We start from the raw sequence: 72089 nt of genomic DNA, 5'->3' as shown, positions 1-72089 counted from the left end.
GAAGCAACCTTCTTTATCTGTGGTTAAAACACATAGGCCCCTACACGCCAAGTCTCTAACTACCAGGTTGAGCTTATTGGAACTTACACGTGCAGTTTTTGCTTTAGCAATAGCGTCTACACACTCGGAAATGCACCTTGCTCGCTCGTCTTCAGGAACCAGACTGGAAAACGGCTCTTGAAGCTGCCAGCTTCGCAGGAGGGCACAACACCGGTTCCAAAGCCAATTTGGGCCCCAGCTGCAGTAGTTTGTTGTCCGCTTCAGGAATAAAATATTCCCCAAGCTGTACCACTCTTCCTTCAGGGTTAGGTGCCTTCTTAATGGTGGGCAAAACAGGCCTCACCGTGTTCCAAAGAGATTCCAAAGAGATGCGGGGCATTTAGTATTGATGTAGAAGACTTGTTTTACTCAATTCCGCACGCAGAGTTGTTGAAAAGCGTAAAACTGTGCATTTGTGAAGATAATGATGAAATCAAGTTTAGGAACGACAGCGGAATTTCAGTGGAAAGTTTTATGCAAATACTGCTCTTTTACCTGAATTCTACTTTTGTCGGGTGGAATGGAGAAATGTTTGTGCAAAAATCTGGCATATGTATAGGTTCGAGTAGTATTTTTCTAGCGCGAGTGGACCAGAAAATTCATCGTGCTGTACACGGTATGACGAAAAGAATCTTCCGTTTTGTTGATGACTTTTTGGTTATATGTGATGGGGTTGATTATGGGCTTAACACGGTGAATATATTAAAAGTGTTTCGTGAATGTGGCTTGGGTCTCAAGTTCACCCATGAGATAGCAAAAGAAAAACAACTACAGTTTCTAGACCTATCATTGCAAATTTCAACTAATCACGTGTGCTGCATGTACATCCCTAGACCAGAAAAACCTTTACTCCACTACATGTCGGGGCATTGAAAAATCGTAAAAAACGGAATAGCAGTGTCGTGTCTCAAAGGGGCTATAGTGAAGCCCTGCTGTCACCTAATGAAAGATAGTTTTTCTAAACAAGTAAGTAGGTTAACTTCAGCGGGTTTCCCAGAACTGGTTATCACCAGAGCGGTTGATAAACTGATATGCATAGTAAAAGGGGTGCATTCATCGTCTAGGAACAGCCTGAACAGGGTCAAAAAGCACTGTGCAGTTGTGCCCTACGTTCATCATTTTTCTCATGCCTTGAAAAATGTTGGCAGCAGGTATGATATTGACGTTGTTTTCAGCGCTCCTATAAAAGTGCAACAGTTGTGCTAGGCAGTTGCCAAAAAGTTTAACTTGAAAGAGAGAAAATATAGTTGTGGGATGAAAGAAGGCTCTAAGTTCATAAGGTGCAGAAAAGGTGTTGTTTATCAGATACCGCTAACTTGTGGAAATATGCATATAGGACAAACAGGTCGCTGCATAAATACACGTCTAAAGGAACATATCAGTTCTCTGGGTAGGGTTGCCACCTGCCCGGTTTTGGACCGGCTGGGCCGGTTTTTTAGACAAGGTGCCGGTCTTTTAGACAAGGTGCCGGTCGCCGGTCCGCACCTAAGACCGGCCATCATTGGCCGGTTTGTTGCTCATAGTATCCCGAGTATTTGTTTTTTACTCTTCTCCGTGTTGACCGCACGTGTTGACAAGAATTCCACCTGCGCGGTCGGGGACTGACCGGCGGTCAGTCCTCGACCGCGTAGTTCAACAACTACAACGGTAAATATTTATCATCAATCACCAAAACTATTACACTATTAGTCAACCACTTACTGGGATCCCTTCAAGTCTAGCGATCATTGGAATAGAGCATATTACTGCGCGTGTATGGTACATGAATATCCGACATTTTTGTGGCATAGGCACATTTTAACGTTCCTTTGTGTCTATAATGCCACTGGCCTGTTGGATTCAGACGCAAAGAAGAGCTTTTTTATGGACGAAGCATTGTGGTTCCTTTACAGTGCAGCACATTCAGACTAATAAGCGAAGCGTCATTCCAATCACGGGTACTCTTATGTCAGCAATTAGGCTAGTTGGTTAGCTGAGTGCGCTGCTTTTGTTTGTGCATTAGGTTTATTTGGCTCAATAAAAGCAATGTTACATTAAATGGCACTGCATGCCGAAGAATTGACATAGCTGCTATTGTTCAACATTATTTAACTCCCCCCTGTAGGGCCGGTTTTTTTTTTCGGTAAAAGGTGGCAACCCTATCTCTGGGTAAAGAAACCTTTTCGCACTTATCCAATCATTGTAAATCATGTCAATGTAATGCTGTTTTCAGTGACACAGACATTTTGTTCACTCATAGTGATAAACTTACACGTGAAGTCACGAAAGCTTTCCATATAAGTAGGTGTGGGAAAACATGTATCAGTCAACCATCGGTGGCACTTAGTGATAAAGAAATGTCTTTTTTGAACTGTGGTTAACTTGCTGTATTCTGCTAATATGCCTCATGACTTGCTCCGCGCATGCTTTGTGATGATTATTTGTGCTTATAAGTTTAGTCGCTTTCAAAAAATAAATCAGTTGTGAGTAAGCGCTCGTTTGTACGTTCTTTCTGCGTCCTCGTCTTTTGTGCGTGCTAAAAAGTTTCAAACATGAACTCGTTAGAGAGTTTAGGAATTAGGTTTGTGTGGTTTGCATTTTGGGTACGCATGCTATTTTTGAAATATAACATTTGCACCCAAGAGTTTAGCATGTGATGATGCGCGGTTATAATACATGTAAAGTTTTCCATACCCTATTCTAAAATTGCCTATTTAGGCATGTATGTACATGAATGCTGATTTTACAGGACTTGTCAAAAATCTGGGGCAAGGAGGGTGAGCAGTAAAGTACACAAAATTGAACCAATCAACCCTAACATCATTCTCAAATATTAACAGAGATATGAAATTTTTTTTTATGGAGTTGCTTTTTAGCATTAAAGCCATTGCACACAAGATGCCCCAGCTGAATGCCTGACGTGGTGCTTTTCTCTTATATTGGCAATTCGTACGTCAAAAGAAATGCATTCCCAAAGTATTTTGTAAGAAAAGAACGTTTTGTCTAATAAGTGCCATGTAAACTTCCTCCTGCACTTCAATGAAAGCAGTATAAGATTTGTTTATTTATTTATTTATTTATTTATTTATTTATATATTTATTTATTTATTTTATTTATTTATTTATTTATTTATTTATTACAATAGTGCCGGCCTGATCTTCAGACCTTAGGCAGGAGTGGGTACAAGTAAATACAAATGGTTACAATAAACACATATGAGGCATTGCGGCAATAACAACAAAACCTCTGTTAGCGAATACATAAAGAAAAATGCCACAACTGAACATTATTAAAAACATTGAATTAAACTAATAGGAAAAAATATTACAACGAACTCACAAACAAAGCAGCAACATATTTAAATAACGAGTGAAAACACGGATGCATAAACATGAAAAAAATATATATATGTAGCAGAAATTAATATTAATATGGAGATGGCAGAAATTTAATGTCCAGAAATTGTATGGGTTGTTTAATAATAAACTCTCCTAAGTTCATACTTTCTCTTTTCAGACAAGTGATTCACAATTAATCCCTTCATGGCAAGCTTCCACAGAGCTTATTTCCTAAAACTTTTTTCATGAAACCAAAAATTACTCTAAAACCTTTTTGAAACAAACATCGGTGTCTTCGAATGAAGTATGCAATAGACCTTTCATGTTTTTACAGAAGACTAGCCGAAATAGTTCACAAAACCATGGATGAATTTAAGGTCTTACTAGAAAAACAAAAATTCTCCAAAATGGCCTTTACGTTCAATATAGATATGTTGGGGCCCACAAATTACGCCAATAGCGAACAACCTTCGAATCTTTCTAACATATTGACACAAGATTTATAGTTTCTTTTAATTACTATTTTCTTTTTTGCTAGTTTTTTTTGTAGATCAGGTTTTACTTTTTAGGATATAATTGATATGGTGCCCAAGGAGTCTTCTTTTTTTCGTCACGAAATACACCTTGGCAAGAGCCCTGCACTGTATTATAAAAATAAATCATAGAGAATCGAGGTTTCAGCTGGTGCACTAGAATAACCCACATAAGAAGATAGGTCTAGCGTCACTCTTGTCCTTAAAGTTGACATACACTGCAGGCAGTGCTTATTTTATAAATTAACTTTAAATTGAACTGTTTTCCTTTTAATGAGCACCTAATTCTTTGTTGATAATTTTTTAACCTTGGATACTACAAAGTTTCCTGGGTACCACAAGTACAGCAGTAATCTGCAGAGCCTGCATGCTTATAGCGAGGACTTGTATCACACTGTTCCCAATTTTTAAATTCCCACCAGCAGAGGTAAAAAAGTACTCAGCAACTCAAAAGCACTGATGTCAAGGAGGTGGCATCAATAATAAAAGCGCAGAGCACAAGTAAGTCATCCATCGTCTGCTCGATTTAATTTGCACACTCGTGCTTGACGATGCCAGGACAAGTAGGGTGGCACATACTTGTGTCTGAGCAGCTTTTAAAATATAATTGGCAATAGTGTGGTCAGCATCATGCTATTGAGCTCTTATAAATAATGTTTTCATGGTGGTTGTTGCAACAATTTCAGTGAAGTAAAGCACTCCTGATTTGTCACCTTTAAAATTGAAATATATTACCTTTCAGCCATCTGCCATCAACCGTAGTTTGTGAAACTGTTCTTTTTAAGCATGCAAAAACCATCCTACAGTTACCCACTGAAATGGTCTATACACTTCTATAATGTGCCATTTTGCTTAGAAACATCTTGTGAACATGATCATGTTAGTTTGTTTTTTTTGTCAACTGCATGATGTCAGTGATCTGTTACAAAATGTGACGAAGAGCTGACCATACAACAGAATACTGTAAATGATGTAAGCATGACATTCCATTAGCAATGGATCTTTTTCACATAGCAAAAAGAGCGTACTTCTTAAAGTGTGCCCAACAAACGTATATGCTCAGGTGTTCGGTTGTTCTTCAAAGCACAGACACTTTTATTTTTTGGAAACACTTTTTTTCCTACAAAACTACACATGTGGCTGCAAGTAAAAAAAAAATAGCAACTACATCATTATTCTTTCTGATGTCATTCTTGCAGCCAATGACAAAAATTGCTATGCCTTCACAGGCAATGAAATAGTGAACAGTGATACAGCAACCAAATTAAAATACATAAAGTTTATTTTGTCTTTTAAGAAAAAAATGTATTTTTAATTAGAAGAGGTCATTTGAGCACCATTAGATAATATTGCAAAAGTAGGTTAGAGGAAATGGAAAATTACAAAAATAATTTATATTCCTCTGTCAAACAAGCTAAGGGATGCTATAAAAGTAAGGCAACATGCATCCAGGAATTGAAGGCCGGGACCTATTTATCATAGCTCAGAACATTTTGTAGTGTCACCGAGCAAATTGACATTTTGCAAAATAGTGAGCGCCTCTAGTGCACACTTCACTTTTATTTCCTTAAAGGCCCCCTGAAGGAGGGTATTGTATAAGGGGTGGATTTACAATTGCAGTGACATATATACATAACAATAATATATACACAAGAAATATACATAAACAATAATATATAAATTCATAAAATATACACAATAACCACATATGCATATAACTAATAGCCACATATAAACCGCAGTAAATGATGAAATATGTAAACTAAAAGTATATAAACATATAAACCACAGCAAATAAAAGCCACAGCAAATGATGATGGGCAGGTGATATCAGCGATAGAACGGGGCAGGCCATTCCACTCAGTCGATGGACTGCAGAAAAAGGAGACCGAGAAGGTGGTAGTGCGGTTGCAAGGACGGGTTACATGTAAGTGGTGGCCAGTACGAAGGGAAAGGCGTGGGGGTGGGGCCAAGATGTGTGGTGTCTGATGAAAAAGAAAACACTTTGCAGCATCTGTAAGTTGGCTTTCCTGCAACATTATTTTTCACGTGGAACATATAGTTTGAGTAAGACTTGTTGCTGGGCGAGTTGGCTGAAACCTATGGGGTACATTTTAGCGCAAACTGTGAAAGAAAACACGGGAAAAAAGTAGGAGAAAGCGTCCGACCTTTCTGCTTTCTCCTACTTTTTTCCCATGCTTCCTTTCACAGTTTGCGCTAAAATGTACCCTATAGAACCTATCATTCCCAGACTGCTTTTTTTACTCTAGTGCGCCCCTCCAATTCTAGTGAAGCTGCACAAGCTCCACAAGGGCTTTTAAAAAATTACTGTGGGAATGTGACGCCTCACGGTAAGCTCACCAGTGTGCAGAGAGAAAGGGAGAAACAAATAAAAGGAAAGGTAGTGGATTGTTGAATGGAAAAAATAGTTTGTTCTGCCAGTCTGTGGTTGAGGCTGTTTGTTTAGAAAACATACTTGCTCACTCATGTGCAGTAACTATTTTGCAAAGTGTCAATTATACAACATCATTTCAACTCCTTTAGCATTTTCATTTCTGGCCAGCACTGCCCTTACTTTGCATAATTTTTAAGGCGCTTATTTTTAAATTTCCCCTTTTTAAAACACCCCAAAGCATTTTCATCTTCAATTTACTGCATATTTTATGCATGTGAACTTTATATGTTACCCTTTCACTATGTATTTGTTGTTGCTACAGAAGGTACTGCATGTAGGAAAATAGATAAAAATGTTGCGTGTTTGGTTTTCTTATAGAGCTTCAAAATAAACAATTTCTGTGAAGTAGCATTTGCATGATTCCAGTAACACTGTCTTCAAATGCTGTCAAAATGCAGTAAAACACACAGACTGAATTAGTGCCATCGTTGAGTGCAGGATAGGCATATCAATGTATGTGTATCAATGCATAGGTGTGTGCAGGGTTGCCCATCAGGGGGGGGGGGCAAAGGTTCATTGCAGTGCCCCCCCCCCTCACCAGGGGAGGCAGGGGGGGCGGCCGCCCCCCCCCCTGCCTCCCCTGTGCGCACGCCTATGTATCAATGTATATAAGTGGTATATCAATGTCATCAAGTAGAAAGGGTGCAATGTGACTGCTAACACTGTGCAGCCATTTATGCAGTACTAGAAGCAAAACTAAGTGGAGTCCACTCCATTAATCTAAATCAAACTTCACCACAAAATTTGTTGATGAACTAGGTTTATCCAAATTTAGTGCATACAGGATTAATATATTTTTGAGTTACCATTGAACCAGAACCTAATGCTGAATGTTTCAAGCCACACATCATGCCTCCATCCTTCATAATGTCACATATGATGTACATGCTTCAAAAGTAAAAACGTCTCCACAAGAAAGAATAATTGCTGCCAAAATAGTAATTTTTCCATCAGAAGATAAAGCAGCCCATTCCACTCTTCAAGGCAGGCTTTTTTTGTTTTGTGAAGGTCAAAATACAGCATGCTTTTGTGGAAAAGCATTAGGATTTGCTCCTACAGTGTTGGAAGTGCTGCTCCAATTGCTCCCAACTGCTACAAAACAGAAACGCTGCTACATGGGGCTCCAATCTAATTTTTGTCAGTAACTGTTCCGAAACGGCACTGAGAAAAATGAAGACGAGGAACTATAACTGTGTGACCAACTCGCAAACCCTAAAGAAACCGAAAACAATCTGTGTAGTATCATCCTAGTATGCTACTAATATGCAGCTTTATAGGGTGTGTTGTCATTTATGCAACAAAAAGTGGCATGTCAGGCATATTGCTCATTTAGCTGTTGTTCGTATAACTTGAAATGCAGCCTGTTTTGGTGAAATGTGAAAATGACATGGCATTGCTTTGATCTCATGCCGATTATCATCTGCTGCTTTGACTACAGTTATATGTCAGTCTGGTTACTTTTATAATGTGGTGCTCAGCTTTCCAGTTTCAGCTCATTTCTTTCGCAAGTACTGATATCTTAAATATATACAGGGCATGTTCGAAAAGTAATGTCAATGAGTAGATTAAAAAAGATGTATTGATCAGATCAGCACAACACAATTAAAGGTTTGAAAATAGGCACCTCCTGTGGCGATACATTGCTTCCAGTGAAACATCCATGCATCAAAGGCGTCACGATAGGTCTCCTCCGGAATGTCCTTTGAAGCCTTGGTGCAAGCATCTTTGACTTTGTAAACTGTCCTGAAATGATGGCCTTTAATGGGAGTTTTCAAGTGCGGAAACAAAAGGAAGTCTGGAGGAGCCTTGCTGGGACTGTAGGGCAGCTGGGGAACTATTGGCACCTTTGAATCGACAAGGAAGCGGGCCAAGATGAAGACGGTGTGGACAGGCACGTTGCCATCGGTGATCGTCATTGACAGTCGTCCAGCGTGGGCTTTATCGCTGACCTTCTTACGACCTTGTAAAAAGGCCTTGTGCTGCCGGTACACTTGATGTTATGACTAACAATTATCATCAAAGGTTTTTATCATGGGAAAAGTTTCCACTTGGGACTTTTTGAGTTTCACACAAAGCTTGATCGCAATCCTTTGCTCCAACGAGCGCTGCACTGTCGCTTGCACGGGAAATAAAAACGAGTTTCAAGGAAAAGCCTCTCCTTACTCTCCAGATGGTAACATACGCAGTGCGACCACACATGCGTAAGCTAACTTCCCCCTCCACCAATATCAAGCGGTTTTGGGGGCGAGGAGTTATGGAGGCGCCCTCTACAGGACGCACCTCGATTGCGTGATAGGTAGGATACCGCCGGCGCACTCCCCCACAGGTTTTGCTGTCGGCGCTCTACAATAACACCTCGCGGAAGCCCTTCAGGACATTTCTGTAAGTGCTTTGAAACGAAGCATGTTCCTTACTGTCAAAATGATAATCTTCGACGAACAGAAAGCACAAGATAGTTTACAGCCGCTGTCTCTTTGCAGAAAATGAAGCACTCGCTTCACGCGGTGCACTGCGGTCACCGCGTGAGAGACCCCTGAACCAGCTTTTTGCATAAAAGGAACTCACTCGCTGAGTGCAAAGTATGTGAAATATCTTGTTAGAGTAGACTGCGTGTATAATCAAGCAAAGCATAACAGAAAAAAGCCTGAAGCCAGCGATCGCACGAGTTTGCGGCGACTGACGGTTATTCTGCATGTATGAGCGTGTATGTCCGTACTCATGGTTTCACTTTTGCTACAAGCGCGTTTTGGCACTGTGCTGTGAACTTAGGCGGCAAAATATGAGAAGTTGTAAGTACACAAACAACTATTCTTGCGCGGACGCCATCAGAGCAGTTCAAAAACAATTTCGCTACAACGACTTCAGTGCGCCTATGGCGACTTTGTGATGTGCCGTCCCGACCATTCAAAGTTTTTTTTGTTTTCTTTTTTCAGTCGAAATTTGTGTACGTTTGAGTGTCACTTAAAAAGTTGTCTCGCACTGCATATTGGACGGTCTTCTCAGCGAGCAAATGTTGCGGCTTCTGTTTATGAATTCAGTGCATTCGTTTTATTTGGTGCTCATACAAAGTGTGAGCAAATGCAATAGATTTTTTTAAATACACTCCTTAATTATCGTTCCCTTTGCATTTAAGTGAAATTTCCGCTCTCTGTCATCCACAAATTCATAAACCAAAGCTTCACCACTTTGTGATTGCTGATGGAAAGAGGAGCGGTCTATGAGGCCAAGCATGTAGTAGCATGCAACGGCAAGGAAAAGAAAGAAAATACAGTAACGTTCGCTGGACTCGTTCTGCAAACGTTGGCTGTGAACAAGGACCGACATGAACATGGACTAGCGGTGAACGAAAGAGAGGTTATTGAAGCAACCAGCAGCCGCAAAGCAGGGTAACAACAACGCATAAAGAGTAAAAGATCACCGCACCTTCACGAGGTGAATGATAATGCATGGGCGAAGCACGTGGGGATCGTTCGGTGTTACCGTAAGTCACCTGTGACTCTCGTGTATTTTTCACTGCAGTGTGCATTGTGCTGTCACATGCTTTATTGATGGGCACTTAATGGTGCTGTTTTTACGGTGTTTTGTTATTTTATTTTTGGGCTTGTTCACCTTTTGTTACCCTTTAGGTGTTTTGTTTTTAGTGTTTTGTCATTTTATCTTTGAGCTTGGTCACCTTTTGTTAACCTTTTTTCACAGATTCTGTTTCGATTGTACATGGTGCTGTCGGTTTCGTGTACCATGACAGCCGGACGCGGATGAATGGACAAGCCTTGGCCAACAAGAGGAAGAAAACTTCTCCTTGGCACGAGCGCACTCTCACTTATCATCATCAAGGCACTCACAGAGCAAGATGAAGAAGACTTCAACTTGGCGCCAGTTTCGGATTTCGTTTCGGATTCGTGTACCATGATGGCCGGATGCGGATGGACGGACAAGCATTGGCCCTAAGGTGCTTCGCGCTTAAAATGCAAAATTTTAATGCGCAGCATTATTTGGCGAGTACCTCAGCAATTTTGGCAGCATTGTCGTGTATAACGCAAACAGTGCGGCATCTTTAACACATAAATAAATAAGGCTCCAAGAAAATGCATGGGGCTAAAGAGGGCATAACTTGAGTTTGAGAGCGGGACAAATAAATTTGGGCGTTTTAGCACATAATGTTTCCGTCAGGAGAACGCAAGCTTGACTGAAAGAATGTTATTACCAACATAAGTGCAGCACACATCAGCCGCAGCATTTGAGTCGCTCCCTATGTACAGTCGTGCTCAGTATGACTTGCAACACGGGAGCGAGTGGCCTCACGAGTTCAAAGGTTGCGCACGACTTCAGTTTGCACTGATTTCCGCAAATAACTGACAATTTCTTATTTGGAATCATCCCCACGAGTAGTAGTAGTAGTAGTAGTAGTAGTAATAGACTTTTATACAGCCAAATTCATAGGCCGAGCATTTCAACCGCCTGCGCGATCAGTCGACGCAGTTCTTCTTCCCCTTCGGCGCCGATCTAGTCGAGCCAGGTGGTGATGGAAAGGAAAGGGGGAGGATAAGAGCTGGATTGCTGAGCAGTTGGGCAGTAGAAAATGCAGTATGACAGGTCTGCATATGTAGATGGGCAATTGGCACAGTAGGGGTCCGATCTATATTTATAAAGAAAAAGGCGAGAGCGGGTGATCAGGCAATTCATTTGGATGTGCCGTAGAATTCGAGCCTCTAGCCGAGTGAGCTATGGATGAGGAGGAGCGTAATGACGCTTGTCGAGTCGGAGCTGTAGGTACCTCCTTGATATAGTATGGCGCAGGGAGATCTTCCCATCGTTCTTGACGGAGCTCCCACTGTCTTCTGAAGGTGTGCGCCAGGGAATGAACGGTGCCCGGTGCAGTATATCACGGGCGAGCCAGTGAGCCAGCTCATTGCCATCAATCCCCGAGTGCCCAGGAACCCGGCGTAGGAAAACAGGGGAAGGTTGCAGTTCATAGACAGCTCGCTCAACCTCCTGTTGGAGGGATGGGGATAATGTGCGGTTCTGTATGTTACGGATGGCGGCGTAAGAGTCAGAGTATATCGTGTATTCGGGGAGTGAAGGGAGGGAAGAAAATGACTGTAAGGCATGGACAATGGAAAGGACCTCGAGCGAAAGTACATTGGGCGGGTGCAGGTATGGCCTGCTGGTGTGGGTTTCAGGTGTCGAAAGGTGTGGATGGTAGATGGCGTAGCCGCATGAACCACGAGAAGCCACGAACGGATACGGATGCCTTGAGGCATCCGTATAGGCGACTCCCTGTGTAGAAAAAGGAGGGGAATGATGCTGCGCTGCCGCATGACGACGGCCGGCGTGCAGAACGGGGGACATGTTGGACGAGAGAGGAAGGATATACGAAGGTTAGGAGCAGGGGTGCACGCGGGAGAAGGCAAGGTGGCAACGGGAACTGGAATGTGAGGGACAGGGGCGTAGCCGGGGGGGGTCAACCCCCCGCCCCGAAATTTTTCAATTTTGCATGTATACACGCACACATACAAACGCACGCACGAACATACATAAAGTATGATTGGACCCCCCCCCCCCTCCCCGAAAAAAATTTCTGGCTACGCCCCTAGTGAGAGATACCCGCTTGGGCCAATAGCCATTGACCCTGACGGGTAAGAGAAAGACGCGCATTCTGAGAGTCGTGGTGGAGAGAAAGAAGAGAACGTAGTGGATGGAAGAGGCCAGTGGCAAAGAGCTTAGGTAGAGGTAGTGATAGGGGAGGTTGAGAGCTGCCTTGTATAATAGAGCTCTTTCGAGGGTGTTAAGTTGGGTTTGGGTAAATTGAACGTAAGGTATAAAGTACAGGAACTTGTTGAGGGCGAGCGCATGGGCAACACGGCACGCATGAGCCTCGTGGAGACCCGACTGCCGAGTGACAACGCGTCGCAGGAGCCAAGTTACTGAGTGGCAGGTCCTGACATGTGTAAAGACAGCGTTTAGTTGCGGGAATAAGTGATGGCAGAAATCGTGGGTAATCTTCGAGCTCAAGAGGCCACGCGCTCCCACGTTGCCAGTCATATTGAGCGCGACTGTACATCCACCGGCAAACGTCTGTAGCTTATGCAGATGAAAGCCTTAGATGCCTATCAAACGGGAAGATTAACCGTCGGCGACGGCGTCCCGCATTGGCGGCGTCAACACGAGTGATGCAAAAAATACTCGTTTCGTGATGACGGCACCATATGACGTCATCATGACGTCACAGATCGTGAGAATTTGCATCGTCATTATGACTTCACATAACGACGTATTCACATGACATGGTCACTTTGCATTGCCTCCGTGATCGGTGGGCCGATCACGGAGGCTTAAAAAAAGCGCGTTAGGTGCAGAACGCTTTTGGAGGGGGGGCGGGTGAGACTCAATACATTGACTGACCAGAAGAAGAAGACTTTCGCCTTCGAGTAATCTTTGGCGCATGCGTAAGGGACCCTGTGAGTTATTTAATTCAACGTATCTAAACAATGACTTGTGTATCTGCAGCCGATTTTGTGGACGCTGAGCACGGGGTCGACGATCAAGAGGTTGCAAGGGAAGGTTCTGAGATGGAATCGCACCTCATAAAAGGTTGCACCCTTTCATCCTGCGGGAGATAAGCATCATCAGCCGGCGAGATGCGCCCGCGAGCCATCGTCTCAGTGCGCGCGCTGTCTGCTACTCACCGAACATCGCAGCGCCGACGCAGTAGCGAAAGTCTTCGTCGCGGGAGTGCTTGTTGCACACGCGACTCGTAGCCGATCGCTGTTTGCCGGTTCTTAGCTTCACAACCCACGCTTCACGCAGTTTCTTGTCCCGCGGGTACCGGTGCAGTCTTACCGGTGCAGTCTTAGGGGGCACCCTAAAGATTTCTAAAGGGAAGAATCTGCTTGCGGCAACCGAAAACAATGACCTATGGCTCGCCACGCTATTAGACAAACCAACTCGCATTGGCAATAGTGTAACTAGAGACACTTTTCGAGGCCTTACCTTTACGAACCACCTAGACCAGATAACATAGACTAATTTCGATGAAAAGTTAGGCATGCCATCAACACATATAATTGGCTTATATCCTTAGATTCACCAAAAGTAAGACGACCGCTTGGAACGGCAAGTATGACGGTCTGGACCGCTTTCAGGGAGAAACAAGATAACCCAGAACGGATCACAAACGCAGCTGATTGGGCAGAATTTATTCGAAACGTTCATGAGAAGACTACTCAAAAAATAACCACTACGACGGACGTACCAGCCATAGACCCTTATTTACTAAGGTTGTGGGAAGATAGACGCAGTTTAGCCAAGCGATGGAAGAGGCAACGACATAACAGGAAACTCAAGATACGAATTGCAGAGCTTACCAAGAAAGCCAATGAATGTGCTCGAACTCTCGACAACAATAACTGGCTTCAATTCTGTGCGTCCCTCAAAGGTACTTTGCACACAGAGAAAACAAGGGCAATATTACGCAGCATGTTAGATCCTACTAATACCCGAACAGTCACGAACACAGTTCTCCGCCAAATAGAGAACGAATTCGAGGGAGCTGACGGAACACTGATCGCGCAGCTAAAGAAAATTTATTTAGGCTCCGCGGAGGGACGAGTAGAAGAACGGGCATGTCTCAAATACGACGGCCCAGCCGACCCAGAACTCGACAGCCCCATAACGGTAGCCGAAGTACACGCAGCTGCGCAATCTTTTAAAAAGAACGCGGCGCCTGGCAGAGATCAAATCACGATTGCCATGATTCGCAACCTAATGGGAGCGCGGACAGGTTTATCGTAGCATTAGACCTCAAAAAAGCTTTCGACTCCATATCCCATGAAACAATACTTGAGGAGCTACGTAACATTGGATGTGGGGAAGAAACGTACAACTACATCACCTCTTTTCTAACGAACCGCATGGCTACAATCGGCATCAGCTCGACTCGATCTACATTAACGCCAATACCCAACCGTGGCACACCACAAGGCTCAATTTTATCCCCTCTACTTTTCAATGTAGGGATGCGCAAGCTTGCCTTCTCGTTAGAGGAGGATCACTAGCTAGGTAAAGCAATATACGCGGATGATATAACGTTATGGACTTCCAAAGGTTCCATTGGCGAAAAACAAGATATCCTGCAGAGAGGAATTGACGGTCGAATGGTTCGCCATAAATGCTGGCATGCGTTGCGCACCAGAAAAATCAGAATTTATCAGATTAAAAGCCAAATATTCTAGAAACGCGGAACGCCCCCAAATAGACCTCAAAATTCATGGCGAACCTATCAGAGAAGTTCAAAAGCTAAGAATCCTCGGCCTGTGGGTGCAAAACAACGGCAGAGTAGATCACACGATCGCAACACTCCGAAAAACAACGACAAACGTAGCTCGCATGATACATAGGGTCACGCGAAAACGACAAGGCTTCAGGGAAGAGGAAACCTTGCGCCTCGTACAAGCTTTTGTAATGAGTAGAATAACATACAGTCTACCCTTTCAAAAACTAACCAATACCGAAACAAGGAAAATTGACGCAATGATACGAACAGCGTACAAAGTTGCGATTGGACTGCCCACCAATGCCAGCACCGAAAAAGTTGAGGCGCTAGGACTTTATAATAGCTATCCGCTCTGCTAATATCGCAAAGGGAAAGATTAAATTCCACAGAACAAGGCAGAGCTTCTCAAGCAGGTTGGCTACCCTTTAAGACCTCAGCACGCCGGCGAGGAGACATATACTTATTACCGAACACCATCAGGGCCCAAATCATGGCATCCCCCATCCCCAAGAATATGAGCGCGAAGTATCACCCAGGCAGACGGCAAGCCAGGGCTCGAACACTACAGAAGCATTATGGGGATAACCCAAGTCTTTTACACTGACGACTGCAAACTGCACGGCAACCGTAACACCATTGTTGCAACAAGCGGAGCTACAACCGTGGCGGCTTCTATAAAAACTACAACAGTCAGTAGGGACCGAAACGGCGGCGGTTGCTATGGCGATCAGATGTGCAGAACAAAAGGGAGATTCGGCCCTTGTGATTACCGACTCTCAATCGACTTGCCGTATGTTTCAGGCTGGGGCAATACCAAGGACGGCAATAAGAATCCTAGGTGAACAACTCCTCAATTCACATGCAAGACTTTGGTGCCCTGCGCATGCGGGACTTGAGGGCAACGAAAGGGCCGACCGGCTTGCTCGCGAATTAAGCATCCGAGCACCGGTCGCAACCCTCGAGGAACCCCCAACAACTCCACGCGATATCCTCAAAAATCAAAGAGGAGAACGGCAAACATACAGCTATCCCCATCCGGATCTTACCGGAGAACAGGCGCGAGATTGGCGTCGAGTGCAAACACTTACCCTCACTTACAAAGAGAACACCACATACACCCCACAATGTACGCTGAGCTGTCCGTGGTGTGGAGAACTGCCAACTCTCGCCCACATCACGTGGGAATGCCAATCGCGGCCCCCAAACGTCAATTCTCCCCTTTTGGGGTCACAATCTCGATCAAGGCAGTGGTAGAGCTGGCTAGCAAGGATCGGGAGAGCCAGCTGGCTCTGCTCGACCAAGCCCAGCGAGCCGCAAAGGCCAGTGGAGCCCTGGACTGAGGACCCCACCCACTTGCCCAGAAACGTTATATAGGCAATAAACAGGCCCGTAACTAGGGGGGGGGGGGTTGAGAAGGTTCTGACCCCCCCCCCCCGAAATTTTTTTGATGCTTTAACTTTTCGGGTGATACTAAAATATTTACACGCCTTCACAGCGACCACCAGCTGCCAAAGTTGCACTGCAACTTTCCTGGCATTGCTTCCCTCTTCTTCCTTTCTTCAAACCTACCCTTTTACCAGAACACCTCAGCGCTTCCTCCCCCGCACGCGCACCTGCCCTATTTGTACAGCTTTGCACTTCGCCCTCGCGTTCCTTCGTCTTTCACTCCGTAGCAGCTCCTTTATTGATTCCAGATGCTTTCCTTGTGCATTGCCGCTGGAGAAGTTATCCGTCTGTGCGGACCGCACGTGTCGGCTTTGGGTTCCTACGAAAAGCGCGTCTCCTTCTGTGAAGGTAAACAGTTCGACAGCAACGGCAACACCAACACGACGTGCGCAAATTTGCCAGGGAACGAAACCCCTAAGCGGAAAAACTCAGCGGCGCATTCCGAGGACGCAGGCTGCAGGGTAAACTTTTCTCAAACTGTAGTCCTCGCCACCGAAACGAATCATCGAAGATGACATCTACTGAAAGACTGGCATATCCGAGCAACTTCGAACAACCTTAAAGGACCCCTGACACCGAAATTGAAACCTCGAGATGTTTTTGTTGTTTGACTTTCCTGTATACGGGGACACATCTGACTGATTATTAGTGACGAACGTTGCCTTTAAGATATCTTAATTTGGTTTTAAAAGTAAGCGTGAGTGCTCATTTGAGTTGGCTGCACCTCGCGACATCCTGGTATGACGTAGATAGAGGCCCCGTGTGACGTTCCACGAGTAAAGCAAATATTGTGGACGTCACGGAAGGTTTGCGGGGTGCACGTGCACAATGCGACGACTGGCACCTGGCGAGGCCTATTGTTCCGCACCCCTCTCGCTTTGTTATCGGGCTGCTCTCGAGGTAGTTTTCACGCGCTTAACAGGTTTAACCCATACCGAGGCACCCACATACTTTCAATGTCTACCGCGCGCGGGGCCCCGATTTGAAAACCGCGCTTTCAACGTCACCACAGCTTGAGTGCACGTGGTCTCTGACGCTCCCCCGCATGGGGCGCTAGATTCTTGTGGTTTTTAGGCGGGCATTTTGAAGTGACGCTAAAATGGTCACAATTAACTATGCTACAATTAGTTATACGATACGCTAGAGCATTTACGATTTAACTTAGGGATTACCAGACACAAAGCTACAAATTACAGTAAAAAAGTCACCAACAAAAATTTTGCTGTCAGGGGCCCTTTAACCACACGCAAGGAAATCTACCTCTTCTGTACACAGAAGGTATATATGCGCCTCCCTACAAAGCGCACAAAGCGAGGATACAGCCGGCACACAATCCGGCACCAGCGGTCAACTTTCACAGGAGAGAAAAAACGCCGCCAAGCTGGGCTGCGCGCGGGAGTACAGAGGCTGACGTCACAGCCTACAAAGTGCATTTTTGCGAGGTCACGGCTATTTAATTAGCGCAGCCCAGAGAGAATTATGCAGGCGCCCAGGGAGCCGTCTGTGAAAAGGTGACTTTTTCACAGGAACGGAGCAACACCTCCTTTCTGGACTGTACCACGGGAGTGCAAATGTCTCGGCAGTGCATTCTTGGGGGTTCACGTTTATTAAGGGGAGTATGCAGTGCCCATGGAGTCTTCTGTGAAAAGGTCTTTAAGTAGCGTTAATCCAGTTTGCTGCAGCTGGAGTACAATAATGGGCCTGCATGCACACCAGCTGTAGCGGCGTTCAGAAAACACATGCGCCACGCGGGAGCCGGCGCGTTCATCACACTTCTACATTCTAGCCACTGTAAAGTGGATAAGATAGGAAGAAAACATCGCCCGCCGTTCACGCCAGGCAGTCGAAGCAGTCGCAAACGTCTTTTTGGAGCCACTGGCCACTTCTGTGTGCGTGCACAGGATTGCGGCAGCAAAATGAAAAGACACTCTGCAACAACGAAGCAAAGGAGTCTTGCGTCTTACTTCAAGAAAGTTCGAACCGATGAAGCGGACGGAGAAGAACCGCCTCCTTCGAAGGATAAAACTTCGCCCTCCTCAGCACTGGTGGAAAGCCAAGCGCGTCCGAACTTCTGTAGCGACTCAGGAGAATGCACCGGTTTATATGAATCACCTGAGAACGAACACAAGCAGGACACCCATGCGCCGCCGGGAAATGATGGTGGCCGCAGTGCAACTCCAAGTGACCTTTGTTCTACAGTCAACGCTGGGCAAAGTGACGCCTTTACCACTGGGCAATGCCCAAGGAAGGTGAGTGGCATGGCACCTACACATTCTGGTTCGCCTCCCCTCACACGTCTCTGATCTCTTCACTGTCTCTGCTTACGTACGGAACGACCTAACCTGCTTCCATTCCCGTCGCCGACTTCGCGCTGGCGACGCTAGAGTGGTAGCTTGTAACACATACATACCGTTTTTGTACCGCGGTTACATTGTGTTACTTCATCAGGAGCCGTTGGTCGCGGTGTCCCCGGCTTTGGTGGTGCTGTTGTCCAAACTTATTTCTTGCTTTAACCAGAATTTGAGGTTGACATACCAATTTCTTTATTTGGGTACAAATAATTGAAAAGTGCCATCGAATTATTACAAGTACGCGATGTACTTGTTTTATTCACGAAAATAAGCCAGTATAAATCTTAAAAAATGGCAGCCCCCTCACACGTCTCTGATCTCTTCACTGTCTCTGCTTACGTACGGAACGACCTAACCTGCTGCCATTCCCGTCGCCGACTTCGCGCTGGCGACGCTAGAGTGGCAGCTTGTAACACATACATACCGTTTTTGTACCGCGGTTACATTGTGTTACTTCATCAGGAGCCGTTGGTCGCGGTGTCCCCGGCTTTGGTGGTGCTATTGTCCAAACTTATTTCTTGCTTTAACCAGAATTTGAGGTTGACATACCAATTTCTTTATTTGGGTACAAATAATTGAAAAGTGCCATCGAATTATTACAAGTAAGCGATGTACTTGTTTTATTCACGAAAATAAGCCAGTATAAATCTTAAAAAATGGCAGCCGTTCTACACGCAACCCCCCCCCCCCCCCCCGAAATAAATTCCTGGGTACGGCCCTGGCAATAAATGTTTTTTACTACTCCCATAACCATGGCACATTGGGTTCGCACCTTCTGCATTGCCAAATCAACATCCTCGGTAGCTGTTCTACCTCGTCATTGTCATGGCTGGACATTGGAGTGTGTGCCTGTACTGCTTTCAGTTTGTTTCCTATTTAGTTTTATCACGACGCTTGCTCCCTTTTATTTCGTGGGACAGAAGAATTCATCAGTGTTGCCCACAATTTCTTTGTGGATTAGAAAACCAGCCCACACCACAGTGTCTCTCCTCAGGGGGCCATCAGGCATGTTACGGCGGAATGATGAAATTTATTTTATGAAGAAACTCCGTGGTTAATCCTGGGTGGAGTCCTCTGGTAGAGCCTTACTCGCCGTCCCAGCTGCCAGGTTCGGTTTCCAGTGGTGGCTTTTTACTGATCCAGTGGTTAGTTACCCTCTACTGCATAACATTTCCAACCACCGCTTCGTGTTCTGCAGCCGCTGGAGACCGAGGGCCAGGGTTTTTGAAGCGTCATATAGAACGTGGTAGCCTGCTGCACCACGGGAATCAATTCCTGTTTTGGTGAGGGGGATGAGTCTTGGAGAGTTAGCACAAGTGTAGCTCTTCAGGTGCCCGACCCATTCAATAGCCACCATCCAGGGGCAGTTACTAACGTGAGGAGGTCCTGCTCAGTAGTAAAGGTGAAACAAACAAAACGAGAGTTTCGGCTGTAAAAGTGTTACTACCTGTGTCACAAAACAAAACACACTCATGCATTCTGCAGTTGAAGGCAGCAGGAGGAATGGACAAGGGACTGCACTCGTTGCTGCAGGGCATATGATTTAATTCAGTATATTAAACATGGAAAGGGAAAATAGACAACCACCCATTTGTAGCACGAAGCCACAAGGAAACCCATACAGATTTCTCAGAAATAAAGCCTCTTAGTCGCCGAAAAATTCGTCCTGGTCCGGGGTTCGAACCCGGGAACAACGCCTTTCCGGAGCGGTCGCTCTACCAATTGAGCTAACCAGGAAGCTAGCCATTGGCAGCGCGAGGGCGCATTCATCGATAACTCGAAGCAACTAGACAGACACATATTGGTAATCAGTTCTGGGGAACTTAAACATCTCTTACATGTTTAAGTTCCGCATGTACATATTAAACATGTATCATCTCCACTCAAGTAAGACATCATCAGTGATGTTATCGACAAAAGCCACTTTGGCACGGCTTTTGGAGCAGCTAAAACATCACTTTGGAACAGCAATCATCCTTTTGAAGCAGTTACCAGTCACACATTTTAGGACACAAATATTTAAGCCTTTCGGCTGCGGCATTGTACCATGTTTAACGAAATCAATATATGCACACATCCATGCATACTAATTTATAGTATCGCTGTAAATTAAACTACCTTATCTCAGTTTTCCTGTGGACAGCTCCAAGTTTTTTTTAGTTCTGCGACCTCAGGCAAACCAACACTTCCTCGCAGGCCCGTAACCAGGAATTTTTCTCGGGGGGGGGGGGGGGGGCACTTGCTGAAAACCTTGACTTCTTGAGTAAAAACACCTATTTGTATTATTTATTTATGGTAAAAACACATACTTCACCAAAATTTCTGGGGGAGGGGGCGGGCCCCTAGCCCCCCCCCCCCCTGGCTACGGACCTGCTCCCTTGATATACACTTCATATTGTAATTCATTGAAGGTGTTACGTTGTAACAAATATTTATTGACTGCTTGGTGCCGCACGCATGGCGGATAGGTGGATGGATGGATGAGGAGGAGGAGGAGGAATAAACTTTTATTGAGACCAGCAATTTGTTTGGCTGGGCCTAGGCCTCCCACGTGGGGACGTCGAGGTCTTGCCTCTCCGCCGCCTCGCGGGCCTGCTGGGTCGCCCAATTCGCGGGCCTGCTGGGTCGCCCAAATGGATGGATGAATAAAATTTATTTTGGTCCCTCGAAACGCGCTTCAGCACGTTGTAAGCGGGAAAACAGAGAAGGCTGGATGAAGGCGCGCGCAGTCCTACATTCAGGGTTGCCATGGGGTCATGCCACTTATCACGTCAACACTGACGCCACAGAAGCTTCCCCTGATGCTTTACTTACAGTACTGGAAGCACGAGCTGTACCTATTAGTATCGAAAAGAACTATATTTCTGATGACATTATGTGCTTTAAGAACAAGTAGGCATTCAAGTTGTGTGGTGAAGCCCATGCAGTCACACTTTATGAAAGGCTCCTGGTGCTTGGATGGTTAATAAAAAAAAATGCAGGGTTTAATAATTTATTGGTTCTTGCTGTCTGAAACCTACTTTGTGATCTACAAAACTGCAGTTATGAGAGGCTTCGTGTCCGATTTGGACAAGTTGTTTAACAAGGACTGGCCACAGTCGAGAAACAGAATCAAAATATTAAGATACTGTGACACTGTGCCTTTTCAGCAAAATCCCACAGGCCATCTTGTGGTGCAATTACAAGTTTTTATAACACAACAGTCCTTTACTTGATGAACGACTGCATCAAAGTGGGTAGTACAAAGATCATTTTGCTCAGTTTGTTTGTTTGCTTTACAAAAAAAACTTGTATTATTTGTTCTAGTTAATTCCAAAAGAGTTCATACAGGGTGTTTTGATACCACACATGGTCAAGATTTATCAACTATTGCATCTGCTGCAGTGCACTGACGGTGCGCACATGGCACAAATTTTGTGATTTTCGCTAAATTTTGCAGAATACAGCAGGCAGGGCTGGGCAAAGATACTTTGAAATTGTATCGCGATACGATACAATATACTCAGGCTTGATTTGAGATACAGATAAAAGATATACAACACTGATTGTATCCGATACGATACATTCCAATTGTATCTTGAGATACTTCGATACATTTGCAAATTTGTTGTTATATATCTATATAATGAAGCAATAAATACCTATGCACGAAAATGTTCGCTTGAAAACGTATTAGCACCCACCAATTTTGTTCCATTTGAATGAAATGTGCGTTAGTATCTCAAGTTTTGTACTTCTTGCTGCAGGTATATTAGTTTCATTCCGTAACAACTTATTGGTGTTGCTTTAGCTGCTTAAAATGACAGCACTTCGATGATAAAGATTTTTGCTTGTCGCTTTTGTAATTGATGGGAGTCGCTGCTCTGCTTGCCGACCAGCTAGCGGGTTGTCATCTAATCATAACAACTTCAATGAGAACCCTCCGCACGACGGTGCAAATACCACTGTGTAGTTCTACCTTGCCCGTAAACGTATCATGGTTTTCGCAATAACGGATCACCGGACAGATGTACGTCACCAAGAACATGTGCTACCCAGAAAGGTTTCAGACGTATTGTACAGTGGCACAAAGCGCCACAGGACACCGCCGCTATTCAGACTAATGCCAGTTATAGCTCCGGTTACCAGATGATTAGTAGCAGTAAAAGAATTTAGACAAGCCTAAACAAGGAACACGAATATATCTAAGTAAAATAGAAAAGCAGTTGCGTATCAGACACAGCGAATAAGCATAGAAACACAACACAGGCAGCACCCCCAAGAGCCAATAATAATTGTTGCCTTTGACGTCCCAAAACCACGATATGATTATGAGAGACGCTGTAATGGGGGGTTTCGGAAATTTTGACCACCTGGGATTCTATAACCTAAATATAAGCACACGGGCCTCCAGCAGGGGCGTAGCCAGAAATTTTTTTCGGGGGGGGGGGGGGTTCAACCATACTTTATGTATGTTCGTGCGTGCGTTTGTATGTGTGCGTGCCTATATGCGCAAGCAAAACTGAAAAATTTCGGGGGGGGGGTTGAACCCCCCCCCCCTTTGGCTACGCCCCTGGCCTCGAGCATTTTCCCTCCATCGGAATGCGGCCGCCGCGACCTTCTGGTCAGCAGTCAAGCACCATAACCACTACATCACCTCGACGGGTAACCCAAAATAGCTATGAGAATTAAATTCAGTGCCTATGGAAAATAGCGTAAAACGGCTCGTTGGTACGCTCATGAGAAAAACGGTGTCTCTCGAATTTCTTTTGCTAACATATTTAAAATGGCTCGTAATAGTTTACGTTATTATAATGTAAACTCAATTTCGCGATTTTAGTAGTAAGCAGAATTTTTGTTATTACATACACCAGGCGAGTCAGGATTATTATGTATTTGCTCTCAACATCGCCTTTACATAACAGTAAATTCGTGTGGACTATAAGTATGTAAAAAGTAGCAGAAATGACGCAGACTGTTAAATGCAAGAATAAATCAGAGAGCTTACATTCCTTGGCAGTACGTGGAAGGCATATTGCAGTAAGCAGACCAGAAAAAACTCGGTAGAATCATATGTAATGTATGGGATGGAACAGAATGAAGGTAAAATCAAATTATGATTTTAAAAACTCTCTGATTAAAAGAAAAAAGACGCGAAGATAGCGGTTATGTGAATGCTTGTTCTGTTAGACCCAGCATCGGCACCGGTGTTGGAATATTATTTGCATATAAGTTAATCTTGGTACATGTAAGTCAAACTTACATCAACGGATCCTTCAAATTGCCGATGTGTGAAAGCCACAAGACGCAAAGCAACCTCCCCGTGCTTGCATTCTGCAGACTTCGTAACAAAGCACCACTCAAGAGAAACTTCGATAAGGACACCACAGCGGCATCAGAATGTGTGCGAAAGATGCTGCGCGCATTGGAGTACACGGCCCAGGATCGTTGCTAAGTGCGAAGTGTCACGGCACTGACACAACTAAAAAAAAAAAAACGATAAAACAAAAGGTCGGCTAGGTGTACGTTCGCGTACACCTGCGAAACGTTTATTGTTTCGCATGGTGGTGGTGCGATCGCAGTATCTTGTATCTTAAGATACTCGATACATTCTTCAATGTATCGGAAATACAGACACTGGTACACGTCTTGCGAGACGTATCGCGATACAGATACAAGATACCCAAAGAGTATCTAAGATAGTATCTAAGATACATATGTATCTTAGATACTGCCCAGCACTGACAGCAGACATCACTTCTTGGCACAGTTTGGTGCAACTAGATCTGCAGTTGCATCACTGCATCACTAATGTGATATCAATAAAGGCGAGTGCATATGCAGATTCACAATCTGCAGTTACTTCCGGCATACAAAGGTAGTTTTCATGAGTTTGTGAGTTAGTAGCACAACAAATTTGACAAAGTAGTTTGAACGGTTCTAATGAAATTCCTTCTTCCTCAAATCTCACCCCTGGGATACTGAAGGCACCTGATGAGCTGGTGACGAGATGCAGGTTTTAATTGACAAGTTTGTAGTGTGCACGTATCTCACAGGAGTACGGCCACTAGCGTGGGTTCGGACTTAGCGAGCGACAGGGCCGTGTTTGCCGTCGCCTCGCGTGAACTAGCGCGCCGCTGCACACGTGCGTTCGGGCGCAGCAACGGCGCCGAGCGCAGCGCGGCAAGTACACAGTACTGCTCTCGAGATCCGCAACACTTCATTGCCTGCGGCAACACCACAACGTAGTACAACGCCCGCTCCCAAAGGCGGCGGGAGAAGAAGCAAAACAGGCTTAACCACGCCACGGGCGAAAATACAACACAAAGGGTGCCGCTAGCACGTCTCCGCGGGCAAAACGGCTCACGGCGACACGCCGCTGAGGGAAACGGCCCCTCGCGACTACGCTGCGCACTCTCACGATCAGTGACCACAGGGCCCGATCGCTCGAGCAAGGGCAAACTCCGCTCGCGTTGGCTTCGATAGGTAGAGCTTCGGCGTAGTATGACCACGTGCGAACACCCCGCACCGCTCTTCGGCCTAGCGTTCGGAAAGGGCAACGAAAGGTAAGCGTCCGCCGCGGGCGTAAGGCACCGTTGACGAACTCCGTCCGAGCGAGCCCCAAGAACAAAGGAGCCGATGGACGGGAAAGAAAAGACGTGCTTACCTCTCGCTGTCCAGGGAGATTCTCTCATTGATTTTCTCTGAAATTCTAATGTACTTTTTTTAGCAACAGTTACAGGGCTCGACTGAGGCTAGTGGTTGCACATAGCAGTGTCATTTTAACTGCATGGGTGACAGCCGGCTGCCTTTGCAGACCGGTAAGGGCAAATTTAGGAGAGGGGGATGTGGGGATTAAGGCTTCCCCGTCGCCATTTCGCGGGGTTTTCGTCTATTTCTGCCATCCGCATGTCCTATCATAACTCTCCCCTCCTCCGCGGTCCTACGGCGCTGGGCGAGGGGGGTTGACGTTAACCTCCCTCACCCCGGCGCCGGTTCTCGACTGTGGCGGCGCGCTCGAGTCTCGCGAGACGTTTCGCGCGGCGGCGAAGTGAGAATCTCTCTGGACAGCGAGGGGTATCAATGGAAGGAAGGAAGGAATACGAAAAGGAGAAGGCAGGGAGGTTAACCAGACAGCAGTCCGGTTGGCTACCCTACGCTGGGGGAAAGGGAAGGGGAGTAGAAAGATGGGAGAGACAGAGAGAAAGGGGGGGAGCGAAAAAAAAAAAAGGAAGTGATCAATAAATGCACTGACGCGTATGTGGCGGTGGCACTGTAAAAATAGTCACAAGCGCTCACAAGCGTTCACACAGGCCCGTAGTCCTTAAAAAGCACAAAAGTGCTTTAACTGCCTTGTGGGCCGACGAGCGATGGGGACGGTGCTCCAGAAGCATCTGCACGGAGAGCGGCCGATCGTCCAATCGTCGCATCGCATTAGAAAGAGTTCGTCTTTCGGAGGCAAATCGAGGGCAGCGGCATAGCAGGTGATCAATGTCTTCCTCAGTACTGCAGACCTCGCATGCCGCACTGTCGGTGATTCCAATTAATGTTGTGTATGCCTTCGTGAAGGCGACTCCCAACCAAAGCCGACAAAGAAGTGAAGCTTCACGTCGACGAAGTCCGGATGGAGGTCGGAGTTCCAGCGTAGGGTTTATTTGGTGGAGTCTCGTACGTCGTATACTTGGCATGTTCCATTCCGCCAAACAGAGACTACGTGCCAGGTGACGAAGCTGCCTCGCCGCGTCTGTCCTGGAAAGAGGAATCGGAACGGTTGTCTCTTCTTGATGGGATGTGCGAGCAGCATTGTCTGCGGAAACATTGCCACTGATCCCGCCTACCTGCAATAGCCAATACCTGCAAAACTAACCTTCGTACGATACAAGGCATTCAAGCTCAGGCTCTTAGGATATGCCTTGGTTTACCACGCTGCACTTCAACGGCTGAAACCATTGCAATTGCTCAGGACTACTCGATCACGACGCACATCACCGTTGAGACCATGCGCACTTACCTCAGGCAATATGCCAGGAATCCTTCCCACCACCTGGCAAGCCTCGCTGCGGAAAGGCCCCGCACGACATTTAGCGCAACTGTCTACGCCCATCGCGCATCGTTCACATCAGGGTATGCGCCCGCGGAGAAGCCGGTGTTTCCTCCGTGGTGCATGTACCTTCCACAAGTACGCCTAACAATTCCAGGGCTGCAGAAGAAATCAGCTTTATCCACCCCAGCACTAAAACAATTGAGCCTACTTTTCTTGCACGAAACCTACAGTAACCACGTACACATCTACACCGATGGGTCGACCACGGCATCCAGTTCCGGCGGTGCGGTGGTGATACCAGCACGAGAAATAACCCTACGACTCAAAATATCCCATGTAACTACATCTACGGCGGCAGAACTTACGGCTCTGCGTTGTGCCCTAGAGTACATCGATTCGGAGAAACCGAGCAGATGGGCTCTTTTCTCCGACTCGAAACCGGCGTTACAGTGCCTGCGGTCACCTCTCCGACGCGGATGCCATGAACAGCTTACGTACGAAACTCTCAAGATTCATCACCGCGTCAAAGGGGTATCAATGAGGAGAGAATATAGGTTTAGGCCTAATGTGGTATATAATAATAACATCTGTTGACAGGAGTGTGACAGCTGGAAGAGATAAGCAGATAACGATGGATGCTGTGGTGCAGCGTTCCTGCTCCAACGTCCAGGTGATGGCAACGAAAACAGCAGGTCGCTGGCAAGCACAGACTAACGGCCACCTCACGCAGAAGGACCATGAAGCAACACCGTGACGACTTCCAGGACCGATGATTAAAGTTATTCCCCCTTCCTTTTCTCACGAACCTCATGATTAGAGGCCGGATTTTTAGGCATTAAAAAGGCACGTTTCAGGCGCCAAAATAGGCAGGCAAAACAACGTTTTAGGCTTCCGATATCGTAAATATAGGCACAATAAAATTTTACCTAAATGCAAATAACTTCAAAGGAAGACGTGCGTGACGTCTATTTACGACAGGAAAACAAGAAATGTTATTGTTTAAGGTGGCACAAAGGCATCAAAGTTGAACGTAGCTGTGCAATTGCCCTTTGTCACGCACGCTTTGCAGAACACGGTATCTCCGCTTATTTAGGCGAAAGCCATGCATCATAAAACGCGGAATTTGACCGTCGGCGGAGTCTCGCGTCCTGCGTCGTCGGGGACGTGTGATGCAAAAAATCATCACGAGATGACGTCACAATATGACGCAAACACGACGTCACAGATCGTCAAAATTTGTGACGTCATCATGACGTCACAAATGTTGGCGTGACGTCACATGATGTCGTTATCACATATCATCGTAGCTTGGTCAAAAGAGGGCAGATCACGGAGGCAGCGCAAAACCAGGTGAGGTGCCTCCTCCGATCCTGGAGGCATGCAAAACTAGAGCACTGCACGGGCCCGGCCCGGCCCGCGGGACAGGCCGGCCGGGTAAGAGATTGTTGGATCGGGCCCAGGGCGGGCTCGGGCCTGAGCCAGGCCCGTATTAGGCCCGGGTCTCGTACGTATCTGCATAATTGCGTGTGTACGTTTTTTGGCTATGTTTTTGATGTTTTGTGGGGTTTAACTTCCCGAAGCGACCCACCTAGGCTATGTGAGACGCCGTCGTTGAGGGCTCCGGGTAATTTAAAACCACCTGGAGTGCATTGGCGTGCACAGAAATTGCACAGTACAAGACATCTACAATTTTGCTCCAATTTGTATGCTGCACGTAATTTCAAGAAACGCCTAATATAAGTTTCCACCATTATAGTGAGTGAAAGACGTTCTTGGCTACCGTGTAAGGAAATCAACGGTAAACTGCCTAGATTAGTGTATATAAGATGTGCGCGTTTGTATGTAGGGAAACATTTCGATGTTTTCGAGTATGCAGCTACGCTCGCAGGCCCGCGGCGCCTGTTTCCGCCTGCCTGACTCCGTGGACTGGTCAACGTGACTTGTGAGCCATTAATATCTCAGGAGCTGTTTTTCGTGCAGTTTAAGTGCAAGATGCGGAGCGACTCTTATGACAGGGCGAACACCGTTGTTGTTGAGCGACACTCGTTTCCCCGAGTGTGGCTCACAACTGGAGTGATGAGGCTAGAGAAGCGATCCGGGATTCTGGGAATAACCAACACACACACAAACACACACAGACTGATCAGTTTTATTTAAACCGCCCTTTATTCAACACACCGTTACTGTACAGTGTACACACGTCTTACACGAGTGTTTTGTTTTAAATAATTCGGAATGAAAACAAATTTTCACGTAAAAGATGGCGGGGACCTCGCTTCGCTTAGGCACTGGCTATGCACGAATGAAAGCACTTCTATCTGAGAAATAGCTTCAAAATTTGCTTTCAGGGTAAGCCCCAGGCATATTCCGATAACCAAGCCATCTTCTGGCAGTCAGGGCACTCCGTCTTTTTTTTTTTTTTTCATTCCATTGTGCAATAGATGAAGTTTGCAGGAGACTTGCTACTTTACTCAACAGCCCTAGCTCGTATGCAATTGATGTAGGCTAAAACTAAGAATGTCTACCATGTTTTTTTCCCCACTTTATGGAGGTAATATATTTTGTAGTCGTTCTTTGAAATGCAAAAATAAGATTGCGTGGTTAGCACTGCGTGCCAGGCGGTAGCCAGGGGGGGGGGGGGGTGGGAGGGGGGGCAGCCCCCCCCCCGCCGAAATTTTTATGATACATGGCGTTTTACCGAAAATAAATAATGAAAATCTCAAATAGTGAAGGCTTTCAGCAAGTGCCCCCCCCCCCCCCGAAAAAGATTCCTAGCTACGGGCCTGCTGCGTGTGTACATGAAACAGCCAGCTATGACTCTAATTATTAGGGGTGTGCGAATATCAAATTGTTCGAATACGAATCGAACACGAATATCCACCTTCGAATATCGAAGCGAATATCGAATATCAAAGGAAAAATGCATCCACAGTAACAATATTTTATTTAACATGTAGCTATCTGAAAAAAAGAACATTAACAGCCTGACTGGCAACACAACATACACTGCTATCTCCAGAACACAATGTCCAGGCTAGCACAATGCACATCACAACACAAGCAAATATCACGGCACAACGAAAGTAATGACTAGATGCTATCGTGAAGAAATATGAGTTTCTCCATATGATCAGGCAGCAGTCGCTCCCTCCTAACAGAGACAACCCCCCCCCCCTCCCTGCCACTGAAAAGGCACGCTGGCGTGGAACAGAAGTGGCTGGTATAGGGAGGTACATGGGGCAAAGCTTTGCCAGACTGGGGTATCTGAAGGTGCCTACAGTCCGCCACCAGTCACGTGGGTCACTGTCTTTCTTCAGAAGTGGTCCCGCATAGTGAACGAGTGGTAGTGCGGCACGTTACGGGCGCATAATATTGAAAATGTACGGTTACATGATCGCCAACAGCGCTGCATGTCGCAGATGCACGAGCAATAAATCATACGTATTGGGGCGCTCGTCGCAGGCAGATATCGTGCCTCCGTGTACTTACGATGTTTGTCACTCCTCTCGGCAACATTTTTAGCTATACGAACGCAGCAGAATTGTGGAAGTCGTGTATCTTATGCATGATAATCGAATCGCATATTCGAATTTTTCGAATAATCGAAGTTATCGCATATTCGAAACTTTTCGAATACACGATTTTCGAATCGAATACGAATATTTTTAATGTAATATTCGACGAATATTCGAAACTTTCGAATATTCGCACACCCCTACTAATTATATTTTATATTGCTCTGCAATTATTTCGCAAGACTGTTACGGGCGTAATTAACCGAAAGTATACACAGTACCAGTGAAAGTCGTGACACTGAAAGACGTTCCTAAAACAATTAATATCTAGAAAATATCCTGTGTACGGCAGGTATCTTCACAATAAGCGAAGGTTGGACAGTGCCTCCTTTATGCTCAAGGCATAACTAGCTGAAACGGGCCGGGCCGGGCCGGGCCCAAACCTTTCGGGCCCGGGCCGGGTTCGGGCCACATTTAAGAACACCGGGCCGGGCTCGGGCGGGCCGGAGCATGGCGTTTTCGGGCCGGGCCGGGCCGGGCCGGAAAAATCGGCCCGTGCAGTGCTCTATGCAAAACCACGCTACGTGCATAAAGCTTTCGGAGGGTGGCGGGGCAGGATAATACATCGACTGAGAAGAAAAGGAAGATGGCTTTTGCCTTTGAGTAGTCTTAGGTGAACGCATAAGGAAACCTGTGAGTTTTGTGTTGCATGGTGAGTCAAGTGTCCACTGTCGAATCAACACACACCTCTGTGCCTTTCTTTTCGGCATAACTGAAAAGGGTAGAGTAGGAGCAGATATCCAGATCGCTAAAACACCACAAAAATGGGATTCTTCCTATTGGCCAGGTCGAATCGCGTAGAACCAGTTTCTCCCCTAGCGGTGAACACCGTAACCCTTTCGCTACCGATTTTTTTGGCCAAAAACGATATAAAATTGCGGAACTTTTTCTTCGCCGATTTGATTCTACGTGTCTTGAAACAACTAAAAAAAAACTATCTAAAGGCGCTTTATTCGCAAGACACAAGCAAAATAATTTTTTTTGAAAATATGCAGAGGATTGGCTTCATTGCACTGCACCACGGAAACTGCCCTAACCTCTCCTGTCTTCGGCGCAGAAAATGTCTCCGAAACTTAAAAAATAATCTGCAGGGACAACGGAGCCCGTAAGAAAAAAAAACAACGTTGGACGCGTCGGTGGGGGTTTGTTTACACCTAGGCTATCGGCGTCTACTGCCGTAACATTAGGACGCAGTCTTCGTCCGAATCCGATTATTTAGAAAAAAAAAAAAAAATGTGCTGCTCTGTGCAGTCGCTACTTCACTCGCAGGAGAACTGAAATTATTCATTCCACGGAACCTCGGCGAACAAGCGTTTTCTTCTTTTTAAGGCGAAAGCCTCATTAAGCCCGAAATTTGACCGTCCGCGTCCCTCGTCGGCGGCGTCGGGGACGAGTGAAGCAAAAAATCATCACGAGATGACGTCACATCATGACTTCACAGATCACCAAAATTTGTGACGGCAGCATAACGTCACATGATGCCGTCATCACGTGATATCGTAGCTTCGTCAAAAGTGGGCCGATCACGGAGGCAATGCAAAACCAGGGGGGATCTGCCTCCGATCCCGAAGGCAATGCAAAACCACGCTAGGTGCACAAAGCTTTCGGAGGGTGGCGGGGCAGGATCAACACATCGACTGAGAAGGAAAAGAAGATGGCTTTCGCCTTCGAGTCGTATTAGGTGAATGCCCTGTGAGTTTTTTCTGAAAAATGCTGCTGCCGGCACGCACGGCCCAGAGGAGGACGCCATTTTCTAATTCCGGTTACCAAAATCCAGTCCTTTCTCGACATAAATGCATGCTTTGAGTGCGTTCTCAAATTTTTTACTGCACCATCTGTTGAAGCCAAAAAGAATTCAGCAGAATGAATCAGGGTAGCTTAATTTCGCTGCCCACAGACGCTTCTTTCAGCGTGGACAAGCCCAGCTCGTCATCGGTATGGAAAGGGTTAAAAAATTACAAACTAAACAACAGCCGCGTGAACATCACAATTTTCTTTCTTCTTTTGCTCTTCACTCTCCACTGAGTGAGTGAGTGAGTGAGTGAGTGAGTGAGTGAGTGAGTGAGTGAGTGAGTGAGTGAGTGAGTGAGTGAGTGAGTGAGTGAGTGAGTGAGTGAGTGAGTGAGTGAGTGAGTGAGTGAGTGAGTGAGTGAGTGAGTGAGTGAGTGAGTGAGTGAGTGGCTCTCCGCAATTTCGCATTCGCCAGCCGCTCGCACCATGTCAGGGCGGCTGCGTATGCTCGCCGCTGCGTCCCATTTCACTGCTGCTAGCGGTTGCTTCCGGGAGTTGATTGAACTAGAGGGCTATGTTGAACCCCATAGAGTTCCGAACAGTCATTGTTGCGCGGTATCATGAAAAACGGTCTCAAACTGCACTGGAAAGCGAAACTTCAGGTTAGCGTTAAAGGGGTGGTGCGTGCCACCATGTTTGTGGCTTGCGCGTTCTTTGCTGTAAGCGTTTCCTATAGCTCCAGGAAGCATGATGCACGCACCAAGGTTCATGTATTCTCGCTAAATAATTTAATATCGCCTTTTGATGTGGACAACTTTCGGTTTCGGTTTCTGGGCGCCGAGGTTGGGCAGTGACGTAGAAGTGTAGGAGGCTTGGTCACGTGACCACATAAGACTGTGACGCACTTAGCCAGGAAGCGATCGAAACTCGGCGAGTGATGTAGCAACCGATGCTTTGCCGGTACTACAGTGAACTAGAGTATATTCTAGTTCACTACAGCCGGTATGTACGTTGCGGAGGTGGCAGAGGTACGGAGGTCACTCACATCACTACAGCAGACCTGGTGTGACGTCACTACAACTTTCGTTGCCTTTCCTATACAGCTACGTCAGAGTTGGCGCGCTAGCGATGGGTTTAGATCGGGAGAATGGGCATTTTAGGTACACTTTGGGAGTATATTAAAATATATTCTAAACGTTTGCTGTGTCCGACCCTTCGTGTGGAGTGTCCTTGCATACAAAGGAAACCCACAACAGGCTATAGCCTCGAAATTTGATGGCACCACCCCTATATAGGCGCCAGTTTTGAAAATAGGCCTTTATAGGCAGTCATAGGTATATAGGCATGAACGCCAAAAATAGGCATTTATAGGCACTATAAAAACACTACAAAAGCCCTCCTTAGCCCCTAATTCATGCTGATATATCAAAATGGCGGGATAGGAGCGTAAGGAACAAAATAGGCATTTGCCTAAAATCCGGTTTCTAGTAATTACCATGGCTCACCCACGGCCCTCTCAAAGGCCGCGATTCCCCAATCGAACAGAGCGCTGAAGTCATGCAGCTCAGAGAAGCTCCGGCATCAGTGACTGATTGTGTGACCCTTCGTACGCGCAGTGCTCTCCTCTCTCTCGTTGTAATCCCCATTTCCTTATTCCCCGTGAGGGGTAGCAAACCGAACGCTCGTCTGGTCAACATTCCTGCCTTTTCTCTTCTTGCTTTCTCTCTCAAAGAGCGGACGCTGGTAATTTTAGCAGAGTAGGAAGTTTTCGAATAGGAGCCCCAAACGTCTGGGACCCAAAAAGATAGCGACGAGGCCACTACGCATGCGCGAGATCCAAGCAGCGTTTGGGTTTTTCGTTGGGGACACTATTTCTCGAATTTAGCGGGAGTACCACAGCCTGCCCCAAAAGCTTTGCGGCAAACAAACATGACGGCACCCACTGAAGCGACGGCTCCTGGCCAAGACTGCATGGTGACCTAGAATAGGGGGATTGTCCAAAGCGCCGCAGACCATATTCGAAAACTCTTGGCTCCTGCTTGACCCACAGCGACTACACGCAAAGGGCTTTGGGGCCCCAAACGTTTGGGGCCCCTATTGAAAAACTCCCTAGTTTCTGCATTTCTTTTCGCCAGCGAAACTAAAACACAGTCAGAGCACCACTGCCATATATACTCTTTCGCGACCAGAATGTGCCGGAGTCATGACATCAACCACCGATCGACTTCGTTTCGTGGGCGTGCAGGCTATGCTTTCGATTATTGCTCAGATGGGGCACATACATTAACGAATACAGGCGAACTAACAAAACTGCGATCGTTGTCGTAACAGTGACGTCATTCTGGTCGTCTCCTATGCGCTCATCTGCGCTTCGGTTTCAGTATCACCGGTGAATTTGGTCGAATATCACTACTCCAGAATAATTCCCAGAGTCCGCTTTCTCGAAATAACAAAGCGGCAACGGGCTCTTCGCAGGAAAGACAACAATTTTTCCATTGACCCTACCCCTGTCTGCACTAATTAAAACGTTAATTAGTTTGATTTCTTTAATTACTGCGGTAATTTATACCTCTAGACATATGTTACGATGTCTGAAAGAAAAAAGTAGTTATGAAGGCATCGAGCACATATTCCATTTCCCTTATTTTAGAAGATTTTCGGACACATTTCTTGAACACCCTGTATTTTGCATGAAGGCTTGTAAAAATGGAGGCTTGTGAATGTAAAAGTTCCGAGATTCGATTCGACATTAGGCTTTTTTATGGCGAAAGCCTCAGGTGTATATGTTTAAACAATAAATTGATCGTAAATAGCGCAACGAAGGAAGCGGGATCGAATCCCGGCCGCGTTTTCGATGGAGGCGAAAATGCTTGAGGCCCGTGTACCTGGATTCAGGTGCCCAGCTAGGTGAACGAAATTTCCGGATCCCCCCCCCCCACCTCCCCCAGCAGGGGCTCCGGAACCGGGGGGGGGGGGGGGGGAGGCGTCGCCCCCACAGGCTCGAAATCAGTGGGGGCATGCCCCCACACTCACAGCTGCACCGACCCCCCCCCCCCTCCTTTTCTCGCCTATTCCCCTTGTACCACTCGTGAGGCTAGAGACTCCCTTCCTTCAGCGAACGAAACAACATCTGGAAGCTTGTGACTTTTCGCACTCTATTTGTCGGTGCTATTTCTGCCTAGAGCGCACTGCCTATTTTCGTCTACTTCACACGTATCTTCCGTCTTGTTATCGAAGACGTAAAGGCTGGCACTCTATTCTGCAGCCCTTACAGGAGTACGCCTATTCAGGGGCGAGCCAGAAACTTTTTTCTGTGGGGTCTGACATCCCTTTACGTCCTTGAGTGTGTTTGTATGTGTGCGCATATATATACACATACAAAATATAATAATTTCAATGGGGAAGGGGAGGTGTATGACCCCCAAACCTCCAGCTGGCTTCGCCACTGAACTTATCGCTTAAATATGCTTGAAATGTCAGTTTACTTCGTGTTCGGCCCAAACCACCTTGGTTCTTCCGCAGATAATGACCGCAGTAAAAATCGGAAAGAGGAAACGTGGGCCATGGTCTTGTTGCTGAAGGGTTGCGATCGAGAAGCTCTTCTTCAACTCGTCAGGTATGTCACCCTTCAAGCATACGGCAAGCTTTCATGGACAGACGCCGGGATGAATAGACGATAAAAAAAACCGCCAGGCCTGCGCTGAAACCGCAGCACAGTCACAGCGAAAGCTGGAAGAGCAGCGTTTCTAGAGCCCGTTAAGCTCTCTTGGGGCTACAAAACAAGTACACTAGAAAGGTACCCACTACGCCATAAATCACAATTTTTTTGTGAAGTTGGGAAGCACCTACTAAGCCATTATTCGTCATTCTGCGGAGAAGCGAGGCACCAGCTACACGTCAGTAAGGCATCATGTGCACTTTGTTGACGCGACGACTGATGACGATGAAGAATTATGGCTCAGCCCTTTGTAATGGGTTGGAATCTTTAAACGGCCCACCATTTATGTAATTTGCATTGGGTGACGCCCGGTCTATTTCCCTCTCCCGTCATGCTGTATAACATACGTTGACGTGGGAGAGAGACGGGGGGGGGGGGCGAAGAAGTTTACTGAGACCCCGAGGAAATGGATCATGCGCTTATGGGCTTCCTTGGCAACCAATACAAGTGCACTTGCGAGGAACCCACTACGCTATAAATCAGTGTAATTTTACTGAGACCCCGAGGAAGTGGATCATGCGCTTATGGGCTTCCTTGGCAACCAATACAAGTGCACTTGTGAGGAACCCACTACGCTATAAATCATTGTAATTTTTGAGAAGTAGGGCAGCAGGCACTGTGCCATTTTTCGTCATTCTACGGAGGGCGTTGGTACCTGCTATACGCATGTAAGGCATTATGCGCACTTTGTTGATGCTGTGCCTGATGACGATGAAGAATTATGGCAGAGTCCTTTGTAATGGGTTGGAAGCATTCAACAACCTACTCGTTGCGCAATTCGCATTGTGTGACGCCTGGTTACAGAATTCGCGTTGTGCGACGCTTGGTGCTTATTTTACTATTCTACCACGCTATATTGCATATGCTAATGTGGTTCCTTTCCGACATGAAGCCTGTATAGGACCTTTTTGCAAAGCAGTTTCAAGCACCGGCATGGCTCAGAGGTTGAATACTGGGCTCCCACGCAGAGGGCCCAGGTTCGAACCTCGTTCCATCCTGGAGTTTTTTTCTTATTTCGTTTTTTTTTCTTATTTCGAGCGATACTGGTTACGGACACCGGCGGCGGCGGCGGCGGCGGCGGCGGCGGCGGACAACTACGGCGCCAAAAACGGCCGGTGAAATGATCTCATAACAGCTTTCGCTGTAAAAAATGTAAGTATAGGCCAAGAAGGTTTAAGTAACCTCCTTGGTATTCGCAATGCCCATAGACTGTCGCGCCACCGAGCGGAATTCAGGAGCGTCCTCTCGAGGAGGGTTAGTAGACGACAAAATGGCGGCACTATGCAGTCGCTCCCTTGTTCGGCTGTGCTAGCCTCAGTGTTAACGCGTTGGCAAGAAAGGAACACTACGACTTCGCATGTTCCCTGCATCAGTGAACAAACCGGGCCCTCCGTGACACGATAAATCTGATTCGTTCTTGCGAGACGCGAAGTTTTCGTGAAAATACGTGGCAACTCGCGCTTTCAATGCTAGCCCACAGGGTACACATACTATCAGTTTCGCGAGGCTTTCTGTAGCCACGTAGGTAAGTTAATTGTTATCGTCTGACATTCAGTTGAAGCTCACCCTGTTTTACTTGCATATATACTTGGTCAATGTTTCTTGTAGTGCATGAGTCCCATAACACTGCACGCGGGAGGGAGGTCGCTCGGGCTCGCGATGTGCTCATGTGTAACTGAGCGATCTCAAGTTGGCGATACATTAAAATAGGGCCTCTATCCTTTGTCAGCAAAGCGCTGTTACGAATCGTGCGAACGACGTTTCAATCATTCGAGGACGCGTCTGCTCGGCGCCTTTCGTGGAGCGGAACGCTTTCCATCCACGCCGTCCTTCGCCAGTGTGTTGGGTTTCATAGTAGTGATGCAGAACTATCGATGGTACTATCGATACTATCGATAGCTGAGTCACTATCGAACTATCGATGGTGAAAAATACTATCGATAACGCTATCGATAGTAAAAAATTCGATGGCACTATCGATAGTATAAAACCAACAGCCCGGACTCACTGCAAAATAAACTTGATTCCCCGCGCACTAAGTACATAGTGGCGCCGGAGCAGCATGCTGAAGGGCAAAAAAGTTGACATGCTTGTGTTATTCACCAGAGTGCTTTGCTGACACGTGATCATAAAGTCAAACTGTTCAGCTGTAGCGGAAAGGAAGCCTTTACATGTGGTGGGACCGCGCGGCTTCAAATTGATATTGCATTTTATGATTTCAAAATAAAAAATATCAAGAAGGTAATTGTAAGGTGTAACTGGTTGATTTTGGATACGAATTTATTGATGGATATATACCGCAATTTTCACTGCAGAAATAATTAATTTCTCTGCCAACAATTGCTCAAAAATTAAGCGTAGCTGGTAGTAGCCTATCGCAAATATTTTAGCAATATGGCCGGCCAGCAACCGCATCATTATTTACACCACTATATCGATAGTATTGTCGCGTGGTTGTGACGGTGAAGAATGCTGCAGCAAGACTGGGAAATACGGAGCTTTTTATTTGGGCGAACTTGTGCCGAGAAAATAAAAAAACTCAAAATACAAGCGATACATGCTGCGCACTGATAGCGGCGGGAGCAGTCCTCAGCCGTTGAGTAATCTGATGATTGGTAGAACGCGTTGTCCTTTATACATCAGTCATCAAACCATCCAGCGTTATCGCTGGTGCTCACGTAAGCTCTCGAATAAACAGGACTATTCACGTCCGGCGCGTAATCCTAACAGAATGATCTCAAACAATTGTGAAGCTTCTCAAACATTACGGCACGGTCTGCGTCAAACTTTGCTAACATTCTTTGTGGGTGAAACATGAATGCGTCAAAACAAAGCAATAAACACGCGTGGCAGTAATATCGCTATAGTAATATTAACGATGTTACTACCGATTGCACTATCGATAGTTTGTGGATAGTAGCACTATCGATAGTTTGTTTACACTATCGATAGTTTCGAAAAAACTATCGATACTATCGATAGTCAATTTACCGATAGTTCTGCATCACTATTTCATAGCCACCGCTGCGCGGCTTGTTTTTGTACGTTTGTTGATAGGCGGCAGCACACTGCAAGCGATTTGCTTGTTGACCGGTCTGAGAGCAAAACGTTCTCCGCACCCAGACGTCTCTCTAATTGTAAACGTGGTGACGCGGAGTGGTCGAAGTCGTTCGGCGGAGGAAATTCTTCAGATTGCTTTCTGCAGTGATGTTGAAAAAAACCATCTTGACGACGAGGATTTTTCACTGGACGTAGAAGACTGTGAAAGCAACGAGAGTGACAGCGACGATGAACCACCAGCTGCTAACTCACGAGGAGCGAGTTGTACTTCACGTCCCCTCGTGCGTTAATGTTCTTTCACGCTCGTAAGTCACTTTGATTGTATTTAATGTATAATATCCTTGAGCGAGATCAAAATAAAAGCATAGTTCCTCTTGTGCATTGCAAGTATCACAATTATTGTGGATATTATGGAGCGCCGCATGCCGCCAACACGCTTGAGCTCGACCAGCGAAGTGCAATGGTTAGAGCGATGGAACGTGCAGTCACGGCCACAATCCACGCCTCTGGGCGAACTTCTTCGACGTTGCGAAAAGCATACGTGTGCATTCTTTTCGATATTCATGTTTCGATCGTGCTGATCGAACCTGCAACATGCGAGGGAAGTACACACGGCTAGAGTCTCAGCATGGCTGTGACACAAGCGCTAGTGAATGGCATGTTAAATGCTTGTGTTCCGTTGAAGACGTAACTCCGCGTTTCCGACTGTGCAAGTAATGACGACGGGGTATTATCACAGAACACTTTTATGTTTGCAAGCCATCATCACGCGCAGCAGCGATGGCGCTACTCGCTGGCGGCCTACTACTGCGGCAAATCCGTCAGGCAGGCTCGGTACGTACTACCTCGGAGTGCCGTTCAGCTCATACGTCAATTCTAGTTCATGCAGGTTTATGTAGCACGCACAGGATTTCGCAAAGCATCGTTATGCACGGTAACGGAACTGAAATATAACCTTTCACTACGCAGCAAATAATTAGGTGGCGAGTACTTAGCATTTTCCATGGTTTGGGAAAGTATTTGTCTCATATCCATTTCAGCGCAGCTCATGACTTCATCCGGTGAAAGTGGCACGGGCCGGACGTCCGCACGTCCCATCTGTTCCTATGCTAACAAACGGGTTGACCCTCCTCCTGGCGCCATCTTGGCGCGCCACCTATAGTTCGTGGGCATTGCGAATAGGCTTTCGCGTCGTGGAACGCGAAGAGGAACGCTACGCGCGTCTTGTCTTCCCTCTAGCCTGACCGTTCTCACAGGGCGAGCGGGGAACACAGTCGGCAGGCATGCGAGAGGGGGGCAGCGTAGGAGAGGAGAGAGAGGGGGAGGGGACGCGCATGCACTGGTGCTCATCGCGGCGTTGCGCAGGAGAGAATTTCGGCATGTCTAGCCCGCGTTTCAGAGGAAGAGTGGAAAGGGGAAAGGTTCCGTGAAGCAAGGTGGTACCACGTGATCCAACTAAGCACGTAAGAACGGCTGCAGCATCCGTGTCTCGAGAGGTGGACCTCGTGCACAATAACACTAAAGAGATACAGGAAGTAGAACTGTAATGGCAGATTATACGATCACACATATGCAATTCTTACTGTGACCTGAGCTAGTCGGCCATGGGCCTAGTATTTTCGCTAAGGAAAACGTTCGCTCACATGTTCCCTGATCAGTGTGCGTAGGATGGGGGATGATTATGAGGCATGACGTTCTCCTAGTCGGCCATGGGCCTAGTATTTTCGCTAAGGAAAACGCTCGCTCACATGTTCCCTGATCAGTGTGCGTAGGATGGGGGATGATTATGAGGCATGCCGTTCTCCTAGTCGGCCATGGGCCTAGTATTTTCGCGAAGGAAAACGCTCGCTCACATGTTCCCTGATCAGTGTGCGTAGGATGGGGGATGATTATGAGGCATGACGTTCTCCTAGTCGGCCGTGGGCCTAGTATTTTCGCTAAGGAAAACGCTCGCTCACATGTTCCCTGATCAGTGTGCGTAGGATGGGGGATGATTATGAGGCATGCCGTTCTCCTAGTCGGCCATGGGCCTAGTATTTTCGCTAAGGAAAACGCTCGCTCACATGTTCCCTGATCAGTGTGCGTAGGATGGGGGATGATTATGAGGCATGACGTTCTCCTAGTCGGCCGTGGGCCTAGTATTTTCGCTAAGGAAAACGCTCGCTCACATGTTCCCTGATCAGTGTGCGTAGGATGGGGGATGATTATGAGGCATGACGTTCTCGAAGCAATTTCTAAAAGACATGGAGGTGTGGGCGTCTTTACTGGAATGGGGGGTGTAGGGGGGTGCCATGTGTGGACTCACTGTTGCTCTCTGAATTAACATTTGCGTTCCTAGTCCGCAGACAAAGTCGCCTTCTCATAAGTGCTAGCTTGCTGCAAACAAGTGCGCGGGAGTTTAACATTTGTGAGCCACGCGTCGTGATGTTTGTTACCCTTTAGGCAAAACCGTAAATGTGAAATCCCCCGCCACGGTGGTCTAGTGGTTATGGCGCTCGACTGCCGACCAGAAAGTCGAGGGATCGAATCCCGGCCGCGGTGGCTGCATTTTCGATGGAGGCGAAAATGTTTGAGGCCCGTGTACTTAGATTTAGGTGCACGTTAAAGGACCCCAGGTGGTCGACATTTCCGGAGCCCTCCGCTACGGCGTCTCTCATAATCATACCGTGGTTTTGGGACGTTAAACTCCGGATATTATTATTATTAAATGTGAAATTACACCCTGCTACTTTGATTGCATGGTGCATTAATTGTGGCACACAGCACCATGCCACCGAAAACATTGGTCACGCTTTTCTTTTTTTTTTTTTTTTTTTTTTTTTTTTTGCTTCTAGATGGTTGCACATGCACCTGTGAAACGAAGCTGCTTGAAGTAGGAAGCCCAAAGAAAAAACGCGCTCGGGCCGCCAGCTTCCCTTCGACAGAGCTGAGGAGATGGCTGCTTGTCTGTAGCGACCTCTTCAGCCCAGGCAATAATTGCTTTTTGTATTTTTTTCTTCGGGCGACCGTATCGTGGTCTCTCATGTCGTCCCTGGGGGAGCTGGCAGAAGCTCTCTGGGTGGGGAAGGCCTTCGCATTCCTAGAGGATCTCACTTTGGTTTGCTATGGCATTTTTATCGCAATTTATGAATATTGGATCAACCTCTCTACTCGTGAAGATCGCTAAGCGATGAGGAGTGGTAAGGGTGTTAGTATGAATTCGGCGGAGGATTGTGGCCTGTGCTCTCGTGAGGCTGCTGTATGGGACTGGGTATGTTCTGCTGCTATCTTTATACAGATCCGTACGTTGGTTGTAGGAGGTCACCACCTCTCCAGGTTCCGTGAAGCAAGGTGGTACCACGTGATCCAACTTAGCATGTAAGAACGGCTGCAGCACCCGTGTCTCGAGAGGTGGACCTCGTGCACAATAACACTAAAGAGATACAGGAAGTAGAACTGTAATGGCAGATTATCATATACGATCACAGACATGCAATTCTTACTGTGACCTGAGCTTCAACAAACGATCGAGAAAAGAGCGAAAAAGTGAAAGATATAGCCCCTTCATGTTTCTCGTAAACACAGTCCGGCCCCGATTCGTCGAAAGCTACTCATCGTGATATCTTCCTCATTCGTTGTTATTTTGCTTCTTCCGGTGAGCGCGGTGGTAATGGCGGCAGCCGGTGTAGTTTGAACCCGGTGATGTTGACGTCGTTTATCAAGCGAGCTTCGCAGCGAGTCTGCGTCGAATTTCATTTCACGCGTGTTTTGCTGCTGTCCCGCAGAGAGCTATGGGGCTTCGGTGGTTTTTATTGTATGGTGCATTTATCCTCACTGGCGCCGTCCCACCTGCTCTTCGGGAAGCGTGGAGCATACCACGGGCGGATTGAGTTGCCCTACATGGCCCTGCTCTCACCGCGCCTCTCCTCACTGCACGACGCCTCTGCTCTTGTTCACCCAAAGGAAATCGCCATTAATAAAAAAATTACACCATTTCCCGCTAAAGGGGACCATGAGGCGATGCGAAGCCGGAGCACTTGCACGATCGCGTTCCGTTGGCGTTCTTTGGGCATGCTACCGACCTGGCGTCGTGGAACGCGAAGAGGAACGCTACGCGCGTCTTCTCTTCCCTCTAGCCTGGCCGTTAGTTCTCACAGGGCGAGCGGGGAACGCAGTCGGCAGGCATGCGAGAGGGGGCAGCGTAGGAGAGGAGAGAGAGGGGGAGGGGACGCGCATGCAATGGTGCTCATCGCGGCGTTGCGCAGGAGAGAATTTCGGCATGTCTAGCCCACGTTTCAGAGGAAGAGTGGAAAGGGGGAGGAGAGAGGGGAAGTAGAGAGGAGGAGGGGAAAGGGTATGCGCATACGCAGTAAGGGTGGTCACGCCGCACACCACCACCACCACCGGATTGAACTCCGCCATAAGATACTTCGCATCTAAAAACTCAAAATGAAAAATACGCGTGCACAAAAACAGTATTCGGCAATCGGGCGCCTTGCATGCCGTCGACGAAAACAAGGCTTCGCTTTCCGTCGGTTACTGCCAGCCATCGTACGCAGAAAGAGCTGCAGCGGGAGCACGGGGGATCCCTTCACACTCATTGAAGCCGCTGAAATGTAATCCTGGTTCCCTGGCGAGATCTTCGCTGCGCGGTTCAGCGTCTGCAACCACATCCATAGCGGCAAGCACGAAAGCCACGGCCATGCAGAGGCCACTTACACACGTGGTGAGTATCATGGAGCCTCCTAATTCGCTGAGAGCAATGAGATCCGTGACGTCATGGCTTCAATACCGAGTCTGGGGCGAGAGAAATTGAGGGTATTCAGTCTTTGCAAAGACTGAATACCCTCAATTCTCCACTAATAATTAATCTTTTGACACCCAACAAAAACTGCACGCATTCTTGAATGCTCCTGCTTCACTTCAGCTTAACTTCGTATTTCTGGTTAACTATAGCTGTGCGTATCGGACGCACAGGGAAATTACGCCAGAGAACATCTGTACGCACCTCTTTTATCCACTTCCTCGGGAGGGAAAGCGGATCAACAATATCGACGTCACACTCAACGTCAATGACGCGGTAAGCTACCACGATACATCCTTTTCTGATAATACAGCTCTAGATTTTGCATTTGATGTTTCACGTAAACATGTTATGGTGAAGCCAGCAAAAGTTGCGACGTAATTAACGATCCCCTAAGCATCGTGAAATACATCTCAAATTTAATATTGGGTTCACATAAGAGGCGTAGCGTCTTCGTTAGTGTAGTCAGCCCTCCGTGTCACGAAATACCAGGGCATGTTCGCTCGAGCCCGAGCATTCTGCTGCCCTTTTGCCCAACCAGTTGGACGGTCAGGGTACAGTCATTGAGAAGGTTTCGCGAATACAGCAGCAAAGTTCAAGAAACTCTAAATGAGTTAACGAAGACACCGCGCTCTACGACGGAAAGTTGCAAGGCTGCCTTGCAAGGATATGCAAAAGCCAAGAAAAAATTCGAGACGCTATTAGGAATTGGCATTTCAATAGCGCTGTTTGGTCCATACGAAGAAGTTGCAAAGGCGCTCCAACGCCCAGCTCTTAGCGCGGCTGAGGCAAAGGAAGCTGCCGAGGCATTGGTTGAAGCGATCTCCCGCCTACGTTCAGAAGAGGAGTTTGACCAACTGTGGCAAAAAACTCAGTCAGGTGGGAAGGCTTACAAAACCGCTAAAAAGGTTCGAGTTCACAGAGAAGCCTTCTGAGCCTGCTTCACTTGAACCCAAAACAGCAATGAGGAAGAAGCTTTTCGCGGCTACTGATCGGATAACGAGGGAAATACACACCGTCGGTTTAAGCAGCCTAGTATGGACACGCTGGTTAATCTGGAGCTCACGTTGACTAATGTTGCCAGGGGTCAGGAGTATACACCAGATGAGTTGACAAAGAATTATGGTAGGCACGCTGACGATCTTACGCTATCTAGATTTTCAGCACAGTTTATGCTCTTGTCACCTCTTCTGTCCGAAATGGGCACAGTAACAGTAGAAAGCGTCATAGATGTCCTATAGAAAAAGTCGGAGGGGGTGCGGGAAATATTTGATGAAGTTATTAAGTACCTCTAGCTTTTACTGTCCATTCCGGCATCCGTAGCCTCAAGGGAGCGCTCATTCAGTGCTTTACGTCGAATCAAAACGTACCTCCGCAGCCGTATGACACAAAGCAGACTAACGCATCTTCTACTTTTAAATGTCCACAAGGGCAGGATCTCGGGAGTGGTGTTAGACGATATTATGGCGCGCCGTTCAGTACATAGAAAAATTCTTATGTCTGACCCGAAGTAAATCGAAAAGTGCATGTTCTTAATTTTGCGCGCATGGTGTTTAATATGGCTTATTTGTGTATGTTCGTACGTACGTACGTATACGTACGTGTGCGTACGTACATATGTATGTATGTAGGTAGGTACGTACTTACTATGTATGTATGTATGTATGTATGTATGTATGTATGTATGTGCGCGTGTGCGAGTGTTTATGTACCAGTTGTTGATGACATGTATTCTTTCTTTGGCAGCCTCGTTAACCCATTCGTTCGAAGTTGTCATTCATTTTTGTTTGTCAGTATGTGCGTTCTCACTAATAAATCTCCTAATATTCTGTCAGACAGCAGCCTTCATTTATTTGCACTGATCTTTGTCAGTGGTCATTGAAAAAGCTTATTGGGGGTGTGCGCGACAAGTTTGATTTCCTTTAAATGCGCTTTCCCAAGGAGTGAGCGTGTTACAAGAACTCAAGAGACTCTGCGAAAACCGCACCTGCGTGCTAAATTCTGACCTTTTTGAAATCCGAATGAGGTGGCACCTGGTTATCATTTGAATATCGCATGAAATTTTTTACAATTGTTGTACTTGTGTTAACCCACAATCACAATTCGCGGAATTTTGCAACCGTGCTGTTCACTAAGCTCAACACGTTAAATAAATTAAGTAAATCACTTTTTTTTGTTTATATGTGTGTGTGTGTGTGTGTGTGTGTGTGTGTGTGTGTGTGTGTGTGTGTGTGTGTGTGTGTGTGTGTGTGTGTGTGTCACAGCCCACAGACTTCCGGAGCCCCTGTCCTCCCTCATAATCATATCGTGGTTTTGGGACGTAAAACCCCAACAATTATTATTAGAAACGAAGACGAACACAGGCGCAAACTGACAACTGATTTTATGGAAGGCAGATCCACAGGTTTTTATGTATCCACACCCTTACAAAAATTTTTGTTGAGTGTCTGCTGAATGCTTGTACACAATTCTCAACAGAACTACCAGAAATCCTGATTAAATTGTGATGAGTTCTTGTGATGAGTGCTTGATGAGTTTCTGCATGTATTTGGCCACCGCGTTTCTGATTACTTCTTGGTTACTGCATTTGTGGTGCGTTCTTGATTACTGCGCTTCTGGTGCATTCTTGATTACTGCGCTTCTGGTGCGTTCTTGGTAACTGCGCTTCTGGTGCATTCTTGATTACTGAGCCCCCCCTCTCGTGCATTCTTAATTACTCTATTTCTGCTCAAATAATCTTTGAAGTGTTTCATTAAGTCACAATTCTGCCAATATCATGTTGAATATGTGACAAATTCGTGTCAACTTGCTTCTTTGCAAAATTGTTCCTCAGATCAGAAATTTCACCCGAGATCATAACAGCTAGGACCGCAAGACGGTACAGTTAAAGTTGGCTGGTAGCCATGCCATCCACTGCCTCCGCTGTGTACCCACAAATGTATGTAGGACCAGCATTTGCATGGATCGCAGTAAGCAGGATGCAGTGTATTCAACAAATCGTCCTTTAATATTATAAATACTTCGTGTGCGCAGCACATCACCTGAGCTCTCGTGCCAACATCGACGACAAGCTATTCTTCAGCTGCAGTGTTGAAGTGGAAAACTTGCTGCATGTGTAGCCTGCAAAAAATGTGAAAAGGTTGACAGTTTTAAAAAAAGAAACTTCACAGCAGTAAATATTTGACATTGATTATCTAAATGGCAAATACTGTGCAGAATGGACACTGGACCACTTTATGACTGTTCAAGCTGAACCAGTAGGCACTGCCCTACATGAATGGTGGCACATGCATGCACCGTAAAACCTACAATAGTGTCAATCATGGTTAAAAGCAAAAATACAATTTGTTTTTAACCGTGATTTACAATATTGTAGGTCTTCATGGTTTTCATGGTTTAACCATGAAAAAAATTAATGTGCGTAAAAGCTAACTTTTCATAAAGAGACTTAAAATAATTTATACTTAATTACTGCCAGCATTGCAGGACACCGTTAATAAATGGAATACGTAGCCGCACATCTTAGCGATCATGAGCACACACTGAACAAAGTGAAAAAAAAAAAGGGAATGTTACAAGAGCCAATGCTTCGACAAATGGACGTGACTTGCCTTCCATCAGATCAACTTGTTGAAACACTACCTGTTCCCGATAGCATAATTTCAACACTTCGGACAATTCGTTAAGTGCAACAAATGATAACGTAACTAGTCATTTTTACTAACTTATTTATTCACTACCATCTTGCAGCAGGTGACTTATCGAGGCTTGCCAGCCTGAAAGAGCCTTTTCCCCCAAACTCAAGAATAGCACCCTTTTTATTCCTAACAAGGGTGAGTTGGGGTTACTGATGATACAATGGCTGAAACAGCTGGTCAAATCTTGCATTTAGTAAGCACTTTCGTGACCCACAAAACTTTCAGCCTGGCATTTGCAATTTCGCCATCCTTTACTGGAGGTGTTATTACAACATGCCATCAGCAAAAATAATTCATACAGTGTATCTTATGCTAACAGAAGTCATGGCAATAGTGATTTGAACTAAGAAACAGATAAAAAATGGTAGAGCGACATTTTGCTTTCAGCCCCGCATACACACAACATCAAGACACAAATATAAAATCTGAAACAAGAATATGAGAAAAAAAATCTACATGGCATCATTAGTAACTCACCGATCACTGCGTTGACCCTGACTGGGTCCAGTGCCTCCTTAACTTCGGCATTCTTATTGGCATTGCTGCCCTTCCCGAAGAGCGATTTGCCACGCATCTCCTCCAGAGTAAAAACACTCCGGAGAAGATGCCTGGCGAACTTTGTAGGCCCACTGCAGTGAGAATGGAGGCGCTCCAGGAGCGTTTTCTCAACCAAAACGCCTCCGCCGATGTTAACCTGCATACCACAAAAGCATCCGTTGAGCAAAAGAGCAGTTCATTTCCACATAGCAAAGAACAACTATGATGTTTCAATTTTAACATCTGGGGTAAACAATTTTCAGCCACTGTTTATTTATTTTTTTTTTTCAGCTGCTGTTTGAAACCACCACCTCAATATCGAAACCGAAACTGTATTTTTAAAGGTGGCGGTATTAAAGATGCAGTGATGTATTTCTAGGCACCATGATACCCTTTCAGAGTTCTCCACAGAAGCGCTCTTATTTACAGCAATAATCCAATATATTTAAAATTCATGTCAGTACTCCTTTAACAGGCATATTACCAAATAGCTCAAGGAGTGATCGTGATCATTTTTTGAGACACAAAAACAGAAAGATGATCATCAATTTCTGTTTTTTGAACGAAAGGGGATAGTTCCAGACGTGTTTCGAGGCCTTTCATCATCATTTACAGCTTCAGTCGATTGCACAATGAAAAACACGGACAACAGAGAAGACATGACTATTTCCATGTTTTTCGTTGCGCTGTCACACTGAAGTTTTCAATTACCAGCTTGGCCAAAATGCTGCTCGGATCATTTACAACCTTTCAGTTTATCCCTTTTGCTACTTTAACCCGAACTTGGTAGGCATCCCCATGATATTCAAATGACCTTCTTTCTAATGAATGTCTCCAATGATGACACTGCTCTGGCGCTGCGGCCGCACTGCAATGGAAGTCGCAAGACCTTTTGCCAGTGTGACTGGTAACCGGTTCCCAAATGAAGAGTACTGAAGCTTCTGCACTGATATGACATTAAGTAAAAACAGCCACTGCAGCGCTATTACCGCAATGACAACAAGTCTGGATTGCAGCGTGCGCCACAGATCCGGTAGCCCGCACAATGAGTCCTTTAAATCAAGTAGCGCTCTTTCGTTTCTAAGAGCTGGAGCACACTCCTCTGCACAGATTTACCTCATTTTGGAGCGATGTAGCAGAGTTCGTGTTTCAGCATAATCTGGCAAAAATTGCGCACCGGTAAGCATCAATGCATTGAATGCAAAACTTTTTTAATTGCATACCTCAAGTACGGTGCCAGTATATCACTCTTAATATCGCAGATTTAGCAGCATTTTATCACACTCTGGGTAGACAGAGCTCTCAAAAATGCATAGGCTGAGTCTTTCAAATAGTCGCAGCAAATATTTAGATCAACAATTAACAAAACAGAACCAACCCTACTCTATCAAAGTACATGTCGCACGAGCTCCATCTTTTATTTTCACTTTAAGTGCTCTAGTGGTCTAGCAGTTATGGAACCTGGCTGCTGACCTGCAGGTCGCAAGATGGAATTCCGGCTGCAGTGGCAGCATTTCGATGGTGGCAAAATGCTAGAGGCACGTGTGCTTAGATTTAGGTGCATATTAAAGAACCCCAGGTAAATGGAATTCGTGGAGCCCTCCACTACGGCGTCCCTCATAATCATATGGTGGTTCTGGGACCCAACATTTATTGTTATTGTTTTATTTTCACCTCCCATGCTTACCAGCCCTTTGCTTGATTAGGGCCAGCCTATTTCATTTTCTAGTTGTAGTTGGATGTGTAATTTACTATCATTCCATTTTCTGAACAAGTGCTCTTTAAAAACCTATACAGATATCCAGCTACTTCACAAAGGAAAGAAAAAAAAATCATGGGAATTCCTTTTAAATTGCAGACACCATGATCGTGTATTGACAATAGCACACGCATGCACACAAACACCAAAAAAGGAAAGCTCTTTTCCGAATGTCTTATTTCGTCTAGCATCATTAAAGGGGTCATGAAACGTTTTGCGAAAATTTTCAACTACATGTGTATCCTGAATCCTGGCCATCCTTTCAATAATAAACATTGACTTGTTTCATCATACAAGTTCATTTAATGGTTATAAAACCACAATTTCTGTTTCCAAGCTCTCACATCATCCTAAGTCAGCCAATGAGAATTCTCCATCGTCGACAAAACATGACGACGACTACGCCTGCTCAGCCATGGTTGACCGAGGTTTGCCGCATCATACCGCTTCCATTGCCGCGCCTCCGGCGCCCATGCGATCCTAGCGTAGCAGTTAGTAGATCCACTCCGGGTGTTTGAAGCTTGTGAACGCGAACATCGTTTCTACTGCAATAACTTGTGCGACACTGTCTGACGATGCACACGGTTGGCACATCGAGGACTGAGCCAACCAACCAGTAAGAAAAAACTACACCGCTGCACCGAGAGAGCGAAGGCAACACGGAAAGCAAGATGGGCAAGATTAAACATGTAACGGAGCCGGGCAGGGCGGAGGCCCGGATGTACTTGAAAGCGGAACCAAGGAGATCACTTGCTGTAGTTGCACAATATGCAACTCGGGGCGCAAACCAGTGGTGGTGTTATTTCTTTCTTTTCTAAGTTTCCATAAATCTATCATTTTAGAGCAAAATAAAGCTAACGCTGTGTTTACAACTTGTATTAGGATGACGTCACACGTCAGTGCTTATGGCCCAAGACAACTGTGAGTTCAAGCAGGCGTCATTAATTATAGACTGAATATTGCGCCGAAATATTTCGGAATCGGCATGTCTAATCTGTATTGGAGCAGAAGAAATTACAACCGGGCAGCTTCATTTGGGCAGCTTCATTTTCTTTTCACAACCCCTTTAACAATAGAAAACATGCACAAGTTAACCCAACAGCAAGTGCTGCTGAAGTACCATGATCAGCAATGCTGCTATGTTCAGATGAAAAAAAAAATACTGGGCAAAATAAATATCATTACAGGGTTTTGTTTGGAAAAACCACGAAAACCGTGCACTGATCAAGATAGACTGGGGCAGCAACTCCTATTTCATTGGTAGCGCAACACACACAGCATGTGAACAATCTAAGCTTAGGCCTCAGTAACAGCCCATTGGGTACAGTTTCAATAGCCAGAGGTAACGTTTATGGCATCTTGAGATCAATTGTGCTGCACAAGATAGCTTGCCACAGAAGCAACAAAAAGAAAAAACAACAAAAAATTTTCAAAATTAGGAATACTCGCCCTTTCGGCTTCAACAGCAGGAGATGGGTCTTTCTCCGTCTTCCTCAAGATTTTCCTCAACTTTTTTACCATGTCATAGGAGTCTAAGGGAGCACATGAATGCAATCACATTAGTCAAAATGCGAGCACAAGTGGTAATTAAAGTAAGGTTTGGTCTGCAGTAAATGAAATTGTGGAAGTAATCTTGAATGTTACCGAAGAATAGCAATGAAAATTCAGAATGCGTCACCTTTAGAGCACTTTGAACAGCACTTTGTTGCTCTGCTACAAGGATAACGATGTGGTTTGCAACAGTGACCTAAATAATGAACTTTTTGTGCTCCAGTTCTAATTCATCAAATTGACAAACACACTGAGATGGACAGTAACATGTCCTAGTGAGAATGTGCAAGAAAAAAAAAAGACGTTTGTGACATTTGTTAGGGTAATTACAGTAAGTGATGAACGATGAACTAAGGTGCTGCTGTCAGTATAAACAACAAGCCTATTGGTGCCATACCTTTGTGTCTTAGTTAGTGGAACGTCCCTTCATGCCTGCCTTACACAGCAGCTTTGAACAAAGGGTGTGGTGTTCTTGTGAACAAGAATGATATTAAGGTAACAAAATGATTAGAATGTAGAGGTGACATGCCTTATCAACTGCAGAGTCCAGCAACAAAACACAAGTCATGTTAAAGCATCTTTGTTCCTTTCATATGAACATTAGTTAGAATGTCATGAGTGCACACGCAAGAGTAGGAGTTCTTTATCCAAATAGCAGCACATACCACAGTCCACAGTTGTTATCAAGGGAATATACCTACTAGTAATCACTGTACAACTTGATGCTCCTTAAATGGCGACCTTTTCACACCATAATGTAAAAACAGTGCGTACAAAATGTTGCTGTACAGAGCAAAGCGAAGTTTGATGTACCAATTGTAATGTCTAAGGTAAATAAATTTTAGTTTTGTTCTTTTTATTATGAGTTTCAGCATGACACAGCATGCCAGTTGCATTATAACTACCACTCAGTTTGCAAAGCCAAAGAAGTTCTTCATATGTCTGGTGTTTCTATACCTAGTCACCTCTATCCGACATGTAATGTTGAGTCAGTTTATATATGTACCTGATTAAAACAGTTTCACTTAGAGGGAGAAACTAGTTCACCCATAAAAATATGCATAAGTTAAACGGCACAAAGTTTAATGTACAGTGTTTTTTCCAGCCTGTACGCCCCCCCCCCCCCCAGTAGAGAACAGTGAAAATCCAATGGCAGGAAAGGTGGTGCACAAATATGTTTCACAACGAGTGAAATCTTCGAAGGGTTCCACATAACAAACCTAAGAGACGTGTCAGTGACACATCGTCGTGCTTCTCCAATAAATAGTGAATATTCCTTAGAGCCACAATATGCAAACAAACAATTACCAATAGTGCACTGGGGTTGAGGATTCGGCTAGTTGGTTCATGGTTGCAAAGAAGGGAAAAACGCAGCTAAATTTTTGACAGGACACAACGAAGTCCTAATGGCCTTCCTTGTGTCCTGTCGCATATAGGCAAATAAAAATCAGTTCAACACTTTGGTCCCCCCCCCCCATCTAAACTTCTTTTAAGTCCTGTGAAAAATTCAGCGGTGTTTTCCCTTCTTAGCAACGGCTGTTTGCACATGTACCAGGTGGGTGCCAGAAGGTATGCATTGGTGTTTGATGTGTTCAACGTTTCTAATTGTAAATGCGAGTTTGTCCCATTGTTGTCTTCTCGATGTTCATGTTTTCCGCAGGTGTTTACACATTTTACAATGTACCAACTGGTTCAGCTTACCACCTTGCTAGATGCAAGGTTAGGCACCTCTTGCATTTCCTCATGCAGTTCCATGAAGGAAAAGTTTATAAACAGTTTTGGCAACACTGTGCACTGCCTAAATACAGATGGCCAAGCTAGTTTACAAATTGCACCAGTTGCACCATCCAATAGCCATTCATGCTTGATCAACAAAAGAACAAAAAAGGGCTGAAGGCTGCTTACCAAGCATGTTTTCAGCAACTGCTAGCCGCTTGCGTAGCTCCCTGACCTCGTCTTCAAGCTCTTTGACCTGCTGTGAGGCACTGCAGGCACACTGAGCACCAGCCTGAGTAGGGAACTTTCTTTGAGTACATGGCTTCCTCTACTGCCACAGCATCCACATGAAAAATTGACTAGCACACAATAAGCTGCATCTCTACTTGCTCATCTAGCTGAAACCTACATGTGCAATTGTGAAAGCCTTGCATGCACAATTACAACCACAGTGTAAACCTGCGACTAACAGCAGTAAAATATCTTGCATATACAGACATTCAACATGCACGACAGCCAGAACAGCAGTGCTATAGGGACGAATGGGTATGACTGCTGGGAAACACGGAAGTGAATACGAATGTTTGAAGAGCGTATAACAAAGCAAAATGAACTCTCATCTCGCAAAGTTATCAGCTTTCAAAGCCACAATACCTTACAACTCATACAAAACTTACAGTCGCGATCATAAGCATAGAGGCCACGCGAACGTGTGGCAGTGTGCAAGTGCGCACCGTCTAACGGCTCGTCACCTGCTGTCGAGAGTATCACAGTGCGCACGCACGGCCATTCTTTCCTGCTGGCCTGCTTGCTGCACTCCTTCGCGTGGGCTGATTATCGGAATGAGCGATTACTGCCACCAGTAATGCTGACGGCACAGCAGCCATGGTCCAAATCGACCCTTTCCCAATAAATGGAAATATCTCCTAGCAACGGGGCTCGAGATGTCTGCCGAGCATGCAACATTTTATCGTTCATGTTAAAGGGAGTGATTTATATATGTGGCTGTACGTGCTCTGCAAGATGTGCTTGTTGCTCTCCGAGGTCTGTTTAACAGATTCCAGATGTGGCGTTGCAGTAGGCCATGGACAAATAAATCTACTATTCGCTCTTTCCTTGACCAGCACTCGTGGCGGCATGCTTGCGGACGATTAACCGGCAATACACAAAATCCACTGCATACCTTTCGCTGTGTAAGTTCAAAGATAGTGTTTGTGCGCTAACAGAAAGACGTCATGGTGCGGTTAAAATACATGAACATGATCAAGTAACGGCTAGCACTTTTTCTTTCCATAGTGGAGTTATGCCAGCGATAGCGATCTGCAACGTTTCAATTTTATGTAGTTCGGAACCAGCTCAGAGATCGGACCAAGAAGTTTGAGGATGCTGCGCCGCTGTTTCATCATGCAAGACTACCGGTGGCAAAATCCACAAATGCCCACATTCAGCCCACATGCCAGCATGCAGCAAGCGAGCAAGCAGGAAAGCGAGATAGAAAGGCTGCGCATGCGCACTGTGAGACTCTCGACATCAGGCAACGAGCCGTTAGACGGCGCACGCATGCACACTGCCACATGATCTCGTGCTCTCCAAACTTATGATCGTGACTGTACATAAACTATATTATGGAATAGTACTGAAAGACGAGCTAGCCGGTACGCATACATCGTAATAACATTTTTTTAACGCAAATTGACACACGGACGGGGACGACACCAGCGCTAACTATCAACTGAAGGCTTTATTCAACAAGGAAAACACATATATATACCTCCCCCGTCACCCACTGCCCATGCGCACCGTCGTAGGTGCAATGTCCAGAGCTATCGCACCGTATCTGCTGGTACCCCTTTCTCTCAGAAGCAACACTTCTTTTTCGGAAATAGTTAATGACGGGTGGCTGATACAAGATGACTCCCTGATGTGGATGTGATATGCCTCTGCGAGGTCACGCGTGGAGCGATCACTGTGCTTAAACAGACTGGCTGTATCCAAGAAGCATGCTTCACACCCACACTGCGCACAGTGTATCGCAAAATGCGTCAGCGGCCTTCCTTTCATAGACGAGTGGTGCTGCCTTAGGCGTATGTTTAGGCAGCGACCAGTCTGCCCCACATACTCTCGTCCACAGGTTAAAGGAATACAGTAGACTAGGTTAGACGAACATGCAACGAAACTAACCTTGTGTTTAACGTTGCATGTTCCGTGTGCTTCGTCCTCCTACAGAATCCAGCTTATTTCCAACCATGGAACACAGCTTGGCCAGTTTATTTTTGGCTGTAAAAACAACATTCAGCCCATACCTATGGGCGGTCTTTTTAATTCAGTGTGACAGCGCATGAACGTACGGTATCACCGCTACTCGGCCTCGTTCCCGCTGCTGCTGGCGGTGTTGGCTGCCTTTTATGTGCTTAACTAGGCGCCTGCAAATTACCTGCAAAACAGACTCGGGGTCGCTGGCGTGTTTTAGCCTTAGTACCTGCTCCCTAAAGCTCTCCTGTGCCTAAAGCTCTCCTCCGCCATCACCAGGTCGTGTCATCATTTGGCACAGGAGAGCTTTAGGGAGCAGGTACTAAGGCTAAAACATGCCGGCTACCCCGAGTCTGTTTTGCAGGTAATTTGCAGGCGCCTAGTTAAGCATATAAAAGGCAGCCAACACCGCCAGCAGCAGCGGGAACGAGGCCGAGTAGCGGTGATACCATACGTTCATGCGCTGTCACACCGAATTAAAAAGACCGCCCATAGGTATGGGCTGAATGTTGTTTTTACAGCCAAAAATAAACTGGCCAAGCTGTGTTCCATGGTTGGAAATAAGCTGGATTCTGTAGGAGGACGAAGCACACGGAACATGCAACGTTAAACACAAGGTTAGTTTCGTTGCATGTTCGTCTAACCTAGTCTACTGTATTCCTTTAACCTGTGGACGAGAGTATGTGGGGCAGACTGGTCGCTGCCTAAACATACGCCTAAGGCAGCACCACTCGTCTATGAAAGGAAGGCCGCTGACGCATTTTGCGATAGACGGTTTCGCCAGCGCTTGCCGTTCTCTGGCAACATTGTGCGTTAACCGGAAACTGGCCCTAGAAAAGTTCCTGTTTACCTTGTTTTAGCGTGGTTTTAGCCTGCGTTGCTGGCCGCGGCTGCTTGTGTTTCGATGTTTTCTGCTGATAGAATTATCCCGATGAAGCGCTCGCGACTCGGGCACTGTCCTGTAGTGCCAAGATGCAGTCTGCGATACGGAGCTAATTTGCTATCGCAAGTCAAAACGTTCTGTTTCCCGAGAGGTGAAAGCAGAAAGAGCGCCTGGATTGCAGCGATCAGGCGAGAAAACTGGATTCCCATAAAAAGCGCGTAGATTTGTTCTGCCCACTTTATCAAAGGCAAGTAAAGTTCAAAGCATACTCTAATGGCACAGAGGCGATGCTGAGACGTTAGTCGAAGGTCCCCAATGAAAAAGAACACGTCGGACGCCGTCATCTTCCACCCGTGGCAGATAAGTACGCTGACGCCTGAAGTGGATAGCAAGAGGTGAAAGCTGGCTAACGCAGAAAATTCACCGTAAAGGTGTTTCCTGTAGTTGGAACCTCATCAGTGATGTGTACTGTTCGAAGCAACACGCGGAGCACCAAAGCAGCCGCGCTCAACATGAATTCCGGCACAGTGTACGTCGCGGTGCCCTTGTTTTGTTGCCGTTGAGTTTGCATTTTATGAGAGCGACGCCTGCGAATGGGTTCGCATCAGTGAGAGCAAATGACTCACCACCTGTCTTGTTGCCGCCAATGGACATCGCCCCACTCTAGCTAAATCATCTTCCGGTGTGAGTGTGGGCAGTAGATGTAGGCGGGTTAACTTGAAAGTTGGATTCATGAATACTGTACTCGTGAGTAAACAATAGTAGTTCGCGTGACTCAGCCGCACCTGACATCATCTCATCAGTACATTCATCTATATTATCTCAGTCACACCGAAAACGTCGGATTGCGTGTGATTCCGATCGGCGCCGATCTCTATCAAGAGTGCCCGGTGTGACACAGGCGGAGTAATAAGCGTTTATCGTGAGGTTGTGTGCCTAGACGAATATACATAAATGTGTCCGCGGCTGTGATAAAAGGCAGGTTTTTGGCTCCTGTCGAAAAGCCGAATTGCACGAATTTTTTTATCCAGCAGATCAGGCAATTCTCCTCGCGGCTGCAGTTTCTGCTTGTACCTCTCCCGTGCGACATCGTCGAGCCCCTTCATGCAGACGCTAGACATCGCTCTAAACACATCTGAAGGAATGCGCCAGAAATAATAGAGCAACAAATTCAAACACACCAGGAAGTACGGCCGGGACCATTGAAAAAGTATTACCGGAAGTGGCGCACCGGAAGTCTTCTTGGGCAGGCCGTTCGGTGCTCGCCAGTTTGTTTACAAACAGCGAAACCGTCTATACACTGTGCGCAGTGTGGGTGTGAAGCATGCTTCTCGGATACAACCAGTCTGTTTAAGCACAGTGATCGCTCCACGCGTGAGCTCGCAGAGGCATATCACATCCACATCAGGGAGTCATCTTGTATCAGCCACCCGTCATTAACTATTTCCGAAAAAGAAGTGTTGCTTCTGAGAGAAAGGGGTACCAGCACATACGGTGCGATAGCTCTGGACATTGCACCTACGACGGTGCGCATGGGCAGTGGGTGACGGGGGAGGTACATATATGCGTTTTCCTTGTTGAATAAAGCCTTCAGTTGATAGTTAGCGCTGGTGTCGTCCCCCTTCTCTTCGTCCGTGTGTCAATTTGCGCTAAAAAAAAGCTATTACGATATATTATGGAACATTGGCAGATCACAGTTATTTTATATGTAGCCTTTTCAGTCTCGATTTACAATGACCTGTTTGTAAGGATTTGAAACAAGGATATTTTAATAAAAATGTGATGCAGAAACTAGAGCAGAAAATATTGGCTCATACAACAAACATTTAGGCCAATTTAGTACGCTCACCATAATTGCAAAAAGATTTTTTTCAAGGCCCTTTGTGACTTAACGAGCCCCTCGCCCTGGTAAGTCACTAAAGTACAGTTGTAAACTAAATACTGCTGTCCAATAAACACCGTAACAATTGCATCAACCGGGGAAATTTACTTTGGAAAGAAATGCGCAATGTTTTTAGTGACGTGCACCAACACATTTACATTCCCTCAAACCTATATAGTGGAGTCTTTCTAGCAACTGCATTTTTCTGTACTGTTTGGCACAATGAGTGTACCATGGTATCGGCAAATGTTTCCTTGAAAGCGGCGAGATGCGGGTGCAGTGCATTCGGCACTAAACTCGATCAAAAGGCAAACAAGAAGCCGCAGATAGTGATGTGAGCCATTTCAACTAGCGCTGTGTACGCCTGTCTGCGGACATGACTGACAGACGGCGCAGTTCGCGCTGTATGTCGGGCACACACACACAACTCAACTCGATGCGCTGGTCGTGCTTGGCCCGCACGGCAATTAAAGTGTTAACACAGAACTCACCTCGTCCGGCGCATTCTCCTCTGAAGGCACCTCCTTGGCACTGTCCAAAGCCGTGCTCGCCAACCGCACCAGTTTTGTTCGCCGGCGCTCCATTGTCCTTTCTAACCCTACATTAAACAGTCTTCAGGCAACAGAAAATACTTTACAGCGAGAACTCATGAATAGTGGCGTTACTTACCGAAGTCCAGCAACTCGGCGTCTGCCGCCGGCTCGCCCTCCTTCCAATTTACGGCTACCACGGTGCCGCGCAAATTTACAATGGCATTTGCGTCCATCAGCAGTTGCAGGCTTACACTGGTGTCCACAATCGCTCGGACGTTGTACACATCCCACTGTGACGACGACAACCATTTAACTAATATATGGCTCATGTTGTGCTATCTCTAACTGAGGCTCACACCGAACGACCGAACTCGAAGCAATGCACAAGCGGTACCAGCAGAGACCATAACACGGCACAAGCACTCGTTCCAACGTGCGTAAACGTGCGCCACACGTGCTCCTCCAAACAACAACTCCTACGTCATCGGAAAGGTTTGAGAGGCAGTTTCAAATCGTGGTGTCGCGCATACATTATGCAAACGTATTTGTAATAAAATAATCATAAACATATTATTTGGTTATTTTTAACTTAGTATGGTAAATAGTAATTATATAAAAATATATAATACCGCACTCGTCTTTTATAATGGAGGTTACAGACTCACACTGCGCCAAGTCTAGCCAATCCATAGCTCTATGTTCAAAACGAGTGCAGTGCAAGAGAATAGCGTGACAACGTTGCGAGGAGACGATCGTATTGGTAACTCTTCGGTCTTTAGGGTTTTCAGGTCTTCCATGGAACGGAAGCGAAAATACAACCTATATATTTTGGACCCAACGCACGAGATTCCTGTGCGTTCCAAGCACCGTTCGAGGAAGACAGCTTCATTGGACGCTTCGCCGCTACCCACACTACGAAATGGCAGTGCTCCATCGCCTGATTTAGTCAGTGTAGTTGCAAGCGATCAAACGCCCTGTGACCGCAGCCATCCTCCTGTGAACGATGACTCCGACTGTTCTGGCATGTCCGTGGAAAGTGCGTGTATCAAGTCACCCGACCCAACTGATGTCGACTCGCCGAGCACGGATACAAGCAGCGAAAGTTCGGACGCGGAAACGAGTGGAGATGAAGCGCACGCATGTGAGCCATCAGACGGAAACGCCGATATGGTGAGGCTTATACCAGTGTCACACGGTCACTTTCGATCGCAATCGGGCCGGATCTGCAGATGAAATTTCTTGGTCCTGATCGGCTCGTTTGCGCAAGCTACCGAAGGAAAACTATCACAGTTGGCAAACTTTTTCCTGATCGCGCCTAATCACGATCAGGAGTGCACCGTGTGACAGCGGTGTTTATTAGCATGTTTCTTCATTGTCGCCGTAGCTGCCAGTAGTCACTGAGCCGACTGGTAATGCGATTGTTATCTGCAGTGTAAGTGATGCCCGGCGGCGTTTGAATCATGCATGCGAACGCCGCCGAACGACCTGCACGCTCGTAAAGACTTAAAGAGCAAGTAAGCCGAAAAGCACGCATATATCTATCTCTCGCTCCTCAGAACGCTATCTCATACTTTGACAACCAGCGGTGGCTACGGTCTTTTGCTAATTTTGGCATAATTTTATTTTCACTTCTGTACAGTGCGAAATAAATTTTCCCAAACAAGCCCTTGCGTGTGCCTGCTGTAGTAGCACGCATAATCAGCTGTGCAAATGCTTAGCAAATTAAAACTGACATAGCTGTCCAACGCATCCTGTTAACAATGGATGGATGGATAATAACCCTTTAGCTCGGGCAGGAGCTCACGCCACTTCACCGTGGCTGGTAACATCTACTGTACTTAGTCGTAACGGAGGGTTAAATTTTACTCTGGTCTTCACTTTAGCTACCAATCAGATAGTCTCTGTTTGGTTGCTTTCACGCACTTAGTCTACTTTCCCTCCACTATCCCTAAACCCCAAAGCTGAAGCAAAACTGCAATTCGGCCTAGTTGGAATCAATTCATCTTCACTTATTCGTGCAAAACACACAGGGACGAGAAGAGACTTGTCATAGTTGTAATTAAGCTGACAAGACATGCATGCTTGTTATGGACTACCATATAAACGTGTAGTTCTTGTGTGCATGCCTGTGGTATAAACATTTTTGTTTCTTTGCATCTAACAGGACGAGGAGCTGTATCCAGGTTCGAAGATCACCAGGGCAGAGAGCATTTTGCTGATTATGGGCCACAGCCTCCGTCATGACACGTCGAAAGAAGCCACAGAGAGCTTACTTCACTTATTGCGTGCTCATCTGCCGGAAAAAACAGAGCTGCCTTGTTCAAAGTACAAATTTTTTAGACATTTCAGCTCTCCTGAGAGTGCAAAGAACAGACATTTATACTGTAGCAATTGTTACAGCTACATAGGGGCTGTTGAAACTGCATCTACTGTTTTTTGCGAGCACTGCAATGTGCATCATGACATCAGTGCACTGCTAAAAAGTTCATCATATTTTTTTTCTTTTAACATCGAATCACAAATCTGTGATATTTTGAAAACAGCTAAGGTTATGCCTGCTCAGTTGTCCCCCTCTTTCAATGTCACAGACATCACAACAGGCATTGGCTACCGAAGTATTCCCATAGGTCCTAATGATGTTTCCCTGACATTTAACACCGATGGTGTTCCACTTTTTGAAAGCAGCAAGTTTGGCTTCTGGCCTCTCCTTGCTCAAATTAATGAGCTGACATATAAAGACAGGGTCCAGAGGCTCGTCCTTGCTGGCCTATGGTTTGGGCCCAAAAAGCCTGTAATGAACACATTCCTCCTGCCTTTTGTGAAGTCACTGAATGTGCTTTCTTCTACCGGCATGACATGGGAAGATTCATATGGGCAGAAAAAAAAAATGAAGGTTTTCCCTGGCCCATGCACGGTGGACAGTGTCGCAAGATGTGAAGTCATGGGCATGACTCAGTTTAACGGGAAGTACGGTTGCGCATGGTGCGAGCATCCTGGAGAGGTCATTGCAAAGGGTAATGGGCATTGCCGTGTGTACCCGGTCTCCACTTCTGCTATAAAACTCCGTACTAGTGAGTCGTTTCAGCATCATGCCCAAAAAGCCAGAAGAAAGCAAGAGCAAGTGAGCCGTGGCATAAAGGCTACAAGTGTCCTCACGCTGCTGAACCACTTCGACTTTCCTACTGGCTTTGTAGTCGACTACATGCACGCTGTGTGTGCAGGTTTTGTAAAAGCTACGACATTGCTGTGGCTAAACTCGAAGAGATGTCGTAGTTTTAAGCTTCGCCTTCACTTGAGTGAATTGAATGAGAAGCTGCTCAGTCTGCAACCAATCTGGGAAATATCAAGGCTTCCAAGATCTCTCAATGACCTGAAACACTGGAAATGTGCTGACTGGCGGAATTGGTTGTTGTTTTATTCGCCAATTGTGTTGTCTGGCTATGTTCCAGAAAAGAATTACCGCCACTGGGTCTCATTCGTTGACATGATGCACTACTTGTTGAGCGATTGCGTAGCCCTTGACAGGCTCAACATTATAAAAAATGAAATGGTAAAGTTCATCAAGGAGTACCAGGAGTTATATGGCATAACAAACATGACATACAATGCGCACCTGCTATTTCACCTTGTTGACACAGTGAAGCAGTGGGGTCCACTGTGGGCACATTCAATGTTCGGATTTGAATCTATGAATGGAAAGCTTGTGAAAATGGTCAAAGGGACCAGGTACCCCGAAAAACAGATTATTGACAAGTTCTTCCTCATGCAAGCCTTGCCTACGCTTTGGAGTAATGTTGCAAGAGAAGATGCACACACTCAGAACTTGTTCAAGGCACAAATGAAGGGCTATGAATTAAGAAAACGATCTGTGCAGAATGGGACCACTACATTCTATGGGAAAGCAGTGCGAAGTGCGGATGGCACTCATTTTCGAAAGATGAGCATCGGAAACGTTGCATTTTGCACTGCGGATCTGGACAGATCGCGAAGGGTAAATTCATTCGTCATGGTCAATGGGTTGTTTGGCCGCCTTAGGGACATTAGTGTGTTCTGCTCACAGGGGCATGAACAGTGTGCATGCCTAAAGGAGACGGTGCTTTCTGTTCAGGTGTGCATTGTGAAGCACAACATGCTTGAAGCGTTCTGCAAGGATGAACCCTACCACTTTGTTAAAGTTGAATGTTCTGCTGAAATCAAGCGTGTGCCACTTGTTTCAGTGGAAAAATGTCTTGCGCTGGCTTCCGATGGGGATTTGTTCATTTGCAGAGTGAATGAAAAGTTCCTTGCTGAGGCCACGTAGAGGCTGTGTGACATGGAGTGTAAAAATCGGAAGTACGAGAACCACAAGGGTTCCTTTACCACCTGGCAAGAATTTAGCCGACAACTCTGTGATGCGTACTGCAAAGCTGAAAAGGCCGTACAATCTTTGCAGATTGCACCTAAATAAAATTGATTGGCAAATACATGTTGTTTGTTGTGGGCATAAACCTCTCGTGCCAGCCTGAGAGCATCTCGCACAGCAAGCCAGTGTCAGGTAGAAGCAAACTCCGGGGAGAGGGGATGTCACGGGAGGCCAGCAGGGACAGGCAAAGCGCAGTGACGTGTGTTAGCGTGCGCATGTGACCTGCCTGAGGTTAAGCGAGCGCTTCGCTTGGACATGTCCGAACACACGGTTCTGCTCTGACAAGCTGGCGTGCAGCTTCCACCAGACAAAAGGCCTAGCGGTGAAGCCACAGCAGCCATATTGCCAATTAACGGCGGGCCACCGCACTTGGGGCCCCGCGGTTCTGCCACACGTGCTAGCTGGGTAAAGAGGCGCCAGGGTGGAGGTTGCTCTCGATTCCCACATTGTAAAATGTGAAGATTGCTTCACCCTTTAACAAAACTTTGTTTTTCGTTACTAGTGTTTGTTCTCTCCTCACATAGTTGTGCTTCAGTCGCAGTACCCATACTCCCCTTGTTGATGCCACTGGCATGAGGTTCTGAAGTGCTTTTCGCCTGAAGCTTTGTGACCTATTTGAATCGAGCATCGAGGTGGTCGACTCAAGTATCGTGTATTACACAGCTAAGAAGCTTAGTTCAAAATGTGCTTAGAAATTTATTTGTTTTGGTATTTATGTAGTACTTCAAAAAAGTATCACAAGCACGTCACTTTTGTGTTACATATGGCTGTTTAATATTATGTCAACATGAAGCCTCTTATGTTTTTATTGTTTGCCATAATTCATTGATAAGCAGTCTACAGCTGAAGTCACTGCTCTAAAGTAATTTTGTGTTTCACACAAACATGCAAAGTGCTCTGCATCTGTATAGTTTTGACTTTGTTTTACTCTCTTGGATGTGGTTTATTATGGCTGTGGGGATTATCTGTTCCTTAAGTATAGTAAAATTGTGGGTATTGTATGTCGAAATTGCTTAAGATATCAATCACACATGTGCTTTTCTGCATAAACTTGTTGAAAAGAAATGTTTTTTCTATTCTGTTTCTTTTAGGTTTGTTGAGAACTCAACATGCGAGATTCTATAATTGGTCATTGTTAAGAAAATGTGAACTTCAGTAGAATTTACAGCAAAATCAATCACATTTACTTTTCAAGGGCAACTCGCAGCAAATTTTTCTCCCTTGTCAGGGTGACAGTTGTTAGCTGTTTGCTTTGCACGGTGCACCTTTAACAAATAGTATGCCAATTGGTTAAAAACTGTTGAGGTATGTGAAGCCTTAAACACTTAGTCAAAACCATCCATCCCGAGAAGCACCTTGTTCTTATGTCCACACTTGCTTCCTCTTAATCTAACTAATGTCTCTTACTCTCTTCGCTCCTGCCCTCATATTGGTCCAACTGCTGCTTCGTCATTTCTCTGTACGTATATTACAATTAATAAGGTTAATTTACACCACATGACATAATTGTATATATATGTATGCATATATATGCGCTCTGCATCCATGGCATGGAGTAAAAGAAATGCAAATTTCAATATGAATCAATATCGATCTCGATTTGTTTCCCTACATATCTCAGCAAAGGAATCTTATTTGACAATTCATTATCAGGAAAAGTAAGGAAGACTCATCTTCGCACTGTTCGGCATGCATGTTTGGGGTGCGATGTTCTAACACTCAACAAAAAATTAATTTGTGGTCTGCATGCCAAGAAAAAAACAAAACGTGGCAATAGCACCTGAATTGAATATCTGAATTTCATCACTCTAATTATGAAAAATTCTTGTAATTTATATTTGTATATATTAGTGTGAGTTTACATCTGCACTGTGTTTATACACATCAGTGAATGCTTTAGGAAGCTTTAATATGTATCGTTATCAAGTGACCTTCCAAAAGAGGAGCCGAAATGATGAAAAGATTGAAAAAGAATTGATATCTCGTGAACACAATGACTAATCATGGAATGTGATATACCAAAGAATGTCCAAGTTGAAGACGGACATGACTAAAGCTAGGTTAACATAGTCACGCTCGTAGCATGACAATGCAAGTGAGTGGATAGTCAAAAAATAAGAAAGTGATCAGAATTGCATATTAGTGTCAGTGACACAAGCAGGGTTACAATAGCGATGATGAGAGCTATGATGATGAACCTAGCATGATTAAGGCATGACGTGATTCAGCAGAGCATGAAAATGACGCCTGGTAAAAAGGGAAGTTTAAACAACTGCGAAGCTGGTTGTGATGTTTGTATAGAAAGGTACAGGTCAAATAATGGGATAAGAGTTATAGCCATGTTCACTAGATGACCGTGACTCAGCAAAAATGGTTGCAACTTCAAAAGTGGAGCAATGGGTTTGGACATTGATACTAAGTCAAAGAGATGCTGAAGAAGTATGACAGAATCACAGTCGTGATTAGTAGCGTAGCCAGAAATTTTTTAGGGCGGCCGGGGATTGACGATAATTTGTGTATGTTTGTGCTTGCGTTTGTATGTGTGCGTGCATATATTCTCATGCAAAATTGAAAATTTGAGGGGTGGTTGACTCCCCCATACCCCCTGGCTGTGCCCCCAGTCATGATTATGACACAGGAAAACGTAGTTAGCACTCGGAACGAGGTGAAATGCGTTCCAGAGGTGTGCACAGAGAGTTGTCCTTCGAGGGGGGGGGGGTGTAGGATATAAGTATTGCTATACAGTGCCCCCCCCCCCCCGCTCAACCTCCTCCCACTGCCACTGAGGCCATTTCTGTCAAAACGCCGTGCTGTGTAAAAATATGCAGCAAAATTTGGCGCCCCATCAATGTCTGAACTATAGGGGCGTATCCAAGGGTTGGCGCAGCGGGCCCGTGCCCCCCCCCCCCCCCCCCGCCGTACTTTTTTTCCATGTGATACAGAGCACAAAATGACACTCGACCACACCTTCCTGTCCGGATCCCGTGTTGGATCAAAGAGGCATGATAAACCACATAGTTCAAATCATGAGAGCTAAAAATTACTCAAAACGTTGGGCGAAATTATATATCTCCTCGAAGTGATGTACTCAAACCCCAAGGGGTTCAAACCCCGAACCTCTGCATCCAGAGGTTCGGGGTTTGAACCCCTTGGTCCATGTTTGACTATGAAAAGTCTATAGGCTTCAACCTTCGTGTACATCTCGTAAGCGATATAGCTAACTTCTACTAGGAAATTTTTTTGCACAAAAATTAGAATCGTATACTGAGTATTCTCTGCTAAGTGACTGCTGTGAACTTAATGTTAAATGTCTTTTGTGTTTATACATCAGGCATACATGCTGAAAATCTGCGTAGTTTTTTCTGCATAATTTGTGAAGCGTATTCTCTGTTGAGTGCCTGCTGCCATCTTGATGATAAAAGTCACTAGCTCTCGAGTTTATGATTACATTCTGATGCGTCATCAAAAACATATCAAGATGTAATCAGAAATTCAAGAACCATTTTTATAAGGGGAGTTGCGCTGGCCATTCCACCGAACAATGGAGATAATCAAACAGGAAATTATCAAACCACGCGCGAAAGCAATTTCATTTCTACATTGCACAACAATTTTCTTAAAACGTATCTAACTTAATTCATCAACTGAGTCGGACTGGGAACCAAGCAGCAGCTATGAAATATGAATTAATTTATTATCGCGGAGAGTGAGTAGCGCAAGGGCGAGACAGTCCTTGCGAAAGTCCTTGCGCTCCTGTCTGTCTGTCTGTCTCGACCTTGCGCTACTCACTCTCCGCGATAATGAATTAATTCATATTTCACCGCTGCTGCTCGGTTCCTGCCTGCCTGCCTGCCTGCCTGCCTGCCTGCCTGCCTGATTCGAAAGCTGCTATTCGATATTCGGACAACCCTACTTTTAATAATAATGTCTGGGTATTTACGTTGCAAAACCACGATATGCCTATGAGGCACGTCGCAGTGGAGGGCTCCGGAAGTTCTGACCCCTTGGGATCTTCAACTTGCACCTAAATATAAGTAGACAGGACTTTTCCGCCTCCATCGAAAATGCGGCCGCCGCGGCCGCAGTGGTGCAGCCAGAATTTTTTTCCAAGGGGGGGGGGGGAGGGGTCTGGCATGTCAACAGCTATATACAAGCGCTCGAATCGGAATTCACTAACAGTTCAAAAGCATATGCTTAACAACGGCTAACTACAACACAAGGTCAAAAGTAAACAAAAGCTGGCATACGAAGAGCCAAGGAGTCGAGCAGTCCCGAAGAGTGCTGGCGAGTCTTCATGCGCGTTGGATGGGATGGCGCAGCTGTTTTTTCCGGGAGTCTAGTTTTCCACCTATGCAGGTGGCATTATCAGTATACAGTGGTAACAAATGAGCGGAGATAGATCGGTGTCGAATACGTCCTTGTAAACGTCCGGTAAATGGCCGCAGTTGTTCTTGCAAGCCGATAAGACGAATGAACCACGATTCCAGGAGTTTTCTTTTGTGCCCCTCTTTTGTTCACAAGCCAACGTCGTCGCATCGTTTAGTAATACGACGAAAGGGGCTAGTTGGTTCATGTTGGCGATGCGCATACGGTAGGGAGACGGAAGCGTCTCCCTACCTACCTACCTACCGTAAGCGCATCGAGAAGCCAGCATCGTTTAGGTCGAAGCTATGTATGTCTTGTGCAGGGGTGTGCTTGGGTGCATAGGTGGCGAAACGTCTACGTCATGAAACGTCTATGGCATCGTCGGCAGATCTCGTTACCTTTCGAGAATATTGGACGCTACTGACGCTACCATATCCCGCGCTCAGCGCTCCCGCGACACTGTTAAAAAATTGGAAGGGAGTATGCCGACAGCAAATGGAAATTTAAGGGTGAATAACTTGCCATTCTTGTCCCACTGACAAACAAAGGAAAAATATAAGTCACATTAAATATGCGCCGCGTCCCACATGCGCAAGCTGAACAAGCTGCAATCACGCGAACTTATGCATAAGCACTAAGCAGTAAACTTACGTGCGTACAGCTTTACAAGCCTACAAACCGAACACCAAGGTACTCCGTACATGTTTCCACTCATGCAGTCACCACCTTGCAGAACACCGAAAATTTCGTGATGTTGCTGAACGCAAAGGTGCGCACATATCCAGGTGCGCTGGTAGCAACAATATGCACGTCCCTCCCAAAGATCGGGCACAAACTCTATGTCGGGCACACAGCAGTCCCTCCCAAATATCGGGCACACAGCACGCACCACCACGACTCAAAACGATGGAACTTCGGCGGCCACAAGAGCGCACCTATACTATGGCACAGTCGTTAATCACATCAACATTTAACTGTCGGTTAGGGTATTCTAGCCACTGTAGTTAGGGAAAGCACCATTCCACATACTCAGCTGGTACGCAAACTGTTACCACAGATGGTGATTTCTCGTAACTGCGACAGATGGTGCCACTATCGCGCTGACTGGGACTGAACGGCGGGCACAGGCCGCGACGGTGTGGTTCATGAACTCTGGTGTGCATGGTCAGGTGGCATCGGAGAACAACGCGAAAGCCACTTGTCGCATGACATCACACGTTTCGCGAAATTAGTTGACAAACCCGAAATTCTAAACTCATGCACGGGATTTCCGTGCTCAGTGTTTGCTGTGGCACGGCCTCAATCCACCGGCCGTGGACTGTGGGGCCCGTTGTTAGTACATGTTACTTCGTAGAAAAACAGTGTGAAAACGATTGCGTACTTTTCTGTTTTCGAGTCTTCGCTCTGTTTCTTCTCGAAGTGCCAGAATACGCATCCTGTCCTGTAAAACGCTTCCATCAACTATGTCGCATTACAATTTGAAACAGGTTCAATAACTGCTTTCCGCAGAATATGCAAATGTGAAAAAAAAAGAGACGAAAAAGAAACACACAGACACACACATCTGCCACAGGGTTGTGGCAATAAACAATGATTTTCGGAAAACGATTTCGACACCACAGCACCGCTGCACCCAGCGCCCGACAAGCCGATTTCTCCAGAGCTACAGTTCTTCAATGGTCATCTGAGCGCCGGATTTTGCATAAAAATTCGGGAGATGAGTTTCTACCCCCTGTTTCATATTGAATCATCTTCTACGCATTGAGGAATATGATTCGACTGCGGAATGTGTAGCCTTACCAAAGTGATCTATTTAAAAAATGATGCGACAACATGAGGCATACACATTGCACAGTGGCGTGCCCTCGCAGACATGGCAAAAAGCCCCTGCATTTGGAAGTATTCACGGCTTCCAAGCTATTGAAAGCGACCCTTGCACGTTATGTACCATGTATAACAAGCGATGCACTAAGCTTCAAATGTGAACGCTTTCTTGAGCGCGAACTATTTTTGAAATAGGCGCCAAACACTGACACCCAAAACTCTCAGAACTGACAAGCGAAAATTCTGAGACATTTTGTCAAAGAGCTTGCCTTTCATATTTCACGTTTTTGACTAACAACCAGCGACGATTACCAATAAAAATAATCATATATGGCCGCCATGACGTATTTCATTGCTCTCGCTGTTGAACTCTTCCTTACCAATACTCAAAAAGCATGGCCTTTGAGATGAGTGATTGATTGCGAACTTTTTTCCGCGTCTTTCTTCTTGCTTGCTGCCAATAAAGTTGATTACGCTTCAAAAAAAGTATGAAATAGTATCTCATCAAGAGCGACAGCGGGGCTGCACTTGTGGACACAGTGATTTGCTAATGTTGCCAATGTTTCGGCGATTTTACGTGTGGCCAGATTTTCAAAATCTATATTGTTTCATTTATGTTCAACTTGGATAACGTAATTCTCAGAAATAGTGTTTAAATGCAGTTATAAATATGAATATATTAAATAGAACTCTTGTCAATGGAACAAACTTTGCAAACCCATTGTGCTCAGACTTTCATTTTTAATGCTTGGACAGTGTGGCCACGTTTTCATGTTAATAATTTTAAATACTATGTTCCTATGTTCAACTTATCATGACACTATCTCACTTACCGCACTACTAAATTGCGCTGTCCGTCATATCGAGTACAATATTGTTAATCTCGCCACTTAAATGCAATTCAAACGCACCTCCCACGACAGCGAGTGTGGCGCGGGTAGCGCGGTTAGAGTAAGGTCGTAAGGTGTAAGGTGGGTAGAGTAGTGTGCCGGTGTGCGTCGATATGTCCCTCCCCCCCCCCCCCCCCCCAAACGCGCATCGAAGCACCCTAAGGTAGAATGTATAAGAAGCTTTTAGTACACTCTAGCGCGGGTGTCGCATGGCGTGTCGGTGTCGCAAAAGAGCAGCACTGACCACAATGCGCAATAGTAGAATACGAGGATGCAGTTAGCGAAGCAATACCAACAAAATGCAAGATCTGTGACGTTAGCGCAGGCATTGAACAACTTGCCCATAGCGTGAAACGAAGCTTCTGCAGTGGCTGCGCAAACATTCATATGGTATGCTTCGGCTGTACAACTTCTGTGTGGGCTGCCCTGTGAACTTCCACGCGGCTTCCAATGACAGATGCGTAGCTTGTCATTTTCCCGAAAGGGTGATCCAAATGGAGACGCTTCGGTGTATTTGCGGGCAGCAGTAGTAGCCGTGTTGACTGAGTAGGGTATTGAGGGAAGTAAGCGAAATGAATCATTGCTTATATAAACATATAAAATTTATTATAACAATAATAAAGTTCAAAAAGATTGGCCAAAGTGCAGCGGAAAGCCCTGGGCGACTTTTCTGCATGGGCTTGTGGTCGGCCTAAACCCATTCATTGTTCCTCCACATTCGAGCTGCTCTCTGTCACTGTTAGAAACCAGGCGTGTTGGATTTCGTTGGTTCTAGGCGCTGGTACAGTTTCCATTTGTCCACCTTCAAAACGCGATTGATATTTATAGTACCGCCGCCGTTCAGCAAGTTTCAGCCCCATGTACTGTGCTGAAGATCGGCGGCGCACGGCCGGCTTGCAGGGTTCGCTTTTAGGACCGGACTCCAAATCCCACTCCTCCTCAGGATCTGGAACAAATGGTCGCGCTCCTCCTGTGACAGGAAGCTCATAAGGAGGGCCGACGCCCGTGGTACAGTTTTAGTACACTCTGCACGTGGCCGACGCGCTCCCTGCTCGACGAGCTCGGGTAGGTGGACAACGGTCCGCGGACAACTCGTCAGGTGCCTGTGATCATCATGGGCGCTGGCGGGCGCGTCATGGCCAGGGTTGAACGGGCAGGGCTTCAAGAGGTGCCGGCTATGTTCACTCCGACATTTCGACATATATGTGAGAGCCCAGCCGAGTCCACTCCACCTTGTGGTCCGGGTTGCAGAGGCACCTCACTAGGCCGTTTTGAAGTCGCCATGCTCGCTCCTCGGCAATCGTGAGGAACAATCACACGAGCGTTCGACCACCTTAAAACTTATACACCCCGTGCACTTCCTAGATCGCACCCGATCACACGGCAAAGAGGCGCGTCATGCATGGGCACAGGACTATATTTTGCTCTATGTTTTTGCTCTATGAGTACGAACTTGTGATTCCTAGTGTCAATGGAAAATGCCGGTTTATACTCAACAGACCCTATCGCAAAATTTAGGTTGCAAAGGCACCGCGTCCAGGGAACGCTTTACTCATTTTTTCTCTTAATCACAACTTCCCGTTGTCGACACACGTCCCCATTTCAATTCAGGTTACCCATTTCTGGCATCTATGACGCATATAGAAAACGAAAGGGCGCGATTGTTTTCTAGCGCAGGCGCTGGAGTTGGCGATTCTACCTGTTCAGGCTCCTTATTCATAACCAGATGAGGCACGGCTCGCTGGTGTTGTGCGCGCACAGTTGCTATTTTTTTATTGGTTCCTCAGCGGCGCATTTCAAAGGGGACATTCTGAGCGGTGCGCAGTGCCATAATAATAATAATACTAATAAACATTATATTATATATATATATATATATATATATATATATATATATACAGTAGAACCCCGCTGATACGTTTTTGAAGGGACCGTAGGAAATAAACGTAGGAGACGGGAAACGTAAGAGCCGAAAAACAGGAAAAACGGCAAAATATTTAGTGGTACAGAATTTTATTTCAATTCTTACGAGCAGCACGAAAATTGGCGCGTTCAGCCGCGATCTAGTCATGGATAGAAACGCGGAGCTTAGGACGGCCTCATCCACAGAAATGTAATCAACGTATGTGATTTTTTTAACACCAACAGCTGTAGGCATGAAAGAACTAAGCACACGCAATCACGACCGGCGCGGCGAGTCCGACCGCGAACCGCACGCACGACCATGCGAGCTCCAACCAGCTCGAATTCCTCCCGTTCTCCGACAAATAACGATGATGATGAGTCTACGCCAACGCGATGGCAGAAGTGAATGCCAATCTCGAAGGCCTTGCTTTCGCAAGCAATTACGTCATACACGCCATGTTGTGCAATGCAAATCTCAGAGGCTATGTTTTTGTCAATAGTAAATGCCAATCTCGAAGGCCTTGCTTTCGCGAGAAGTTACGTCATAGACGCCATTTTTGCAATTTGAATCTCGAAGGCCATGCTTTTGT

At 46.0% G+C, this 72089-nt stretch overlaps 2 protein-coding genes across 2 annotated transcripts; one reads left to right on the top strand and one right to left on the bottom strand.

The window, feature by feature from the left end:
* Positions 1-46311: 46311 nt before the first annotated feature.
* Positions 46312-58593, bottom strand: LOC119378992 (uncharacterized). The gene is made up of 6 exons (XM_037648119.2): positions 58250-58593; positions 58072-58178; positions 52755-52857; positions 50748-50830; positions 47480-47696; positions 46312-46424 (listed from the first exon to the last, which is right to left on the bottom strand). The coding sequence occupies exons 1-6, from the start codon at positions 58440-58442 to the stop codon at positions 46342-46344; spliced, it is 786 nt and encodes a 261-aa protein (XP_037504047.1). The 5' UTR covers positions 58443-58593; the 3' UTR covers positions 46312-46341.
* Positions 58594-58696: 103 nt separating this feature from the next.
* On the top strand, positions 58697-63580 carry LOC125756864 (uncharacterized). Its single transcript, XM_049411835.1, has 2 exons — positions 58697-59283; positions 60278-63580. Exons 1-2 carry the CDS (start codon positions 58810-58812, stop codon positions 62411-62413), a joined length of 2610 nt encoding a protein of 869 aa, XP_049267792.1. The 5' UTR covers positions 58697-58809; the 3' UTR covers positions 62414-63580.
* Positions 63581-72089: the final 8509 nt, after the last annotated feature.

The sequence above is a fragment of the Rhipicephalus sanguineus genome, chromosome 1 (genome assembly GCF_013339695.2).
Source record: "Rhipicephalus sanguineus isolate Rsan-2018 chromosome 1, BIME_Rsan_1.4, whole genome shotgun sequence".
Lineage (NCBI taxonomy): Eukaryota > Metazoa > Arthropoda > Arachnida > Ixodida > Ixodidae > Rhipicephalus > Rhipicephalus sanguineus.
This window is presented reverse-complemented; position numbering and strand designations above follow the sequence as displayed.

Excerpts from the sequence above, each read along its gene's own strand:
- LOC125756864 (XM_049411835.1), top strand. The coding sequence starts at position 58,810 with ATGTTCAAAACGAGTGCAGTGCAAGAGAATAGCGTGACAACGTTGCGA. Across the intron at positions 59,284-60,277 it reads CAGACGGAAACGCCGATATG|GACGAGGAGCTGTATCCAGG; the intron begins GTGAGGCTTATA and ends TGCATCTAACAG.
- LOC119378992 (XM_037648119.2), bottom strand. The coding sequence starts at position 58,442 with ATGAGCCATATATTAGTTAAATGGTTGTCGTCGTCACAGTGGGATGTG. Across the intron at positions 58,179-58,249 it reads CGCCGAGTTGCTGGACTTCG|GGTTAGAAAGGACAATGGAG; the intron begins GTAAGTAACGCC and ends TGTTTAATGTAG. Across the intron at positions 50,831-52,754 it reads AGTTGCTGAAAACATGCTTG|ACTCCTATGACATGGTAAAA; the intron begins GTAAGCAGCCTT and ends GTGCTCCCTTAG.